The sequence below is a fragment of the Cannabis sativa genome, chromosome 1, assembly GCF_029168945.1.
Source record: "Cannabis sativa cultivar Pink pepper isolate KNU-18-1 chromosome 1, ASM2916894v1, whole genome shotgun sequence".
NCBI lineage: Eukaryota > Viridiplantae > Streptophyta > Magnoliopsida > Rosales > Cannabaceae > Cannabis > Cannabis sativa.
This window is the reverse complement of record NC_083601.1, coordinates 42,192,605-42,258,860: the sequence shown is the minus strand read 5'-3', so window position 1 is coordinate 42,258,860 and position 66,256 is coordinate 42,192,605. Positions and strand designations below refer to the sequence as shown.

Below are 66,256 nucleotides of genomic sequence, written 5' to 3'. Positions count from 1 at the left end.
AAACAAGATAATTATCCTCGCTCAATTAATATCCAAAAAAAAAAAAAAATTAAATACTATTTTAATCTGGATATTACATTGTTATCGGCAATACTGTCAATTGTAAACGGTATATGTTTGTGAAATTTTAATGTACTACGATCTATGATATTGGTGTATCGATATGCACTATAAAGCCCCACCATATGTAGCAATACTATGTCTTCATGTAAGATCAAATATGTCAAAATGTATATTATTTAATTTGAATTGTATGATGTTAATTACATGATTAAAAATTTATATGTTCTATTATATTCTGGGTTAGATTCATTTATTCAGTTTGAATAATTATATGTAGTTATATAGATATTTGAAACAATTTAATTCAATTTTTGGTGTTAATTTATGTTTAATTAATATATTAAATAAATTAATTAATATAACATGTTGTAAAAGTACCATTGTTAGATTAATTTATTTAAAATATCAAGATAATTGTGTGTTTGTCATTGATGTATATATTAACTAACCGAAAGATAAGTAAATATTTTTCTAGATTTCAAACGCATCTGTGGAGATATTTTGTGTGAACAGTACCTTAGTCCAAATATTGACTTATTGTTTGGTACAATTTTATTGTCAAATATTTGATTACTACACTAAGAGTATCTCTTACAATTAATATTACTGTCCAAGGACTTGATATTAATGAATCTTTAGTATCTTGAGATGGGATTAACTAATTTTTGAATTTATTGTTTAATAAGGTACATTGATGTGACCAATATCTGTTAATATTAATTATATTGCTATGTTTAATGAGACCAATTTCAAGGATTAAAAAATGAACTTACTTATAGTTTTGGAATGTAGGGATTTATACCATGCAATAAAGGATGAACAACTTACACCTCTCACTAAGGAAAATTCCCATGATGATAAAAGGGAATTTGAGAGGTGGGATCTTTGAAATCGCTTGAGTCTAATGATTATGAAACACAGCATTTCAGAAGCCTTTTGGGGCACAAAATCAGAAGGGGTTACTGTGGCCAAGAATTTTCTTAAAGTTGAGAAATATTTTACTAAAAACGATAAGGTTGAAATGAAAATTTTTCTTGGTTCTTTAATGAACATGAAATATAAGGGTCAGGGAAATGTAAGGAGATACATAATGAAAATATATCATATTGTCTCAAGATTAAGGACACCTAAGATTGAGCTTTTTGATGATGTACTTGTGCTCATAGTTTTGTTAATGCTTCCTCTACAGTTTAACTAATTTAATATTAGTTACAACTATCAAAATGAGAAATGGACTCTCAATGAGCTCATTTCTAATTGTGTGCAAGAGAAAAAAAAGTTAAAAAATGACAAAAAAGGATAAGAGAAAGAAAAAAAAAATTAGAATGAAGTTGCTAACGGTCTAATTCAAAAAGAACAATAACATAATTCTAAGAATTGTTTCTTGATTAGTGGAGTGATGCAGTTTTGGACGTTGATATCAATATACCCTGCTTTATAATTATATAAAATCTTAGTTAAGTGTCATATGTGTATTTTATGATTTTTTTTTTTTGCCAATTTGTTAATTTAAAAGTTGGCATTTATTTTGGGTGTTAAATGAATTAGATTTCATATGCTTGTTATTTAGTTTTTTCTTATTTAGTATTGAAAATAATAAATTAATTATTCAAACAATACATATTTTTTTATTTGAAGCATTTTTATGTTTTTTTCTCGTCAACAATATAATTTAATATTAAATTTGGTAGCTTTAGAATAATTTAATAATTACATGTAGATATAAATTTCTACAATTTACTTAATTGTCTTTTTTTTCCATCTTTTTTTATTTGCAAATTATTTATTTACTTATTTTTTTTAAGTTTTTTAATCATTTTTTAATATTAATTACCTTTCAAATTACATTTATAATAAATCACTATGGCGATCTTTTTTTTTTTGTTAGTTAAATTTAAAGATTTAAATCGATTTAGAAACTAGATTAATATTAACATAAAGAAAATAAAAAATATTAATAATAGTAAATATTACTCGAATTAACTTGATTTAATAAATATTATTTAAATATATTTATGATATATAATTTGAAATCAATAAAAATTCTAAATAATTTATACATACTTAATATAGATTTGAATTAATAGTAACAATGACTACAAGTGAAATACGGTGATAACACTAACTTTAAATGTAATAGTAACTATAATTTAATTGCGGCAACGACAACATTTTTGAAATCACATGAAAGTATTTGTGTGAGAATTCAGTTGTAATCTTTTTTTTTTTCACTATAACTTTCGAAGAAATTTCTGTGTGCTTTCCTTGTTAGATAAGAAATGGTATAATGATTTTTTTTTTTTAGATTTCTAAAAAATTCTTTATAAATTTATAATTTTTTTAATATTTTATTCCTTATTATAACTTTTAAAAAATACTTTTCAAATGATAAATTAATATATTGTAAAAGAAATAGTATATAATGTATCTTAATTATTAAAAATTAAAAGTAAAAAAAAAAGTAATAAGGTTTATAATATATTGATAATAGAAAAATAGTAACTTAATAGTTATTGATAATATATTAACGTGTTTCACTTATTGTTATTATTGAATTTTTATTAATATTATCGATAAAAAATTTAAACAATTACTCGCCAAGTGCGGTATGTTTCTTAATTTATGTATTTACATAGGCTAATTTTGAAACAGAAAACTTTCTAGTACCGTGGACACCTTTTAAAAGTTCCACCACAAGAATAACAAATGGCGCGATGAATACACACAACAACTGCATGTAAGTAATTTTATATCTTTAATCATATCGTTCTATATTAATTTTTATTCAATTCTAACAGTTTCTTAAAAAAAATTGTAGGCCCAAAAGGTTGAGATACGTGAAACTCAACATGCGTCGACCAATGTCTGTCGTCAGTACAATGTAAACCTTACCTAATTTCCTGCAGACATGTCTGTTATGACACAGGTGCTTGGTGAGCCATCACGCCACTTGAGACTTGAGAGGCATGGGCCTTTTGCCTAGACTTAGGGCAAGGCCAAAAGAGAAACTCCCAAGGCAGGTCCCTTTGGGCAACCTACTGTCAACGTCGAGGATTATGAGGCGTTAAAGCGAAAGGTGGAAGAGCAGGAAGCATGTAATGCTTATGAGCAACAAATAATGCAGGCTCAGAATCAATATCTGAATATGTGTCAGGAGTAGTTCATGGAATTTTTTTCCAGCGTCATTTCTGGTTTTAACATGCTCGAGATGGTTTCGATTCCACTGATACGTCCTCCTAGCACTAGATCTTTATCACAGGCTGCCCCCTCCCACCCAAAACGACGATGTTTTTTATTTATAATTTGATTTTTATTTTACAATTTTCAATGTAATATTACTAATTTCTATAAACTATGACAACCAATTTTTACATAATTTTACAATGTTTGATTGATTTTTTCATAATTATAATATGAACTTCTATTTTTATAATGCAGATGGAATTATATTATTGTATAATTATTGATGAAATTTTAATTTTAATTTAAATTTAATTATATTATATTTATATTATAATATAAAACAAATATTAAAAAAAAAAATTGCCGGCCAAGTTAATTGCGCCATCAAAACTTTTGCTGGAAGTCAAAAATTAGCGTGAAAGTATTGTTGGCGACTTAGTTCTCAGATAAAATTGGCGAAAAAACCCTCAAATGAAGGGATAATGTCGGCAGCCGAATTTACGTCGGTGTGACAGTCAGTAGTCCTGTGATCCGTAAGGAGAAATATCGGGTAAGCTGTGCAATCCCACACCGCCTGGGAAGGTCAAGTGGGATGATTCAGAGACTGTGTAGGTATGGGACTACATAGTTGAAGAGGGCTTAAATGGATTGATTGGTACTACCTATATCAACAAGGTGCATCTTGTTTTTCGGTAGCCCATCACGAAAGAACTCCACAGTTAAGCGTGCTTGACCTGGGGCAATTTTAGGATAGGTGACCTCCTGGGAAGTTTTCCTAGGAAGCGTGCGAGTGAGGATAAAGCACGCTGGAAACACTCGTGTTGGTCTGTAGGGTCAATCATCAGTCCATGAAGCAGTCAGAGTGACGTACTCGTGTATAAGAGCCATTCATTCCGTGGGTGTAAGGGCCTAATGGAGGCTTGAAACGGGGACGTTACAGTCGGCAACGTAATTCGTCGAGAAAAGTGAGTTTTACAGGCGAACTAACTAAATTCAACGACAAAACCTCTTTTCCCTACTGTTTATTGCTGACAACTTTTTTGGCGATGTGCCCTCTTGGGAAAAGGTTGTTGGCGAGGTTTAGTTATTTTTTGCTAGCGCAAAAGTCAATTGTCTTGTAGTGTATATTAAAATCAAAAATTAAATAACAAAATAACAAATTGGAATGGATATTTTTTTAAATCACAATTAGTGCAACCAAATTTTGTGGGAACAGTCAACAAATGGTGCAAATTTAGACTTGATCAATGTTTGATTCTCACTTTAATTATCTTTGTGAAGTTTCTCATTAATCTTGACTGATAGTATGCTGTGTAGAAATATATTCGGAAGGTTAAAGAAAATTACAAAAAATAAATAAATAAATAAAATTTTGGTAATAAAATAAAATCTAAATAAATATAAAAATAAAAAAATTATTTTGCTTAAAGATACCAAAAAATAAACAATGCAATAAAGAAAAAATGTCACAATTACTATCACAATAAATTTAATGATATTTTTCCTTTAAATAAACCTAAACTTTATATTAGTCAAATTCAATTTGAAAAATTAAAAAAAAAAAAAAAAAAAAAAAAAAAAACACTTACATATATCATAAACTTTGTATTGTTGTTGTGGAACAAATTAGTAATGGAAAATTTTACAATGCACCCTTTAAAAGAGGTGCATCGATATATTTTTATTATCTATTTTGGCATCTGAAAAGATATTTTAGTCTAATTTTTTTATAGTTGTATTCATTAAGATATCCTGCAAAAGTTTGGGAGATTTGAAAAAATTTAACATGCTGAAAACAGAGTTTAAATTATCTGTTACACATATAACTATTTTATTTTATACGCGTGTGAAATTAATAGACTGTTTGAACATAAATTAAATTGGGGATTACCCTAGATAGTATTTTTTTTCTTTCAAATTTACGGTTTGAGTTTCTAAAGTGGTTGCAGCGCTAGTTGCAATAAGGGTTTCTATACGATTTTTTGTTGTAATTTAGGTTGCAGCGTTAGTTGCAATAGGGGATTCTATGTAAAATTTCGTAAAAATATAAAAGAAAAAAAAAACTGTTTTGAAGTGTAATAATAAAAAAACCCCAATTAAATTTTCTTCTGAATACCGAAAAAGAAAGTACACAACTATGACAAAAAATAAATTAAATTTTTCTTTAGAATACTGAAACAAATAGGAGTACATCGATTCACTAATTTTAGATAGGTGTATCGTAGAAACACGCATTAATAATATCTTAGAACAAAACAGCAAAATCTGAGCAGTTAGAAAATAAATTAGGCTACAATTTTAGAAAAAAAAAAGATTATCAAATTTGATCTTAATTAGCGCCTAATCCCTTATATTAGGTAGGCTATAATTAATAAACAAACGTGTTTTGAAATATTTGGACTCTAACACCATCCAAGTGTCAAAAAATAATTGATATTATGTTTGACAATAATTAATAGAAGGACTCAAATTAGATAACCTGTCAGATAATAAGAACGTCCAATAATTGAAGATATGAATGTGCATTTTTTTTTTCTGGTAATAATTGTAAGAACGTAATAAAGTTTCACGGTTTATTTTATGAAATTTGCCAAGATGATGAAATTTACCCTCCCATTTAAATTTTATTTTTATAGTTTTATTTCTGTTCAATCTCAACATATATAACTTACAATCTATATTATATGCTCTCGAAAAAAAACAAAATTACAAGTTTATGAACTTAGCTCTTGCTATAAATGTATCTGACTTTAGTGTATGTATTTATTGATATGTATATTAATTTACGAGTATTATTATTAAATATTAGTGGCGGTGACTAACATTTTTATAGGTGACACTTTATGATTAGTTAGCGTTATTTTCTAAAAATTATTTTCTTAAGTTTTATATGATCTAATCAACTACTTAATTACATTAATAACAACCTAATACAAACGAAAATACTAAGCACTAATAATATTTTTAACGATTCTCATAAATTAAGTATTATAAATACCAAAGTATTTAATAATAAAATATACCTCCATTATTCGATTAGTAACACTTTTCCCCGGTTAAAAAAGTTTGTAAATTATAAAAGATGAGAAACTTCTACAATTTTCTTGATTATATAAATGTATATATAAAAATTTATAGAATTTTGCTACTCTGGAGAATTAAAAAAAATCCTCACCGGTGGAGATTTATTTTAGAGTGGGACTCACATGATCTGATCAAGTGGGTATTGCTGCATGTGCATATTTAATGCGGTTGGATACGTTGTAGTAGATTATTTTTCAGGTTTTCTTTCCCATCCTTTGAACCCACATCATTGACTTATTTGTATACTAAAAAAAATTATTTTTAGTCACAATAAAATTTGTGATTAAAAGTAAAAAAAATTAATTTTTTTTTTTATTTTTACATTTAAAAATAATTTTTTTTTTTACAAAATTCTACATAGAAACTCATATTGCAACTAGCGCAACTTAAATTACAACAAAAAATTGTATAGAAACTCCTATTGCAACTAGAGTTGCAACCACTTTAGAAACTCAAACCGTAAATTTTTAAAAAAAAAATTAAAAAAAAATATTATATGGGGTAATTCCCCAAAAAATTATGACTAATTATAAATTATCATTCTTACATTGTGATTAAAAAGTCTGTTGCTAAAAGTATTAGTCATAAAAATTACAATTTATTGTGACTAAAATTAAATTAGTAACAACGTGTACTTAAATATTATGTTTAGTCACAAAATTTTTTTTATTACGACTAAAAGTCACATTTAATAAAAAAAAAAAGAAATTGTTGTGGCTAAAAGGTCACTAAAAGTGATTTTTTTTTTGGTAAATACCATTTTAGACCCTGTGTTTTGCAAAAGTTATAGATTGGACCCTGTGTTTTGTTAAATGACAAAATGGATCCTGTATTTTCTAAAATAGTAAAAATAGGACCCTGAGCTTAATTTTTGATAACTTTTTTTTTAATACAACCAACTTGAACACAATACTTAATATGAATAGATACAAAAAATGTAAACAGTTTTGTTATATAGCACTTTTAGATCGGATTATAATTAAACTTTATTTTGACAAAAAATCAATTCAGGGTCCTATTTGTACTATTTTAGAAAATACAGGGTCCATTTTATCATTTAACAAAACACAAGGTCCAATTGGTAATTTTTGTAAAACAGAAGGTCCAAAATAGTATTTACCCTTTTTTTTTGTAGTAACAATAAAACTCAATAATAAATTTGATGTGCCACACTCATCCAATCTCTCTTTTCTTAAGAAACCTCTACACTCTTCTCACTTTTGCAACCTACAAAATTCCAGTGCAAATAAAGACCAACAAAGAAATTTAAGTAACAATTTAAAAGAACTAATCTCTTCCATCTGCCTTTGTTTAGAAACTCATCACTTCCAATATAAGCACGAACTTAACGATCATCAATTTGAGTTTTATCAACAAAACTCTTTCGACACGATTGATAAAAATTGAACCAATTTACCTCTGCCACACTACATAATTGAGAAGACGACAAAAACTCTTTGGTTTTCAAAATAAATTAAAATCTTCTCCAATTTAAAAAATTGAAAAAAAAAATATATATATGTTAAAAGATTACTTATTTTCAAATCAACCGTTATCAGATAATATAATCATCACATTTAATTTTTATTTCATATCACTAGACCTATAATATATTGAGCACTTCACAAATAAAAATGATTAAATGACCCATTTAATTTATGGATTTTTTTAAAAAATTCCCTATTGTAGAATTCTTGTAAATTCATATATTTGAAGATTTGTCTCGAACCAGGGTTTTACTCCCATCAATCTGGTAAAGATTATAAGGAGACACATGCATAGAATCTTATTATTTATTTACTAATTTGTTGAGTTTTGGAAAGAAACTCTTAAGAAAGTATGAAAAAGTGGGACATATATTGACAATAAAAATAAGTTTTTGAATTGCATTTGGAAGCAAAATAATCAACAATCTTGTCAAAGAAATACATGGGGCCATAAATAAATTTTGGACATATATATTGTCTAGGAAATAAATACATGGCGCCATAAATTTTATTTTGGACGTATATAAAAAGCGTAAAATTACTCCAAACAATAATAGAACTAAATTAAATATACACTAAAAATTAATCTAAAAATAATACTAAAAACAACTTAACAATTATCGTCGATGAATTTTGGGGTTGGGTGTTGGGATTGTGGATATTTTGTGTTCTAGGATAAAAAGAAAGAAAAAGAAAAAAAGAAAAAAAGAGAAGAGGAAAAAAAAATATTTATTTATTTTTATAATTTTTAAATTATTTAAATAATTATAATGAGGTGCGGACCTCTTAAATTCTGCTACATGTAAATTTGTTTACACATCAACAGTACACGTTGACATTTAACAGAGCTTTTTGAACGAATAGGGTAAATAGCTAACAAAAGTGAAATTTGGAAAATTTTAGCACTAAAAAATTGTTTATGGGATTAAGTGTAACTAAATATGTAGTTCAGATAGTGTAGCTGCTAATATCCCTATATATAAGGTTTTTTTATATGAGGTAAATTTCAATAAATTTATAAATAAGAAAACTAGTAGAACCATTCTTGTTCATTTAGATTTTTTTAAAAAAAAAAAATCTAAATGAACAAAAAATGCATATTTATTCAAAATAGAATTCAAAACCAATAAATAACTAGTATTTAAAATAAAAAATAACTAGTCTTTAACCATAGTTTGAATATTCTTATAGCATTAAATGTAGTTGTTTCACTATTGCCCATAAAGATAATCTTTCATCATCACTTTGGCTTTTAATTTCACAAATAACATTTCATAGTTATACTTACAGCAATATCACAAAATTTTACTTACTAAGTATATTTATTAGGCACAATAAATTAAATCATCTATAAAATTAATCATAGTGAGAAACTCATCATTTTCTTTAGATATGCCCAATGACATACTTGGACCACTTTATCCTTATTTTCAATCCCTCTTGCAAAAGTCATAGATAATTTCATATCTAATATATTTTGAACTTTCTTTAGCAGTGTTCCATATGCAACATCCTAAGAGCACTCCCAACCGTTTCTGTAACATCCCCGCTTCAAGCCTCCATTGAGCCCTTACACCCACGGAATGAATGGCTCTTATGCACGAGTACGTCACGCTGGCTGCTTCATGGACTGATGACTGACCCTACAAACCAACACGAGTGTTTTCAGCGTACTTTGTCCTCACTCGCACGCTTCCTAGGAAAACTTCCCACGAGGTTACCCATCCTAAAATTACCCCAGGTCAAGCACGCTTAACTGTGGAGTTCTTTCGTGATGGGCTAATGAAAAACAAGATGCACCTTGCTGATATAGGTAGTAACAATCAATCCATTTAAGCTCTCTCTCCAACTGTGTAGTCCCATACCTACACAGTCTTAGAGTTAGAATCATCCCACTTGACCTTCCCCATGCGATGTGGGATTGTACAGCTTACCCGATATTTCCCCTTACAGATCACGAGACTACTGACTGTCACAGTTTCTCTACTCAATTTTTTAAAATACCTCACCAAAACTCTATTTTTTTTATTTTACCTCACACATTTACATTACACCTTACATCAGCTTCTCTGTATTTTTCTTTATATCATTTAAATATTATATCTTTACATATATTTTACTAATTAAAACAAAAACAAATATGAAAATGAGTAAAAAGAATAATAAAAAATTAATTAATTGAATGAATGAATGAATGAAAGAGAAAGAAAAAATATAAAATATGTTTTACCTCTTCACTATTCATCAGCTAAATGTAGAAGAATTTTCTACAGTTTAGAATGAGGTATAATAACTAATGGTTTAAAGCATTTGTTGGAGCTCAATTTTAAGCTTTTTAGCTATTTTTCTTAAGCTTTTGTCTAAAATAACTCATTTGTTATGAGTGCTCTAAATTTTATTTTTATCTTCATCCTTTATTGAAACAAGATAGCTAAAGAAGCATATTTATCTCTTTCCTTTTTACTTAAAATCTTGTCTCATGACATGAGAATTACTTTATGTTGGTAGATATAACTAAAAACATGAGCTAAAAAGAGAACAAAATAAACAAAGGTTCACAAAAGAATTTATATCTATTCTATATAAAGTGTGTCTATATAACTGAATTCTTAGTTTATGAGAAATTCGTGGGTGACTTTTTATTTATATTTAATAAAATAATAAAATATAATTTATATATAATAAAATAAAAATAAAACAAATCTCATTAATATTTGAACTGATATTTATTGTGTTTAACAGATTTGTTATGAATTTTCTATTTAACAGTTTAAAATTAACACTGTTAATTAATATATTTGATACTAATCACGAAGATCTACAACAACAAGGCCTAACTTATAATTGCACAAATGTACAAATTCTGTAATCGAATCATCGTTAACTATTTTTCTCTATCATTCTTCTCTAAATTTGTTATCATTTGCTAGGTATTGTTCCTTCAAGACCCACATCACAATTCTCACTCTTTTCTCCTTCAATTACGTTTTCTAGGATTTCTTTTTTAATTGGATCTATCAAGTGAATTTACTTTGTTATTGTTCAGTTCTTGACGATTGAGGGTCTAATCTCAATTAATATATATATTTAATTTGTTTTTTTAATTGATTTTTGATGATCATTGAGATATTGAGAATTTTTTTTTTAATTCTCAATAAATATATTACGATTTTTTTATTGTTAACCACACTCATTTGAATCAGGTAATTATTTATATCTTTTGGTGTACTATCTGTTTATTATATTTGGTAATTGTTTGGAATTGAATGAGTTTGGTAAGTGTTTGCAGATTTTGAATCTTGTTCAGGTTATTACTTACAAAATTAAACTTTGCACTTACTTTTAATCGTTGAATTATTACACTTTCTTTAACCTTGTGGTTTTGAAATATTTTGTTGCAGTTCAGCTAGATTTGATATTTTTGCACACAGAAAAATATCCTGATGAACCTCCACTTTTAAATCTTACAAAGTACATTCTGACTGCTCAAGTTATGTTTATTCTAATATTATAAATTTTGTAATCTAGAGGGGTAAGTCCAAACGATCTGACCTATGGTATGTTCCCACAAGGGTCTGAGATTGAGTGGTACCTACAAAGATATTATAGTTCATCTCTCCTCAAATGTTATAACGTTTGGCAAATAGCCCTAATTGAAAAAATAATAATTAATTTTGTAAGAATACTTTTAACTTTGTTATTTATCATATAGATAGTATATGATCAATTGAGTTGCTTAAGGGGGAGAACCCATGCTTCCTTAAAAAAATACAAAAATTTCACTTAAGATTAACGTACTTTTTATTATTAATAACAATGTACTTATCATAAATTTATAGATACAATTATGTTTTACTTATAAAATATACAGACACACAATTTACAATACCATATTTTAAAATACCTAAAAATAATTTCAAATAATAATTAATAATATGTTTTTTTAATTATTTATTGTATTGTTTTTAAATAAAGTAGAAAACACCTAGCATAAAATTAAGTATACGTGCCTCGCACGTAATATCTAACTAGTAATACAATAAGTTCAAATAATGGCAAATCTCATCTCAAAACACCAAACACATCATTAATATCAAGTTATTGGACAATTATATTAACTATAAGCGGTACTCTTATTGTAATAATAATCATATATTGACAATAAATTATGTGAAAAGATTTGGTTAAGGATATGAAATTTAGTAGTTAGAATACATGAGAAGTTTACTTTAAAAAAATTTAGAATGTATATTTAATGTTTTTTAAACTTTAGTTTGTAATCTTAATTTAATATTTTGTTTAATTTTGAATTGAAAATATTTAGGGATATGTAAAATAATGGTTAGAATGTTATTTTGCTTCAATTAAAAGTTTGGATCAAACCTTTTGTTTTGAGATTTGTTAAAATTGGAGAAACTATGTCCATTTCTTTTTAATTTACATATGAGTTTTTGAATTATTGAAAAGTGTATATTGTATTGAGTTTTTGAATAGTTGTAGAAATATATATTTTTTTAAGATCATAAGATGATTTTGGATTAAATTTTTTGGAGTAATATATAAGTCAACATGTGTAACTTTAGATAAAAATATAATTAGTTTGGAAAATATAAAATAACGATTATGATATTTTTAATATTGTATAAATAAAGGATATTCTGCATGCCGAAATTTTTAATATTTATATTTTTGTATACTTATTACTTAATTAAATTGAAAAATTTTAAAAACTTTGATAGATTGATATATTTCACGATAAATTATATGAAATTTTATAAAAGTAATTGTTTGACAGATTCCTCGTAACTTTGTCAAACAATAATAATAAAATGTATATGTATTAAAAATATAACCAATACACAGTGTATCAATTTATACATTTATCGTATCAATAATTTTTCCACTAATAATATGTGGCCACTATTATTACTACATGACTTTCTATGAAATATGGTGTGAACGCATTGAAAGGTCAAAGGGAGATGAACTAGGATGGCAAAGAGCATCTCCATGATACGTGCCAAAAAAGTGATGTTGTGACAGTCAGTAGTCTCGTGATCCGTAAGGGGAAATAGCGGGTAAGCTGTGCAATCCCACACCGCCTGGGGAAGGTCAAGTGGGATGATTCTAACACTGTGTAGGTATGGGACTACACAGTTAAAGAGAGCTTAAATGGATTGATTGGTACTACCTATATCAACAAGGTGCATCTTGTTTTTCGGTAGCCCATCACGAAAGAACTCTACAGTTAAGCGTGCTTGGCTTGGGGTAATTTTAGGATGGGTGACCTCCTGGGAAGTTTTCCCAGGAAGCGTGCGAGTGAGGACAAAGCACGCTGGAAACACTCGTGTTGGTTTGTAGGGCCAGTCATCAGTCCATGAAGTAGCCAGAGTGACGTACTCGTGTATAAGAGCCATTATTTCGTGGGTGTAAGGATCCAAGGGAGGCTTGAAGCGGGGACGTTACAGATGTATTGCTATATTTTAGCACTTAATAAAAATTATGATCTAATGGTATTTTAAAAAATGTGTTAAATTTGACATATGTTAAAAATTGTGCTAAATTTGACACAAAATATAGTATTCTACTAAATTTAGCCTACAATAAATATTATTTTTTTATTTATTATAATACCACTAATTATTATAATTTATTGACTTTTACTAAACTTTATATTTTTTTATTTACTATATTATCATTATTTAAATAATAAAAGAATAAAAATAAATATTTTTTGAATAATCTCAATAAAATATGAAATGACCATCAATACAATTAATTATTTTTTCTTTATTTCACATCTTGTGTATTGGAGAACAATTATAAATAGTGTGTTAAATATAACACAAACTTATTTTTTTTTTTTTGGCAAATTTAGCACAAATTTTAAATCTTCTAATAGTCTAAGGTCTCCTTTTAATTACCATACCCATGGCTGCAACAACAATGATTATTAGTATTATTACCATGATGATGTTCAATATTTTCTTTGCAAATGCAAATGGAGATCTTCGATCCAACGTACTCTGGCATATGAAACAGAAAAGCAATCTCTTTTGAATTTCAAGTGGGATCTTATGGATGAATACATGTGGGATCTTCTAGCTAGATATATACAACATTAATCAAATAGTAAATAGTGACATAATATTATTTCTACAAACAACATTAGATGAAGATAGTTATTTTTCATACAGCAAGCCTATTTCTATGATCTAGCTGATAGCGATTTAAAGGAGGACGCTATGATTGTAATTAGAATGTAAGTTTTATATTAAATTTGTTTAAAATTAAAAACGCAAATCTTACAATATAAACTATTATATTATCTAATTAAAATTTTATTTCATTATTAAGGGTATTTAATTAGCATAAATAATGCTTCGAATTCAAGAAGAACGAATAAGAACATAATTTGATTTTTAGTAAAAGTATGAGGTTGAAATTAACAAGTGTTTCATTTGATCATTTCTTATGTATATATATACTAGGTGATTGTTACGTGCCAAGCCACGTAGTGTTAGTTTTATTTAATATTTTAGTTTTTTATTTTAATTAATAATTGTTGCTATATTTTTAAACGCTACGCAAGTATACGCAATCAAGTAGTAAAATCTCACACAGGTGAGGTCGATCCCACAGGGAATTGGATTAAGTACCACTAAATTATACTTATGAGTCTATTCGGTAAATCAAAAGCAATTACGGTTTAAAAACAGTAAAATTTGAAAGAAATTCAGAAAACTTAATAACACAGTTTAAAGTTTAGCAAGATGAGACAATAGGGAGGAGAATCCTGTTGTTGTTTACCCAAATTGTTAATGATTAATTACGATCCTATTCTTGGGTTGAATGACAGATTATAAAATAACCTAGCTCCTTTCAGATCTTCTAGATTCTAAATCACATGTTATCTAATTAATTCCTTAATTAAACTAACATGAAATCAGCATTAAGCAATAATCTACTCGTCACATAAGTCATGTAAATACTTTCGTTTCACATAGAACATCGATTATCTTAATTTTAGCATTCTCAATTCTCACTTTTCAGATTTTGAATTGAGATCATAGAGCATGCACAAGGTGATCAATCTTAAACATGAAATTAAACACAAATTAAGATAATTTCACACACACAAGAATTGAGGAATGGTAATTAAACATTAACTAGGAAAACATTAAACAACAATCATCATCCTCCCTAAATGGGAAATTTAGTTCAGAAACAAATCCATAACCATTCCTATAGCAATATTCAACATAAATAAATTAAAGAGGAATAAAGAAAAGAACTGTTTAAGGGTGAATTCTGAATCTTCACTTGAATCTCTACGCTCTTCCCCGCCGCTCTCACCGTGTTTTAGGGTTCCAAATCGCTCTCCCTGACTTCCAATCGCAGTTTTCTATTTATACTTGAAATTTAGGGTTCGATGGACGAAAATACCCCCGGTCCGTACGGGATCTCGCCGCGGCCATGCTTCCTCTCGCCGCGGCGAGAATGTGCCAAATTTAGGCACTTTCTGTTTCTCGTATCTCGCCGCGGCGAGACTCTTCATCGCCGCGGCCAGATATGCAAAAACTCAAAAATGAAGTTTTTCTTCGGCCCAGCACGTCTTTCAGTGAATTTCTGCACCCGAGACCTCTTTTACTCCAAAGAACCTGAAAACATAGAAAACAAGCGTAATTCCGTCCCAACACAGCTAAGAATGCACATAAATCGGATCCATAACATAGGCTAAAAATAGCCTAACAAACTCCCCCAAACTGACTCTTTACTCGTCCCCGAGTAAACTAAGACTAAACTAAAAAAAACTAAAAATGATAGCTGAACTTTCCAACAATTAAATTGTTACCACCACCTGCACAACTTCAATCCCTCAATAACCAGAATTTCAACTTGCCAACTCTAAGAACTAAGTTGAATGTGCAGTTTACAAGTAGGTAATTCATACAAACATAAAGCATCGCAATTCCCATCAATATCACAACTGTTCTAACTTTCCAACTTCCCACTAACACATGATCAATAAGTTTGAATGACATACTCCTCTCCACTAATGTTGACAAATTTCTATTCGGAATCAATAGGTCTTTTTCGGTTAAAATCACATGGCTTAGGTACATGGGTAGGTAAGAAGTCATTTAGGCTATACTATACCATAAGCACAATTAACCAAGCAAGCCTAGACATTTATTTTGCTTTCTTTCCATATATCCCAAAAACAGAAATAAGAGATTGCAATTTTTCTTGTGTGTGCACCTCATAATTTTCTTAACTTTTTTTTCAAGAAGACACATTTTTTCTTTTTTTTCATAGGCACAACACACAATATTCTTATTATTTTTTTTTCAATCTCTCATTCCTACACTTTATATTTTTTTTTTTTTCACTTACAGCACTTATTCCCCCCCCAAACTTGCTTCAAGGCTCATGGCATAACAAAATATGTTCAGGGTGAAAAGAGTTTAGAATAACGAATTCAGCTCCGTGAAGTGGTGAAAAATTTTAAAACAGGCTAAGGCTCAACTTTGGGTATACTAAGGAAAATTTTTTTTCAGGTAGGCTTGAAAGGCTCAATCGATCCAAAGAAAATTTGCCTAAATCACTTTCCAAACAAAAATCATCAAGGATTTCGCTTCAAGAGAGTATGTCAAACAAATTCTATTCCATGTTCAATCAGTCATTCCACAATCCAAATAGAACACAAGTGATATGTGAGAATAGCAAATGTTTTAAACCTACATGAATCACTTCCTAGCACACATCCAATTTAATTCAAACAGTTGCAAGTCAAGCACACAGTTATGTTTCAATCCATTGCACAAGTGAATAACAACAATTCAATCCATTTTTCAATTTAGCTATCACGCAAGACTAAAAAAAAAAAAACTAAAACAAACTAAACTAAAACAAATAAATGCGAAAAGATAAATTAAGTTCCCCCCCCCCAAACTAAAATGCACATTGTCCCCAATGTGTGAAAATAAACCAGGGTGAGAGAAACTTACCTGAGCCCCTTAAAAGGGGTTTGGCGGCGGTGGCTGGTCATAAGGGTTGAAACGGGGTGGCATGGGAAAATAGTTTGGATCATCCACACCGATGTTCATCCTCGTGACAAGGGTGTTCAATTGAGCCACCTGCTGCTCATCGAAGATACTCCTCTGGGCCATGTAATTTTGCATATGAATGTTCTCGCCGAATCGATAATTCACCGATTGTGAGTGTACTGCATGGCAGGGTCAAGAGGCCCGACAAGACGTGGTGGTTCGATGTCCTCACGTTCTTCTTCTTCTCTTGCCGGAGGACCTCCTTGAACTGGCGGTTGACCATGAGGATGAGGAGGTTTGAAGCGCAGAACAGTCGCCAAATTAATAGGGCCGGGGCGTACCTTTGTATCATATGAGTACTGTGGTACTCCATGTTTCTCACAGAGGTCAGTGATTATTCCAGCCAACCCCAGTCCTCCACCGGAAGATCCCTCAACCATAATGTCAAAGGTCGTTCGAACAATATCCCCCACATTCAGATTATACCCTTTCATAATACCGTAAACCCATTTAAGTCTGTCCATTTGAGCATCAGAAAAATGCTTGTTGGGGAGCATCCTTGCACTAACAAAGTAAAGCCAAGCCTTGGCCACTGGGTTGAGTTCACACCGGTACAATTGGTATGGTACTCCACTAAGCTCATGGAACCTAAGGCCAGGATACCCTAGAGTCTCAGCCATATCCACATAATTCGTACTTCTCTCATAGAATTGTTGTTTCAATTGTTGTTCTTCATAAGTGAAAGTTCGGAGATCATAAAGGGCATGAATAGCGTCTACGGTAGCAGGCACTCTAACCCCCCTAACTCTAACTTTGCCCTCTTCTCTTTCAGGCCAGTTGGCTAAAAACTCCAAAGCTAGAGTTTGATTACCACGCTCAGTGACATCGACGAACTTAGTCCACTGCCTGCGTAGGATTTGATCCCTAATAGATGCAAAAGCAGGGGGAATATTGGCAGTTTGGCTTAGGTTGACTATGTCTATCCCTCTATCTTCAATGAACGCCCTATCTTTCAATTTTAAAAACCTCTCTTGAGCCTCCACGTTGGCAAACCTAACTCTATCAAGGTTAGGGCGTCCCCTAGATGGGTTGGATGATGAAGCTCCTTCTTCATTGACCCTTGACCTCTTTGGACCCATAACTCCCAAATTTTTTTCTAACTTTCAAGATTTTTCAAAATTTTGACAGCACTTCCCCTTAAAAATTGACTTCCCGGGATTAAAATCCCTTTCAATTTAACCCAATTCTATTCACACAATCAATTTCAACAATGTATATAGCAAAAATCCCAAATATCCACCAAATAATTCAAAACTATCCAACAAATTCACAAATTTTTCAATAAAAATTGGAATGGAAGTCTTAGAATCAATACCTCAATGAAAATCACTCTTTAGTCAACCTCCATTGATGAGAACCTTGAAGCTTTAGGGAAGAAGAAGATGAATAGTGATTTTTCTGAAATTTGGGTGAGGTTTAGGGATTTTGGAATGGATTTTTAGAGGAAAAGAGTGTTAGATGAGAGAAATAAGAGATTATGATGATTTGGGATGAAAGTTTATGGGTAATTTTGAGGAAAATTGGTTTGAATGGGGTTAGATGAAGAAATTAGGGTGAAAAGAGGTGGTTTTCGGCTGGGAGAAGAAAGTGTTTGAATGAGGTGTGATTTTGAAATGTTAGGGTTTTTAGGATTTAAAAAGGAAAAAACTGACCATCTCGCCGCGGCGACATGTAGCCTCGCCGCGGCGAGAATCCGTGAAAATTAGCCTTATTCTGTAAGTCCACTCTCGCCGCGGCGGCATGTCCCCTCGCCGCGGCGAGAAATGTCGAAAATACGCTCCTTTCTGTAAAACAATTCTGGCCGCGGCCAGACATTTCATGGCCGCGGCCACTGACCAAAAACCAAAATTTTTTTTTTTTTTTTTTTTCAGTAACGAAACAGAATGAACATCAAGAAAAATAACAGCAAAAATAAAAAAAAAAAAGTTCAACTAAATCAAAAGAACACTTGGGTTGCCTCCCAATTAGCGCTAACTTTATCGTCGTTCAGCTAGACGTTGATCGAGATCTCTAAAGTGGCGCCAGAATCATGGCGGACTTGGTTTGATCAAATTGACCCCCCAAGTAGAGCTTTAATCGTTGTCCATTCACTTTGAAAGTATTAGGACTTTCACCTTTTAGTTCCACTGCTCCGTAGGGAAACACTTTGATCACCGTAAATGGCCCTGACCACCTTGATTTTAATTTACCAGGAAACAACTTTAGCCTTGAGTTAAAGAGTAGAACTTGTTGACCAGGTTGAAACTCTTTTCTGACTAGATTTCTGTCATGCCATCTCTTAGTTCTTTCCTTGTAAATCTTGGCGTTCTCATATGCTTCATTTCGAAATTCTTCCAACTCATCCAACTGTAGTAGTCTTTTACGCCAGCAGCTTTTAAGTCCATGTTCAGAGTTTTCATCGCCCAATACGCCTTGTGTTCTAGCTCTACCGGTAGATGACAAGCCTTTCCAAACACCAACCGATATGGTGACATCCCGATTGGCGTCTTGAACGCTGTTCTATAAGCCCACAATGCGTCATCCAACTTTCTTGACCAATCTTTCCTTGATCTCTGCACCGTTTTCTCCAGAATCTTCTTTATTTCTCGGTTAGAAATCTCAGCTTGGCCATTACTTTGCGGATGATAAGGTAAAGCTGTTCTATGACGAACACCATATCTCGAGAGGAGTGCTTCGAACTGTTTGTTGCAAAAGTGACTCCCTTCATCGCTTATGATTGCTCGGGGAGTTCCAAACCGAGTGAATATGTTCTTTTGAAGGAACCGAAGGACTGTTTTACCATCATTAGCTGGTGTGGCTGCAGCTTCCACCCATTTTGACACATAATCCACAGCTAATAGGATGTATAGATTGCTAAACGATGAAGGAAAAGGACCCATAAAATCTATCCCCCATACATCAAACAATTCAACTTCCAAGATTCCTGTCAAAGGCATTTCGTTTCTCCTTGAGATGTTTCCTGTACGCTGACAACGATCACATGCCTTCACAAAAGTACTAGCGTCCTTGAAAAGTGTTGGCCAAAAGAATCCACTTTGCAACACCTTGGCAGCTGTTCTAGTTCCACTGAAGTGTCCCCCACATGGTAAAGCATGACAGTGATTAAGAATAGAGTACATCTCCTCTTCAGACACACACCTTCTTATTATCTGATCCGCACAGTGCTTGTAGAGGATTGGCTCTTCCCAATAGTAATGTTTCACCTCAGAAAAGAACTTCTTTAGTTGTTGTCGAGATAGCTCAGGAGGAGTGATATTGGCAGCCAAGAAGTTAACATAATCAGCATACCATGGTACCATCAGACTTTCCCTCACACTAAAAAGTTGTTCATCGGGAAATTGTTCATTTATTTGTACCTCTTTTGCATTCTGACTTTCTTCCAGCTCTAGTCTTGACAAGTGATCTGCCACCAAGTTCTCAGTACCCTTCTTGTCTTTTATATCTAGATCAAATTCTTGCAAAAGAAGAACCCATCGAATCAGTCGTGGTTTGGCATCCTTCTTAGTCATCAAGTATTTGATTGCTGAATGGTCTGTATACACTATCACTTTATTACCAATTAAGTAGGGTCGAAATTTGTCACATGCAAATACTATGGCCAGCATCTCTTTTTCTGTAGTAGCGTAGTTTAGTTGGGCATCATTCAAGGTTTTGCTTGCATAATAAATGGTTCTGAATACCTTGTCAACCCGTTGTCCCAAGACTGCTCCAATAGCATAATCACTTGCATCGCACATGATTTCAAAAGGTAATTCCCAGTTTGGTGTAGTCACAATCGGTGCTGAGATTAACTTCTCCTTGAGAATTTGGAATGCTTCAAGACAATCTTTCCCAAATTCAAAAGGTACTCCACTAGCAAGAAGATTGGATAGCGGTTTGGCCACTTTGGAGAAATCTTTGATAAATCTTCTATAAAACCCGGCATGACCCAAAAAGCTTCGGACTCCCTTCACTGAAATTGGAGGAGGCAAGTTCTCAATTGTAGATACTTTGGCTCTGTCAACCTCAATACCTTCTTTTGAGATTTTATGTCCCAGCACTATTCCTTCTGTAACCATGAAATGGCACTTTTCCCAGTTCAGCACCAAATTAGAGTCTTCACATCTTGCTAAAACCAACTCCAAGTTACTCAGACATTGGTCAAACGATGAGCCAAACACTGAAAAATCATCCATGAACACCTCGATGCACTTTTCTATTAAATCTGAAAATATAGCCATCATACACCTCTGAAATGTTGCTGGAGCATTACATAGCCCAAATGGCATTCGTCGAAAAGCAAAAGTACCATATGGACATGTGAATGTTGTTTTCTCTTGATCCTCCGGTGCTATAGCTATTTGGTGATACCCTGAGTACCCATCAAGGAAACAATAGTACTCTTGTCCTGCCAACTTGTCTAACATCTGATCAATGAATGGGAGTGGAAAGTGATCTTTTCTTGTGGCCTTGTTGAGTTTTCGGTAGTCAATGCAAATTCTCCATCCCGTGACAGTTCTAGTTGGGATGAGTTCATTCTTCTCATTCTTCACCACCGTCATCCCTCCTTTCTTTGGAACAACTTGGACTGGGCTCACCCATTTACTGTCTGAAATAGGATACGCTACCCCTGCATCTAACCACTTCAAGACTTCTTTTCTGACAACCTCCTTCATTGGTGGATTTAATCTACGTTGTGCATCAATGGTTGGCTTCACTCCTTCCTCCATTAAGATTCTATGCATTACAGTTGAAGGGCTGATCCCTTTAATATCTGCTAAAGTCCATCCAATGGCTTTTGAATGCTTCCTCAAAACCCGTAATAGCTTATCTGTCTCTACAGAAGATAGGGAAGAAGCCACAATAACAGGAAGTGTCTTATTTTCACCCAAATATTCATACCTGAGATGCTCTGGTAGGACTTTTAACTCTAGTTGAGGAGGCTTTTCAGTAGATGGGGTAGGCTTTGTTGGTATGACTCCTAACTCTTCATAATATTTTCTATTCAGCGGTCCATAAGAATCGAGCCACATAGCATATTCATAAGCTTCCTTACCATCTTGTTCCACCACCTCTTCTTGTACCAAAGTCAGATTAAGAGGATCTTCAGCATGTGTCTTTGTCTCCACCAACTGGTCCACCACATCAATTGCAAAACAGTTGTCACTAGCTGTAGGATAGGTCATTGCTTTGAGTACATTAAATACAACTTCATCTCCTTGTACCCTTAACTTTAACTCTCCTTTCTGAACATCAATTAGTGCTTTCCCTGTTGCCAAGAAAGGTCTCCCCAGGATGATAGGAACATTACTGTCTTCTTCCATATCCAGAACAATGAAATCAGCTGGGAAGATGAACTTGTCCACCTTTACTAACACATCCTCAATGACTCCTCTAGGGTGAGCTAGCGATCGATCTGCCAATTGAAGAGTTACAGTAGTTGGCTTTGCTTCACCTAGCTGCAATCTTTTGAACACTGACAAGGGCATTAAGTTAATACTGGCTCCCAAATCACATAGTGCATTTATCCCTTCAATTTTACCAATAGTACAAGGAATAGTGAAGCTCCCTGGATCTCTGAGTTTTGGAGGGAGTTTCTTCTGTAGAATAGCGCTACACTCTTCAGTTAGAGCCACTGTCTCATAGTCTTCCATCTTCCTCTTCTTTGACAAAATTTCCTTCATAAACTTCACATAACTTGGCATCTGCTCTAGAGCTTCGCAAAAGGAATGTTAATGTGAAGTCTTTTGAAGACTTCTAGAAACTTGGTGAACTCGCTTGTCTAAGCTTGACTTTCTCAGCCTCTGAGGATAGGGTATCTTTACATGATGATCAATACTAATCGGTGGAGACTGTTGTGGTGGTGCTTTGGGCTATCGCAGCCTTCTCTGCTTTGTCGGTGTTGGTGTTGGCACTGGTTGAGCATTTATTTCTACATCTACCTCAACTGGTTGTGGTAACTCAGGCCCATTATACTTCTTACCGCTCCTCGGGTAATTGCCTTGCGTTTTCTTTAGGATTAACTTCGGTGGTGCTAGGCAAATTTCCTTGAGGGCGGGTTGCTACCCGAGTTGCTAGCCGGCCCATCCGAGTCCGCAGTCCTTAATTGAAGATCTAGTTTCAGTCATGAATTGGAGCAAGAATCTGTCTCGCAAACTAGAACTTCCACCGCAGGATTGTTGCCGATTAAACCGTTGGTTACGATTTCTTTGTTGATAGAACCCACTATTTCTTCGGTTGTTATTCGGTTGAACCCATAATTGTTGTTGTTGTTGTTCCGTGAAAAATTCCCAATGGCCTTAGCTTCATCCATTGGCAAATCATCCACATCCGCTTGGCACTCCGAAAAGTGATGACTTCCTCCACATAACTCACAAACAATTTGGGCTTGCTTAGCTTGCCCCGCAATGATTTTAGTCAATGCCTCAACTCCGAGCCGTTAACTTTGTGATGGCATCGACTTCTAACACACCGGCTACTTTCTTGGATTGACTCCTTTCGCCTGGCCACCGCTTGGTTGTTTAGAGCCATCTCCTCCAATAGATCATATGCCTCATTAGCACTCTTTCTCATAAAAGCTCCGCCACTCGCTGCATCTATTAGAGTTCTAGTATTACCAACCAACCCGTTGTAGAAGTTGTGAACCAGCATCCACTTCTCTATACCATGATGGGGACACTTCCTGATCAGATCTTTAAACCTCTCCCAGGCCTCATGGAGAGATTCATTATCTTGTTGGCAGAAATTATTAATTTCTCCTCTCAGCTTTGCAGACTTTGCTGGAGGAAAGAACTTTGACAAGAATTTTGTTGCCAGATCATTCCATGTAGCAATAGAATTCGGTGGCAAAGAATTCAACCAACTCTTGGCTCGTTCTCTGAGAGAGAATGGAAACAACCTCAATCTAATGGCATCGTCGCTAACTCCATTAACTTTAAAAGTTTCACAAAGTTCCATGAAGTTAGAGAGATGCAAATTAGGATCTTCAGAAGGGAGACCACCAAACTGAACTGAAGACTGCACCATTTGAAGGATGGCAGGCTTGATCTCGAAGTTGTTTGCATCCACTGCCGGTGGCCTAATACATGACTGCACTCCCGTCAGAGTAGGGAGAATGTAATCTCTCAAGCTTCGGCCATTAGCTTGATCTTCCACAGCGCCACCATTATTACCATTATTACGCCCATTGTTCCCAACATTATTGTTCACATTGGCAGCCATGATTTCTGATGTTTCGGCGATTCTTTGAAACTCTTTCTTGCCTCTTGTTCTTTCGATTCTTCCTGCAGGTTTTCTCAATTTCAGGATCAACTGGTAATATGACTGATTGTCCTTGACGGCGCATGCACTTAGGATTCCTGAGATAAATAAAGAAAATATTGCAAGAAAAAGGTTAGAAAAATCAGCAAGAGAAAATATACCAAAGTAGAAGTTAGTATAATTTTATGTAATATTAATCTTTAAACAATTCCCCGGCAACGGCGCCAAAAACTTGTTGCTATATTTTTAAACGCTACGCAAGTATACGCAATCAAGTAGTAAAATCTCACACAGGTGAGGTCGATCCCACAGGGAATTGGATTAAGTACCACTAAATTATACTTATGAGTCTATTCGGTAAATCAAAAGCAATTACGGTTTAAAAACAGTAAAATTTGAAAGAAATTCAGAAAACTTAATAACACAGTTTAAAGTTTAGCAAGATGAGACAATAGGGAGGAGAATCCTGTTGTTGTTTACCCAAATTGTTAATGATTAATTACGATCCTATTCTTGGGTTGAATGACAGATTATAAAATAACCTAGCTCCTTTCAGATCTTCTAGATTCTAAATCACATGTTATCTAATTAATTCCTTAATTAAACTAACATGAAATCAGCATTAAGCAATAATCTACTCGTCACATAAGTCATGTAAATACTTTCGTTTCACATAGAACATCGATTATCTTAATTTTAGCATTCTCAATTCTCACTTTTCAGATTTTGAATTGAGATCATAGAGCATGCACAAGGTGATCAATCTTAAACATGAAATTAAACACAAATTAAGATAATTTCACACACACAAGAATTGAGGAATGGTAATTAAACATTAACTAGGAAAACATTAAACAACAATCATCATCCTCCCTAAATGGGAAATTTAGTTCAGAAACAAATCCATAACCATTCCTATAGCAATATTCAACATAAATAAATTAAAGAGGAATAAAGAAAAGAACTGTTTAAGGGTGAATTCTGAATCTTCACTTGAATCTCTACGCTCTTCCTGCCGCTCTCAGCTGTGTTTTAGGGTTCCAAATCGCTCTCCCTGACTTCCAATCGCAGTTTTCTATTTATACTTGAAATTTAGGGTTCGATGGACGAAAATACCCCCGGTCCGTACGGGATCTCGCCGCGGCCATGCTTCCTCTCGCCGCGGCGAGAATGTGCCAAATTTAGGCACTTTCTGTTTCTCGTATCTCGCCGCGGCGAGACTCTTCATCGCCGCGGCCAGATATGCAAAAACTCAAAAATGAAGTTTTTCTTCGGCCCAGCACGTCTTTCAGTGAATTTCTGCACCCGAGACCTCTTTTACTCCAAAGAACCTGAAAACATAGAAAACAAGCGTAATTCCGTCTCAACACAGCTAAGAATGCACATAAATCGGATCCATAACATAGGCTAAAAATAGCCTAACAATAATTAAAATAGTATAATTATTTGAACGATTTGTTTTATAAAAAATAAAATATGTGTTAGTATATTTAGTAAGTAAAACATAGTTGTGTTATAATAATGTATGTTATTAATAGTAAAATGTACATTAAGATCTTCTAATTGAAAAAAGTTCTATTATCTCATTTCATATCTAATAATAGCTACACAACTATATATTTATAGACTTTCACATTTTTTGCAAATTACTAATAAGCACCAATAATATTTTCATATTCTAATATTTTTCAACCTTCTCCTCTTGGTGGTAAAATTAAAAATAAAACTAAAAATAAGCACAAACATATAAGGTAAATACTAATTACAGCCCATTTCATCTTTTTTTTTTTTAATTATTTTTTTAAGCCCAAGCCCAAAAATCTTTAAGCCAACACAATCAATCTTCTTTTATATTATCTTTTCTAGATATTTTATCTATATTTTTCTTTTTTAAAAAATAAATAAAAAAAATTATTAATATTCTCTCAAGATAAGTTTGTTAGAGAGATATGTGGCTAAGATGATTTTTTAATTTAAAAAGAGATTATTAATATTTAAAAGATTGTTTATTTAAAAGATTGTTTAATTTTTTGGGTTTAATTATTGGGTTTATTTTTTAACGGGAGATCAAACTTAATCGTTAAATTTAACAGAATATTCTTTTATTTTTAAGTATATTCTGTTAAAGCAAGAATGTTAAACCAAGAAATGTCGTTAGATAGACACTTTAAAGATATATAAAAATTAAATATTGATACATATAGGGTCCTAGGATACCTAATAAGTAATTTATAAGTAATTTATATGTGATGCGGTTAATGAGAGAATTAACTATAGTTAAAAAATTCAAAAAAATATCTTTCGAAACACGTAATTATATGATGGTAAGGTCGAGTATACAACAAATAATACTAACGATGTGAGTGGAGAATTGGTCGACTAATATACATGAGTATTTTTATCATAGTCTTACTATTTTTTTTTTGCTAGCAAGTTAATCTTAAGTAGATTTATAGTTAGTACTAATTTTAATTGTCATATTTAAAATCATTTACAAAACCAATATAAAGTGAATATTATGAATTTTATTAGATAATATTTTACTACAACGTATCTTATATATATTTTGAATACTGAAGGAAAAAACTTTTAAAAAAATATTAAAATTATTTTTTCCCTGCTAAAATCAATTACGACATTAACCTATCTCGGCAGTTCTAAGTGTCAAAATCGCACGCGTAAGCAGATGGCACAACTATATCTCGGCGTTTACACATTGAACCATCGAGATAGAGTACCTTATTTTGGCAGTTTTTAACTGTCGAGATTGGTCATTAATTCTATTTCGACGGTCAAATTATAAGCAGTCATAACATAGTATTTATTTAATTATTAAAACTCTATTATAATAATATAGCATAACAATTATTAATAAGTATAATATAAATACTATAAATTAATAAGGAACTATTAGCTGGTACTTGTTATGAGCTAGCTAGGTGATCGGTCGGTCCTACATTTCTTCATCGTCATAACTAACCCTGTAAGTTCCCAATCGTAACACATAACCCCACTCACGTTGGTGTGTATTATACCACGTGCTTTAAATTATATATGTATATATATGTGATTTCATATGACTACTATTTAGTAGTCTCTAGCTACGTACTATCTAGTAGTGAAGATATTATTTTGGCACACAAATTATAAACAATGTATAATGTATAATTAATTAAGCTTAAACATACAAAGTGATATATGCAGTTGCTTAAAACTATTCATAGGTTAAAATTGAGAATAAAATTTATTTGACATACTCAAATTATATATAAACATATATATATATATCATTTTGTGGCTTATAGGATTACTCTAAATTAATATATATTAATGTATTGTTTAAAAGTGGGTTAAGTACCATTACTTTATTTGAATGGCCCTATTAATTGATTATTTTATAGTATTTTAAATGACTTTAAGTACTTAGCAATTTTTAAGCGTGTTACTTTATATTAAATTATAATAATAATAATAATATGATATTGACACACGTAAATATATTAAATGATAACATAAAAGATACTTGGAAGATGCAGTATAAGAGTAGGTCCATGGAGCGCATATTCACATGCATCGACCCATTATTAATAATTAGTTGATTGATTGATTGATGAATTCATGATGGTCCTTCATTATATATAGTAACTACTACCACTACTAGACAAATGAGGTAAAAATTGCAATGCTGGACATCACACACACATATAATGCCAATATATATACATAATATATTTGCCTGCATATATAATATGGGAAATACTACTTAATTAGTTTTAGTATACTACTTTTGGTTTTAGTTAGATTAATTAGTATTATTTATCACTTCAAAAATACAAATGATCTTATGATTTGTAAGTAACTCATGAAAGTTTAGTAGTTTATCATAACTCATGTTAATTAGTGTCAAAAATTCCTTAATTCCATAAGAATTAAATTTAGGGTAAATACCATTTTGGACTCTCTGTTTTACAAAAGTTACCAATTGGACCCTGTGTTTTGTTAAATGACAAAATGGACCCTGTATTTTCTAAAATAGTACAAATAAGACCCTAAATTGATTTTTTGTCAAAATAAAGTTTAATTATAATATGATCTAAAAGTGCTATGAAAAAACTGTTTACATTTTTTGTATCTGTTCGTATTAAGCAGTGTCTTCAAGTTGGTTGTATTAAAAAAAAAGTTGTCAAAAATTAAGCTCAGGGTCCAATTTTTACTATTTTAGAAAATACAGGGTCCATTTTGTCATTTAACAAAACACAAGGTCTAATTTATAACTTTTGCAAAACACAGGGTCCAAAATGGTATTTACCCTTAAATTTATCTGTAATGTGTAATTATAAAATATATATAAAAATATATTATATAAGAAAATGAAAGTTATTGGATCACTACTAAGGGTTAATAACTGTAGAAAATTTATGATAATTTAAAAAAAAAAACTGTTACGTCAGATTTCATATCTCATCTACACTAATTAGCTTATGTTACTGTTGCATCGCATTAACCAGTCATCAGAATATCACCGTCGTGAATGATACCGTGTTTTTTTAACGTCATTTCTTCTCAGATAAACCTAAATCTATAATTAAGGATCCAAAAATAAAATTCCCCTTATAAAATTATTTTTTTTTTACTGAATTTGAAATATATCACATTTTTTTTTTTAAAATGAAGGTTTAAAAATATTTTTTTATGACTCACTATATTTCAGAGTGTCGGCCCTGATTATAGTTGGTATAACCTAATTTTCACCTTTTAATCTTATGCATAGGGCTTTTGTAGTTTGTTTCTCCAGAGAGCACGGAGTCATTGCAGGTTGTACTGTAACGTCCCCGCTTCAAGCCTCCATTGGGTCCTTACACCCACGGAATAAATGGCTCTTATACACGAGTACGTCACTCTGGCTGCTTCATGGATTGAGGACTGACCCTACAGACCAACACGAGTGTTTCCAGCGTGCTTTGTCCTCACTCACACGCATCCTGGGAAAACTTCCCAGGAGGTCACCCATCCTTAAATTTCCCCAGGTCAAGCACGCTTAACTGTGGAGTTCTTTCGAGATGGGCTACCGAAAAACAAGATGCACCTTGTTGATATAGATAGTACCAATCAATCCATTTAAGCTCTCTTTAACTGTGTAGTCCCATACCTACACTGTCTCAGAATTATCCCACTTGACCTTCCCCAGGCGGTGTGGGATTGCACAGCTTACCCGGTGTTTCCCCTTACGGATCACAGGACTACTGACTGTCACAATCACCCCCCCTTACGGGGTCCGACGTACTCGTCGACCACACTTCCGGCTGGGTCAAGGCTCTGATACCATTTGTAACGTCCCCGCTTCAAGCCTCCATTGGGTCCTTACACCCACGGAATAAATGGCTCTTATACACGAGTACGTCACTCTGGCTGCTTCATGGATTGAGGACTGACCCTACAGACCAACACGAGTGTTTCCAGCGTGCTTTGTCCTCACTCACACGCATCTTGGGAAAACTTCCCAGGAGGTCACCCATCCTTAAATTTCCCCAGGTCAAGCACGCTTAACTGTGGAGTTCTTTCGAGATGGGCTACCGAAAAACAAGATGCACCTTGTTGATATAGGTAGTACCAATCAATCCATTTAAGCTCTCTTTAACTGTGTAGTCCCATACCTACACTGTCTCAGAATTATCCCATTTGACCTTCCCCAGGCGGTGTGGGATTGCACAGCTTACCCGGTGTTTCCCCTTACGGATCACGGGACTACTGACTGTCACATGTACTATGTTGTTTAGATTTTAAAGCTTATAGAAATATATATATATATGATAATGGATTATGGAGGCCAAATTGTATTCCTTTACTACTCAAAACACATGTTTTATCTGAAGAAACTGAATCTTTGAGCTCTCTTGGCACCGATAATAGCTGCAATATTTACTATCGGAATCGATTTGTGATGGTTTTATTTTGATTATTGGTGTCCAGAGGTGTTATCGGTGGTGTTTAGAGTGGCCAGCAGTTCCAGGTGTATTTGAAGGAGAGAATAACTAAGTTTTTCTCTGTTAATATTAATTATATAATCAATATAATCATTTTTATACAATATATATTTTTTTATCTGATGATGGTGGACTCAAGGGGTGTGCAGAAAGTGATCATTCGATCCAATCCCAACTGACCGATTCAATTCTAACCGATCTAATAGAATCGGATATCCAATCATAATTTGGATCAGATCGGATCAAATTTTAAAAATCCAATTAGATCGAATCGGATGTTGGATGAGACATCGGATCCAATAGATAACCGAACCGATCCAATCCAATATCATCCAATGTCCATCCGATCATATTTAATATTTATAATTTTATATATTTAATTATTTTGTTTTAAAAAAATATATTAATTATTAATAAGTTTCATTGTGCACCTGCACACATTGATTTAATATTTTATATAATATTTGTATTTGATGTATTGGACTTGTTTATTAAGACTTTTGCTTATTAAGTTAGATTTGTGTTATTATTTTTTTAATGGGATCATGAAAATTAGGTTGGATTTGGATTAAACTATTGTTTATTATTAGATTATTAGGTTTTAAATTATATTTTTTTTTCTTTTTAATGAAATTAGCTTAAATAGTGGCTAAAATGGATTGGATTCATTCATTGGATCCATTGGACAGATCCAATCCAATCCAATAAAAAAACCAATTAAAGTATCCAATGGATGGAACCGATCCAATCCAATACATCCATTGGATCGGATCGGATCGGATGATTCAATTCAATTGGATTGGATCGGATGGGTCCAAATCCATTAGATGTGATCCAATGAACACCCCGCTGGAATAAGTTAATTCTATTTATTATTATTATTATTATTATTATTATTATTATTATTATTATTATTATTATTATTTTGAAAAAGTAATTTTATTTATTATTATTTATCAATATAATATATATTTGAACAGATTAATCATATTATTAATTGTATTAATGTTTTAGTTTTGACTTTACTTTTTATTTTCTTATAACTTTTGTTTTTATTTTGTCTGATATTTTTGACTTACGGTTGTATACGTTATTTATGATTTAATTTTTAACTTATATATAAATTTTACATTAAATGTTATTATAACTTTTAATTTGCATTAAATTTGGTAATCTTCTTTCTCACTTGTTTTAAACAGTAATTTTATGGCTATTTTTAAAGTTGCTTTAATAAATTGAATCAAAATATCTTTCTTATATGATGAAAAAAAAAAACTCCTTTTTATAGAATTTTCACGTGCTTTTATTTTAAAACTTGTTGTGCTTCTTTAGAGATTTTGTGCTATCTTAAGTGGTTTTTTGAGCCAATTAAGATTATTATTATACTATATTTTAAATGATTTTGTATAATACACTTTTCTCTTTTGATAGTTGCAATTTCAAAAGATTAAGTCGTCAAAAGTCTACTTAAAGATAAAGTGGCCGGCATTTTGCTCAAAGAAAGTACATAGAATTTTCTAAATAATTTTTTTCACTGTTAAAAGTATATTAATTAGGTGTAATTTTCTCAAAAAAAAATTAGGTGTAATTTTCTCAAAAAAAAATTAGGTGTAATTTTCTTCATATCATACATTTATTTTAATATTAATTTCTTGATAATTGTGTTTAATAGAATATTTTTACTATATTTGGTAGCGGTGGACTACATGGGTAGGAATTAGGTGGTTATAGAGTTGTCAAAATAATTGAACTTTCAAAAAAAATTTGATCTACCAATGTTTTAGTGATAAATATTTTGATTTGATCAGTATTAATTAGGGCTGAGCAAAAAATTCAAAAAACGAAATAAATTGAGTACACCAACTGTCTAAACACCGAAAAAACTAACACCGAAAAAATTGAAATTGAAAAAACTACTTCCGGTTATAAAACTGCCTTTGTACAATCAATTTTAGTATCAATGGCAAACCGACCGATTAAACTGAGAACTGACCAAACATATATGTTATACACTATACATATATAATATAATTACTTTTATACATATTTAATATACAATTTTATTAAATTAGTCTTACTTATCTTTTTCATTCAAAGTCTCACTTTTCTATTTCTTTATATTATTATAATTTGATGTATTTATGTATTATATACACACATTCATAAAATAATATGAGTTTCTTAATATAATTCATTATCATACTAGTAGCACAAATAATTTGAACAAATTTAAAAAAGTTTATTTTACATTAGTTTTTTAAGTGAGAAAGTTTTTGTTCTTAAATTGTATGATATTTGATATAATACTTTAGGTTTTTTAGTTTTCAGATAACTATAGCAAATTTAAAGACTTGTTTTAAAAAAGGATGAAGCTGGGTATGGTCGGTTTAAACCGACCAAACCGTGGATTAAAATAATCGATTTTTTAATATTTATATAATAGTCAATTAATTTCTGGATTATAATTTTGAAAATCGAAAACTAAATTCTGGATTTTTTGTGTATAAAAAACCGAACATTGCTTACCCCTAGTATTAATTTAATTGGGTTATTTCTCATTTTACATTAAATTTTACGGTTATAGGTGTTTTATTTATTATTATTTTACACTTTCTGCTATCGAAGAGAAGAGATATTCAGAGTACAATTTTAAACATATTAGTTTCTATTTAAGGTGATACTATTTTAATCTGATCAAGGATCTCAAAGATAAGTTTTTACATGTTTAAATATTTCATTTATTGCCAAATAAAAATAGTTGGACATTTTATTACAATATAAAATTTTATAATATTTGATTATTTTGGGTGCTAATAATCATCGTTATATATATATTATTTATTATTTTGTAGGTTTGCTTTAATTGATCATATAGGTGCTATGTAGGGCAGTCTCAAGTTATTTTATCTATATTTTTAGGATAATTTAGGTGTTGTTTGGTAATATTTTTGTTTTTTAATTTTTTAATCACAAAATGAAAGTAAAATTTTTGTTTTTAAAAATTTTGTTTTTGAAAAATAAAAATGCGTTCTGTAACCACTTTTATTTTTTAATTTTAAAAACAGAAAACAAAAGTGTGTCTGTAAAGTTTATTTCCATTTTTATTTTTTGATTTTATTTAAGTCGGGTCTAGGTTTGGGGTCGAATTTGGGTTCGGGTCAGAGGTCGGGTTCAGTGCCAGGACCGTGGGGGGAGGATTTGGGTTTGGGTCTCGTCGGAGTCTAAAATATTGATTAAGAAAAAAAATTGTTTAAAAAAATATTGAAAGTGACTTTTTTTGTTTTTAAAATTTTGATTCTCAATTAAAAAATTAAAAAGTAAAAACAGTTTTATAGAACATGTTTTTAAAAAATATTTTCACTTTTTCAATTTTAAAAACAGAAAACTGATTAAAAAAGTGTTACAAAACGCCACCTTAGTTTTATATAAGTCACAAGCAATAATTCACATTTTGACCTTGTATATCTTTTGGTTAGACAATTAATTTATTTAATTGGATATCCTTTTTCATCGACGTTTTGTTTGTGATTCAGATCACTTTAAAATGATAAAAAAAAAATAATTATTATATTGTGTAATTATTAGTTTAGTAATTATACTATATAATTTTTAAATGAAGAAATTCTCATCAAAGGCATAATACCACAACGATTCAAACACAATTTATTAAACTTGACCACCAAATCATAGTATAGTCTAAAGAAAGAGCCATCTGAGAAAGAAAATTAAAAAGAAATGAGAAAATGATAGATCAATTAAACAAAAAATCTAAAAAAAAAATAAAATGAAGGACTAAATAATGCTAAATTACAAATTTAAAATGATTAAAAAAATAGGCCAGTAGTACGAAAATTAATTTAGAAATGTAAACAATTCATTTAAAAAAATTGTCCTATATGTTTTGTTTGTCCTAATGTAAACCATAGGACCACATATAAGTTGGGCCAGAAATGGACATGCAAAATGCTGTGGAAACCAACTAACCTGTCTGCCTAAAGTGATGACTGTTCCAATTCAAAGTCTACAACTCCTAATTAATAAACTATAGTACTCCACAATTTTATTTAATTTTTTAAATAATAGAACTGAGAAATTGGCTAAAAGAAAATGTAAATTCTATTAAAACTCAAAATATTGTAACCTATATTGCACAAATTACGAATTAATAAAGCGGTGAAATTCTACTATTTTATCCATATTTACAAAAAATAAAACTCTACCAGTGTGATGTGGAGTTTTTTTATATAATTATTATTATTTAAAAAATAAATTATTCTATTTAGAATTGTTCATAAAATATTCAGTCTAATCTAATTCAATTTACAGATTAAATTAAATTGAAAAATCCAAATCAGATATTAATTGTCATATAAAAATAATCGATTCAATTTTAATTTAATTCACGTATATTTATATATATATATATTTTTAAAAAAATTATATATACAATTAATATTTTAATGTAAGAAAATAATAATTTAAAAATTTAATACATATCACATAAAATATATTTCAAAACTCAACAGATGAAATATATATTTCATTCTTATAAATAATTAATACAAAATTAAATATTCCTTTTTTTCTTTTTTTGTATTTGTTATTTTTTTTTTATTTTATTTTGTTATTAGAGATATAAAATAACAATAAATTATTTTACTTTTTGTTAGTCATGTGAAAAAAATATTTGTTTTAATAAATATTAAAATGTGACCAATTCAATCCGTATTTTTTCGAGTTAATTAGATTTGAATTATTGTACAAATTAGATTGAATCTAAAATATAAAATCCACACTTAATTAATCTAATGTACTATAAGTAAATTAATGCATATTGAATCAGATGATGAACATCCTGAAAAAAATCCCAACTATTTAAATATGTACAAATTAGTCGGTCAATATATACAAAAAGATACAGCTCATAATGAAAAGCTTATCGATATATATTAACTTTGTTACAGTATTGGATTACTGAAACTCTCTCTCAGAAAATAGTGACAAGGATCAAACATGACAAAGTGAGTGAAACACCAACACAAACTTCCCACGAACTCACAAATGTAAAACATAAAATTAAGGACCCAAAACTAATAAAAAACACTAAGGCAACCCAGCCAGCCACAATACCCAAACCTAAAGGCAAAAAACCACAGCCAATAAATATTTTCCAAAGGCGTACGTTGGATTTGAATAAAAAGTTGTCCCACAACTCTCCTTCCTATCAATCATGAAATTGCTTACCCATGTAGGCAGTAGGAAATCCCTCTAAACCAAGACAAGTCTAGTCGCATGGCCAACACCTTGTTAACCGGTCATATTCTTGTCTCATGTATTACAAGAATATGCTAGACTCAACACAATATGTTTAATAATCACGTCAAAAAATAAAATCTAACCACGACCGGTTTATAAACTAGTCGATAAGATACCACCAGCTTAACTTACTTATAAATTAATCTTGTTCGAGTGGGATCAAACATGATAATCCATTAATATTAATCTATGAAGTCCACAAGTTGACTTGAAAATGATCTAAATTCATTTTATGTAAACTGAAATTCATGAATTTTGTGTGAATTTCGAATTGTGTTATCTTAACAAGAGGGGAGAGACCTCCGCAACACTTGGGGTTGCAAGAAGGATGTGTTTTTTTTTTTTGTAATGGAAAATTCTTGCATTAAAATTAACCAACAAATTCTACTACGAAACAAGGTAGCAAGTCAGTTGGAACATCTTCCAAACTGAACTGACGACCAAAATATAATATAAAAGCTCTAGCAAAATTATGAGCTACCATATTAGCTGATTGTTTAACAAAAACAATAGAAACATTTCGCAAAACAGAAAATTAACTTTTACAATCATTAATAATTTAACCAAATAGCGAAATCATATGCATAGAACTTTGCAGAGCCTGCACAACAGTCAAACAATTCATTTCTAAAATCACCCGCTGCCATTGCCGCTCTTTGATTAAGTGCTGTATTTTAAATTTATTTGTTTGCAAAATTGCATTCCATCATTTTAAGTTATTTTTAGATTTAACATAAATAAATGAAAATAAAGATGCATTTGATTGGTGACAGTTGTTTCCCAAATTGACAGAACCCAGAATCCCAGATAAAGGTGGCTAATAGAGAACCAAAATCCCATTTTAGGAATTTTGTTTTTTAGCCTCCCAAAAAAATCAATAATTATATTAAGTTCCAGTACTTTGAGACTGAAAGAGACCAAAGAACCTGGCTAACCTTTCATTAATAAGAAAGTCAAAGAAATTAATATAAGTATTTTGGAAGAATTAATATAAGTATACAAAGACATTCATGTTCCATTTTCAGGTTAAGATATTTATATATATTTATAGACTATAAAGAAGATTGCAAGTAGAAAGAAGACAAATAAAAAGAAAAAAACACCCTTTGTCTATAAATAAATAAATTAGATTACAGAGACCAACCAAGCAAAGCTCTAATGTGGTTGGCCTCATATGCCCATTCAAATGGCACTTGGGGCGAATCAAATGATAAAAGGAATACACAGGAACAGTGATATAGAGGTGGATTTTGACTTATTATCAAATATGGTTCTCTCAGGTCTTTAAACACTAAAGAAAACTAATTACAGCTTGTGTTGTGCTTTCATCATTTCCAAACAATATCTTTGCTTTTGGCCAAAAACAACCTGCCATACACGTGATAGTAAAAACATTTAGATTACTCAAACAATCAATTCTATAACCACAATTGTGTATCTAACCACCTTCATAGGAAAAAGAAGTAAACAATACATTTTTTCATTGCTAAGTGAAACTAGTTGCAAATTGGCACCCAGGTAAAGAGTTTAGAACAACACCCTTTTTTTGTCAACCAAATCTCCAGTTGTTAAACAATGAAGCATGCTAAACAATGACAAGTAAATTCGATTCCAGAGCCTTAAAAGTAAGAGAACCAAGACCACATAACAGCCGACGACTACTACTAGAGACTTGTACAAAGCGAAAGAGATTTTACTTACGGTACAGCATTACTGCAACCTTGTTCTTATTTAAAGACGGCATGCATTTGTTCAAAGTTATTTGACTATCTCAGAAAAATGTACTTACCGATGAGGTACAGGCCTTGTGTTCAATCATCAGCAAGAAGACCAAACAAAAAAAAGTATGATATAACGAGGTATATTGATTAGTATCGTGTCATTTGCTGCAACATTTGGGAACCAGTTGGTTGTGTAATCAACTGCTCTGAGCTAAGGGAAGGTCGTTGAAGGTGGTTAGTGCCAACTGGGTTACCAAGCCCTTGTCTAATAATATCTTTACGATTAATTGTGTTTGTTTCAGCCCGTGAGGATTCCATATATGTTCGTATCTGACAAAAGAATTAGTAAATTGTGTCAACAAACTTCAAATTCCATAGAAATATTTATTGAGCAAAAATGACACTTACCATGTCCATACGTTTTTTGTGAAGATCATTTACTGACTGCAAGTTCACAATCAAGAAACCCACATAAGTATTCTGAGTAGTTCTTCATAACTGAGAATAGTCGAGAATAAAAAAAACAACTAGGTACAAAGTACACACTATTTTCTCTACATCATAATATAATTATTTTTCTCAAGCTTGCCATTAAATTATTGTTAAAGAAGAGTTTTTAGCACAGATAGCCCAATGTAAAAATTATACACCATAGTTACAGTACTTACTGGTCTGTTTTGGAACTTCTGTTCTTCAAATCCTGGAACTGTCAATTTCCAATTTTTTTCTGCACACACATTAGATAAGTAAGTCTCTAATTGTACCAAAAAAATGAAAATTAAAAATAAAATAAAAAAGAGGTTAACCTCAAAAACCACAACTAATCCCAAAATTCCTTCATAGTTTCACTTTTCTTTTTATTATTATTATTTCTAGTTTCCTCATATAATGCAACACATAATCTTAACTCATAACATCTTCACCAAAACAAAACCTACAAGGTTACATCACTACTAAACCCTATCCCCATCTCTAATTCTAAACGTGGTTCACGTGTTAATAATAAAATGCATCCAAATAATCGTAGTAAATGACTGCAGCAGTTTTAAGTACTAGAAAGCACTGCTTATGCTCTACCCCAAATATTAAAATGTGGATCGTTTAAAATAATAACTCTATGGGCTGACAAGAAAAACTGCATAATGTAGAAACAGACATAAATGCGAAGTTCATGGAAGAACAAGCATTCAAGCTGTTGTACCCAATATGCATTTTTAAACAAGCATAGATAACTATTCCAACAAGAAAAAGTTCAGACCTAGGTGTAGCAATAAATCCTTGGACTCTACTGTTGAAGATTTACGGTGCTTTGCCAAATTGCATATAAATGTTGTCACCTGCAACAATAGAGGACAGTTTGATATAAAATGTATCTTACTATACAGGCAATATTAATAATTACATAAATAAATAGCAGAAACTGTTGAATGATAAATTCCAACCACGTGAAATCATAATTGCCAGCACAGTAGTGATCACACATATGTGCATAGCTTCTTAGTGAAAATCTCATAGTTATAAATAGTGCATTTGGGATCGAATCTCAAGTGGCCATAGCGGGGTTAGAAGGGTGTATGTGGAGGTCCTGGGATCGAATCTCAAATTGTGCAATGTAACGTGTGTGTATATATATATAAATGCTTCAATCAACAAAAAAAAAATCGTGCATTTGGCTATCAATCACTGCAAAGCAAAGTATACCTTTTATGGATCAGCTATCCAATGGTCTGCATTTATATTTCATAATTTTGGAAAAATTAATTACCAATCAGACAAACAAAGCTCTTCCTCACACGTACTTATGAATATGGTATGTTGAATATTTGCAGAGTGCAATCATAACACCCCCGCTGATGGGTTGCCAAGGAACAGTAAAATACATTTGGAATGTGATACAGCCACTCAACTCACTCCCAAAAGCTAAAATAAGAGAGTAAGGTGCCCAAGTAGTTATATAACACCAACTAATCCCATACTTAATCAATGTGGTATCCTAACAATACACCCGCCTTTAGAGCCGACATCCACAGCGACCGACTAGGTCTACTCTGCAGTGGCCAACTCTGACTCGTAAAAATGTTATAACATATGTTGAAACACTCTGGACAGAACTCACACCATAACCTCAATGACACATGATGTGAAACTTATACAACTTAAGTATGTGAAGGGACAAGAGGATACGACATAAAATTCCGCACATGCTCTCTAAAAATAGGCTAGTGGAGTCTAGAGATATCTTTGACAAAACATTAGATAAATGGACACATAAAGCTTTCTTGTAATTACTTTAAATTAAATGTGCTAAACTAGTAGTTTTTCATCCAAACATATACATACAAATATCTAAGGAAGAAAACTATGATAACATGTCTTACATTGTCAATAAAGTCATCGCCTATCTCCAAAAGAATATCTTCAACTTCGGGGTCTATAGTTGCCTGAGAATCCACCTGAATTTCCAAAGGAAATGAGAGTAACTAATTGTATCACAATAACAAAATAAGAGCTTCAGACTAAATCAAATTTCAACATGAAAAATGATAACAGGGTGAAATGCAGCAAATACCTGTGAAACTAAATCTTGTATCTTCCTTTTCCCAAGAAGCTGATTAGTTGCCTCTGTTCCTTGGCTTGAACTTCCCCCAGGTGTAGTTGTTCCTGATGCAGTAGCATCTGGTTGAGATCCTGTTAAGCTAAGAGACTTTTGGCCTGAGGGCCCCTGGATTCTTGGGGAGTGTTGCTGCTGAAGACTCAAGGAAGGCTGTTGTTGTGACTGTTGTTGTGGCAGCTGTAGTTGCTGTTGTTGTTGTGGCAGCTGTAGTTGCTGTTGTTGTTGTTGTTGCTGTTGTTGTTGTTGCTGCTGCTGTTGTTGTTGCTGCAACTGAGGATGACCCATTGGTGATTGATTCTGCACAATCTGGGATAACTGTTGTGGGTTCAGGGCCATTGAAGTTTGATGCAACTGAGGAGCTGAAGCCAGATGCTGCTGCAAGATAGCCTGCTGCTGCTGTTGCCGCTGATGCTGTTGAAGACGGAATGAAGGTGAACCGGGGCCAGATATTGCAGGAATTTGTTTTAACCACTGATGCGACAAGGGGTTCTGCAAACCTGCTTGTCCATTCTGAGTTAATCCAGACAGCTGAGAATTCATAAATGCCAGTGATGAAGACCTCGGTAAGTTTTGAACCTGTTCTTTGTGAAATTAGATTCAATGTGCAAACAAATAATAATATTTACATGCCTGGAAAAACCGAAGCATTATAATGGTGCTAAGATTGTCATATCATACAATGAGATTTATATAAGGATATCTATAACAATTCTAACAAAAGAAGAGAAAGGCTATCTACAGAAGAGGAATGCAAGAAAGAGCACTTGTAGAATCATCGGAAGAGAAGCAGAAAGAGTTTGCAAGCATCAAAGCAACAAAACAAAGTAAAATAAAGGTAGTTGTATTATTGTATACCTGAGGAGAGGTAAGCGAGCTTTGTTGGGATAATTGTTGCCTCAACTGACCCGGATTCAATCGCTGCTGAGCAGCATAAGAAGCCAGAGCCCCATTAGCTCTCAGTTGTGAGTACCCCATCATCCCCATAGCTTGCATTCCTTGTAAAGCCTGCCCAGCAGAATTACTTCCATGGAGCTGTGATCCTTGTACTAATGCAGCTTTTTGCCTAGGCTGCATTTTTGTTAAACGGCTAAATTTAAAAAAGTAACATTTTTTTAATGATTGGCTACCAAAAATTACTAAATATAAGACAAAATAGAATATTAAAAATGTATATCACTGGAACACATGCTAAGTAAAATGATCATTGATGAGATATTAAGTCATACCGAGGTTAGCATCGGATTCTGCAAATTAAATTGTGCGGCAGCTGCGCTAGGCAACACTGGTAGCTGCCCACTTTGACCAATCAAAGCCGATCGTGACAAATTCCCTGAACCCATTTGCTGCTGTTGTTGTTGCTGAGTCTGCTGCTGAATTGAAGCCGAACCACCGAAATTCATCTGCCCGTATAAGCTTGCTTGTTGCCTCATCAACCCAAGCTGCTGTTGCTGACTTTGCTGCTGCTGAATTTGATTCAATCGCGTCATCGACGGAGACCGTTGTAGGCTTTGCTGGAGTTGAAAATTCGACATGGAATTTACATTCTGAGCTTGCTGCGGCTGAAGATGGGTTTTTGACTGGAAATCCAATCCAACAGAGGGAGAGATTTGCTGTTGTTGTTGTGATTGGGGGAGAGAGACGTTGGAAAGTGGGGGAAGTGGAGGAGACGAAATTTGAGGGGATTGTGAGAGAGTAGAAGGAGACTGGATTTGTGGGTTCATCGAAGAATTTGATAAATTTGATGGGTTTTGAGAAATCATAGTGTTAGTGACATTAGCGGGGCTACCCATGGCCATGGCAGCCGCTGCTGCTACTGTTGAGGTTGTCGTCGACGTCGGGTCCATGCTGGGGTTTGTGGGTTGTAGTGTTTTAGGGGATGAAGCGCCGTTTTCCGCCATGGCTTTCACCTCAAGACAATTGGAATTACTTTATTCCGGTGAACGATGATGATTGTGATCTCAACTCATACCGGAATCGAAATTGGGTTTTTTTTTTTCCTGAATTGAGAATATTTTCCACTTTCAGAGAGAGGGGAAGAAGAATAAATAAGAGGTTAAATCTGGGCCGTCCACGTCAGATCCGGCCCACCTAAGCTTTGTTCACACATATAGGAAGACTACTTAGTCAACAAATCATTAGTAGAAGATCTGGACCGTTCATCCGAAAGACTTTCTCTTTCTATTTTTTCTTTTGAGTTGTGTTTTGCTCCCTCACTCTCCAACATATGCTTCATTTATTCGAAGTTTCGAACCCAACTCAACGAATTCCCGTTAAATAAAAAAAAAAAACTTTTAAAATAATATCATAATTAAAAATTTCACTTTTTCTTTATTATTTGAAAAGGATTTCAATAAAAAGACAAAATGGTTTAACAAGGTAGACATAAATTAAGTAGGAACAACACTCTTCCATCTCAAAAAAACAGGAAGTTCTTATAAAATCATAAACCATACTTTTAGTGATCCTACTCATACAAATAATCAATTGTCTATAATCATCAACAATTAAACTAAAAGAAGATTGCATCATTAAATGACTAAGCCTGTCACTAAACATTCCGTCTCAAAAACCACCACTAGGCATCATTTGTCCTTGATCCAACTAAGAACTTTCTCGATACCCATAACCTAAGCTAACTGAGGTGTCACATCGCCAAAACAACAAACAATTCAAGCTTCAAAAAGAGAGCCCAAGTGATCATGAGCTACCAACTTGAAATAGGATTGGTGAGTCTCAACAAACAATGCAGCATCAGCATTTATCTTGAAGTAACCAAAGCATTCACACTAAAAATTTTCTTGTTCCAAACAAAATCATTACGAGCTTGTCAAATCCCCCAACAGATCATTGCTACTTCACTTTGCTTTTCCTTACCCAACTAAGCGGCCAACTGATGAAACCAAGCAGAAAAATCATCTCAAACAACATCCAAAGACTCGACCACAAGACAAACAATAAGGCTATGAACAATAGTCTCATCTGAACGCAAATAAAAAGAGAAATGTCTTTGTATGTAAAAGTTTTACTTTTTTTTTATTTACATTACCTATGAGTTTCTTTATTTTTTTTATTGGATCATTTAAATAATATGTTTATAATAAGTGAAACAATAAACTATTGGCAATGTAAGTCTATTTTTCATATCTCCTCAAATTACCCCTCTCATTTTAAAAACTCACCCAGACTCTCTCTTTCTCTTCTCTTTCCCTCTCTCTCGTCTTCTCACAGTCCTGACAAAATCAAAACCCAAATCACACCCACTTGCAAAGCCAACATCATCTTCGTACCCACAACCAGTGGAAAGGCTTGCCACGATGCAGGACGACCACTGAAGAAGGCAAAGGGAATCGAGAACCACAAATCACGACTCTTTTCACTACTATTGTTTAGATGTTCGATCTGTGGGTTGTTTTTGTATTTTTTGCTTATTTTTTGGTAAAAAAAATTGAGTTTTTGGTGAAATCTAAATTTTTGAATTCTCTGTGATTTTTTTGTATAGGTACGAGGGAGTACAATAGGGTACGATGGTGGGTACAGTGTACTTTGGAAGTTAGGAATTAAAGTTCGATAGGGTACGATAGTTGATAAAGTACGAAGTAGTATGATGGGGTATGATACGGTTTAAGTTGTTGCTTAAAAACACCTATCGTACCCTATTGTACCACCATCGTACTTTTATCAACCATTGTACCACGCCATCGTACCCTATCGAACATTTATCCCTAACATTTAGATTACACTACTATCGTACCCACTATTGTATATTATCGATCATTCACAAAAAATACAGCAAAAACTTTATCATGCCATAAATTTTGTCATGGCATTAATTTTAAGCACCTATCGTACCACCGTCGTACTATCGTACGTTTACCAAATATCGTACCACCATTGTACCTTATTGAATCTTCATCCCTAACCTCAAAATTACACTACTATCGTACCCACCATTGTACCTTGTACAAGAAAAATCACAGAGAATCCAAAAACTCAAATTTCACCAAAACTCGATTTTTTATCGAAAAAATAAGCAAAATACATAAAGAAACCATCGAGCATCTAAATAACAATAGCAAAAAAGATCGTGATTCTGGCTCGCAATTCCCTTTTCTTTCTTTAGTGGTCGACATGCGTCGCAATAGGTCTTCTCGTCGATCATGGGTACAAATTTGATGGTGACTTTGGAAGTCAGTGCGATTTAGGTATTGGTTTCGTTGGGAATGTCAAAAGACGAGAAAGAGGGAAACAAAAAAGAAAGAGAGAGTTTGGGTGAGTTGTTTTGAAATAGAAGGGATAATTTGGGGAGCTATGAAAAATAGACTTACACTTTAGTTTAAGTTTTTTTTTTTATTTAATATAAGCATATTTTATATCACACCTGTCATAACATTGTTGCTAATGTAAAATGCTTATTCATGCTCAAAATATTACAAAAGCTAATTTGAATTTTTGCCTTCTGAACTTTGACTTGTACCAAATCATGCCCCTTAAACTTTTTTGGTCGTTTAAAATTTCGCTCAAATTATTGAGATTGTTGGATTTAAGAATTTTTCTCTAATTTTACTAAAAAAAGTCTAACATGAATGAAAATTTAAGTGGTACAATTCGACACACGTTAAAATTCAAGAGGCATGATTTTATAAATATCAAAATTCGAGGAACACGATTTAGTATATGGACAATCTCCATATTTGTAAAATTGAATGAAAAGATGAATTTTTAACAATGTAAAAAGTTCAGGAAACAGATTTAGTACATGTTAAAGTTTAAGGGGTAAAAATTTTAATTAACCTATTACAAGTATACACTCAAAATGGTATATTCATTTATGAAAATTAGTTTTATGAATAATTGGTTGGTTTTTAATATAAAATTAGTACTTTTGGGAATGAATAATTAATCAAGTTTATGAGTTAATCACAATTCACAAATGTCTAATCTTCTAAAATCATTAAGAAAAATTTAATCTAAACTAATCAAACTCAGTTTTTATCACCAAAAAGAGAGAAAAATTAAACTAAAAATAATTGGCTTCATAAATATAAAAATATAAGTTTTAATTAATGTATGTATTGACTGAAAAAAAATCGTCAACGAAGAAACACTTGCCACTCTTATTTGCTATGATTTGTTCATGCATTTGATCGATCGTCGTTATGGACGATGCTTTAAAATAATAATATAAAGAAGAAAACAATGATTATTTCCAAAGACATTGACAGAAGGGGCGAGTGTCTTCAGAGTCAGCCAGAAATTTATGTCCTTGATATATTTATATATATATATGGTACAGTACAAGAAAGCAAAACAATAATACTAAACCATCTCACTCGCTATATCCCTTGTACACATATAAGTGACCATGTTAGACAGAAGGAATTCAAGGTAATATGGATATATTTAAATATTTTACTTCTTAGTTCAAGATATACAAATGGAAAGCTTAGATCTATACACAAATTATATATGTTAAGCATATACTTACCCCAGAAGTCCTATAACACCTCTCTGATCATTCTGTACAATAAATCAATTATTAGACAAATCTTACCAATGGGGTTATTTTAGAGGCATAATAATAAAAATAAGACTGCACAAAAAAGAAGAATCAAGCTAAGATTCCTTACAGTAAGAGAGCACTCGTGGGATTTGCATAATAATGGTTACAATAAACCAACTTTGGCTTGCTAAAGCTGCTGCTTTCGAAAAGGGTCCCCAGAGGATAGTTGGAGGGGCAGTTTGATGCATCTTCCTCACATTAACATGTTTATCCAAAATCATCAACTCTAATCATTTTCTACAGCTCTGCAAGAGATTCAGAATTCGCATTAGCTTGGATCATAGATGAAGTCACAGTCACACAACCAAAAAAAACCCTCAATTTGGACATAAGATCATGAATCTGTCCTTGGCAATTCTAATTGAACTTTTGGAATTAAAATTAACTGCAAAATCCTTCTAAGTAAATAAGTGATCAAATTGTGGAGCAAATAAATGGTTTTGCAACAATATATATATATACATAGATGGAAAATACATAATGATTTTCTACGTAAAGCTTGTCTTTGTTGGATCACATTTGGAACTCCTCAGGCTGCACTCTTCTCTAGCAAAACTTTCTACCTTTTTTTCTGTTTTTGTTTGCGAAGTTCTAATTCATTGTTGATGAAGGAAAATAAGTTGCTCTTACTTGTATGTTGTATGGGTTATCTCACCAGTAATGGCAATGGCACTTCTGATAACACTAATAACAATGAAATTATCTGATTTTATCATCATTTGTAAATTCCCTCTAAAATTACTTTTCGTTTAAGAATGGAGCGTCTGATTAATAAACCCTCTTTGAAACGTATAAATAACCAAATTATCAAGAAAATATCAATAGTAGAGAATAGAGATTATCATTATCCAATAGATTTTATGGCATAGACGAAGAAACATTTTAGTCTAAAACTAGATTGCTTGATTAAAGTGTTAGGGCGAAATCAATAGAAAATATCATGAATAAACAAAATTTGAATGGCATACGGGAGTCAAAACATCCATCAGATGATAATATCATCCTAGCACATAAACAAGAAATTAAGAACTAGCGAGTAGAGAGTAAACTTTTCGACTTTGATGTAACAACTAAAACCAAGAAGTCTTTTAAAAGCATCCAATTCTAGTCAATAATAAGGGGAAAAACTCAATGGAAACTGGTTTACAAAAGGAAATCTTTGACAAAACTTATGAGTATATAAATCCCCCATGTTATCTCATCTTCTATCCTTACACAATATTAGAGCAGAGGGGGTCCTGAGTTTGAGCCACATACACTTACTTCCAATGCATGTCTAATAATTTTGGGGTTAACACTAACATACTCGGGCTGGACTGTCCAATTAACATTGCTTACTCTATTGCCTATTGTCCAAACCAAAAGGTAAGTGGGGGTGTTGAATTTTAAATCTAATTTGGCACATTTGCTTTGGGTTTCTTATGACCAACTTTCTAAGCTGAATATAGCTTACAAAGCATATCGCGTGATACATCATACTTGATTTTAGCGGTCAACATGTATCTCCAAATGGCCCAGCATGGCCTTGCGAGTCTAAAATTGAATCATTTTTTGTTTGCATTAACATATTTAAAACTAATACCAGAAAAGGATTCGTGAATACCTCCAATATCCCAGGATTTTGCATGGCTATTCCAATGACACGTCTTCTTAATCCTTTGTAGACCGCCTCATTGATTCTCCCATCTCCAACCACGGTAATATTGGCACACATAATTCTCAGAAAAACCGTAAAAGATTTAACTTCTGTATCCCTTTCAGATGAAACAAGTGTGCCCTGCATACAAACATCATGCAGATTGCTCACTTGATTTTCACTAATTGAGTCGGTAATTTCTTTAGGAAAGTTAGAAATAGACTTGGAGAATATCATCAGTATTCAGAATGGATTCCCGCTGTGTATGAGGGGCAATGGAATCATGACTCTCAGGATTAAGGACAACATGGCTGTTACCACAGTCTTAACCACAGAATAAGCTTTGGGATGTTGACACTTAACAGCTGTCAATGTCAGAAAATACTTGGAATAATACAAGGCATCGACAACATTTACAAAGTTGAACGCATTAACCTGGGTAGAGAGCACAAATATACTAATTAAATCACATTTTTCTCTATAAATAAATTACTTTTGTGGAGACTTGAACCCTCACCACAAACACATACGCTCATGTAACTTTAAATTTTATCTGTTTGTAAAATATTAATAAGGACCCTCAAATTTAACCAACAAGAGTATATGTAATCATTAGAAACCTTGCTGATTTGTTTCAAAATCATTTCTCCAATTGCAAGTGTAACATTAATGTTTGGCAGTGCAATCTTCGCAAATGTGTTGCAACTTGCACATGAGACATGAGACGTTGAAAGCCTATTTTTGTGGTAATATTGAGATTGCATTTTAAAGAAAAACAGTCCTTTGACATATGCATAAGAACAGCACATAGCTGTAATTTAGGTTCATTTGGGGCTCGTTTGGAACGCTCGTATTGTATTGTATTGTATTATATTGAATTGGATTATATATCATATTTTTATATAATACAATGTTAAACTTTAATTTATACTAAAATATTATATATTTAGGTGTCCATAAAAGTTAATACCACATATAGTTTTACATAAAAATATTACATAAAATACAATTCAATATAATATAATACAATACAACATGACCTAATACGGCGTTACAAACGAGCCCTTAATCTGTAAAACTAACCTTCATAACGCAACCAAATGTTTCGAGCACAGAAATTATAAGTTTGGGCATCTTTTCACCTGAAAGAAAACAACTTCAAGTCATCTATACAAAAGTGAATCATGCATACAAATCATCACATTTACTGAAAATCCTATCATGCATCCATACCTGGCATAGATATGACTTCCGAAATTTCATCCATGCTCAAACCTTTGGTCACTAGCTTTTCGAATGGCAGCTAAAACAGCCTTAAAGAGATCAGCATTGATAAAACTAAAGCTTCCTAGAACAGCATATACTGAAAAAAAAAAAACTTGCAGCATAGCCTGCCATAGCTATCCAAGGTGTTTACCTCATGTTCTCTATTACAGAGGTATTGCCTTCTGAATTGAGGATTTCCTTTACTTGATCAGAATCACAGAAACTTGTCGGACCTGAAGTGATGACACATACATTATTTCCATCAATGTGTGGTTTAACAGAACAGGTATCCTGAGCTCAGAACAAATCTACAATATCAGCTGTAGACAATCCTGCTCGTTTAATTGATACCATTGTACCAGGGAAACCTTTTTCTGAATAGTTCTCAGTAGATCTATCAGGACAGGAGCATCTAAATTGACAATATCTACACTAGACATTCTATTGTCATTGACCATATTCAGTAACTCTGGTTCACCAGGAAATGCATAGATCATAGATTTAATTTATACAGCTAAATAAATTAGTGGAATGAAGATACAAATTATTAGGAAAGTAAAAGCTTAGAAATAAAAACAAAAAAAAGGGGTTCTATATATCCTTTATGCACCGTTAACTAAGTTAAAACAACTACAATAAATGAATGCACCGACCTTCATCGCAGTCAAACCTTGAGAATCAGTAGCATCAATGATATCATATGCTCAATGGGGAGTTCTACAAGCTGGTCACTGACTAGAAATTTCTTTCCAAACTTCGCTTTTTCTCCCTCAAAATCATCATCTACACATCCAAGAGTTTTGGTGTCTAAACTCTCTGGCAAAAAACTCTTCAGTAAACGCAGGCAACGTTCAACCTGCCCAGAGTAGGAAAGAAAAGTCATGTCATGACCTACAAAATAACTAGATTGCCATTGCCCTTTAGTTATTGAAGAAACAAACATGGAAGCATTGGAAGAGTAGACAATGTAAAGACTCAGAAAGTTAAGCCTAAGGTGCTCTTGAGCGACGAGCTTCAAATTTATGGTTTAGGGTGGCTTCGAATGACAGTATTGAGGGGTGGGAAGAGCTGTAGGTGGTGCTGTGAGCAGGGGCGGAGGTATTCTTTGGGTTAGGGTGGCCATGGCCAACCTCAATTTCTCAACAAATATTTTATCTACCTTCATGATATTATTAATATATTAAAAACAAACTTTAAAGCATTTCAAAAAAAACAAAAAAACAAACAAACAAACTTTAAAGATAGTCTTAGATTTTCTTTTTTTATGATTGAAAATTGTAATTTATTAAATAGAAAACAGGTCATTAAAATTACATTTAGTTTTGTATTTATTAAATGATATTTTTACGTGTTGCGTCCCTAAATTTTTAAAAACCACTAAACTAGCCTTAGTGGTGAGGGAAGTATAGGAAAAGGGAGAGGTCATGAGTTTGAACCCAAAAACTTTAAGCTACAAGCTATTAATTTTTTGTAAAAATACTATTACGCTACACTCAAAAAAAAAATTAGAATTTCTTCTTTTATGAAAAATAGTATTTTATAATTTCTACTATTTATGGTTACGCAAAATGATTTTTTTGATCTCCCTACAGAAACGGAAAAAAACAAAATATGTTTATTTAGAAAAAGAAAAATAAAATATAATACTTCTAACACTTTCCATGAATATTTTTGGAAGGAAAAAGAGTTTTGCTAATTAATTACTAATGTATATTGAAAAATATTTATAAAATTTATTATAATTACTAAAAGCTTTCTGTGTGAATTTTTTTTTTTTTTTTGAGAGATTTTGTGTTAAATATTAATTATTATATAATATAATTTTTTTTATGTAATTACTAATTATCTTACTAAACAATACAATAAAAATTTATATGTAATTATCATTTTTACATATAAATACACCATTTATTTTAAAATATAATATAATTATTAGATCGTTTAATTATAAAATTAATATCATAGTAATTATACAATTATATCCAAACATCTCCTTACTTATAATTTTTGTGATGTGCAATTCTATAAAAACATTTTCTTTAAAATATAAATTTTTAATAATTGCCCCAAAGTATTTCGTTTTGGCTCCGCCCCTGGCTGTGAGAATACCGCTCCATAGGGATTGCTTCGGGTCGAAGAAGAAAGGGAATGAATGAGAGTACCAGAACGTAGTAAGAGTGACTCCGGCTTCGCATAGGACCAGATTTCTTCCAGTGCCACCAATATGATGAAGTCCAAATTTCTTCCGGTTTAGTTTACACTTCCAAGCTCGTTTGGTAGGTGTAAGTGTTTTATTAAATAATAAACGATCTAGGGGTCAACCTCAATCTCCGACTGACTCAGATGCAGTGATCTGGATCGAGATTCAAACTTGGGACTCGAACCCAGACTCGAGACTTCCAAACTCCGAACCTCGAACCTGGACTCAGGAGTCAATATTAGAGTGGAGTTTATTAAAAATATATTATAACTTTACACAATCTATTAATACAAGTCAATATCAAACATACTATTTTTTTTTTTTTGAAAGAATATCAAACATACTATTGTATTAATATAATACAATACAATATAATACATTTACATATTTATTTAAGTTACAATATCAATATGATCAAATTATCTTTAATTACTATGAATTTTAATTTTGTTTTTAATTATATAAAATTTAATTACATAAAAGCTTATTAATTAAATTTGAGTTTAGACTATTAAATATATAAAATTTTAAAATATAAAAAAAGGTAAATCGTAGTATAAATACACAAAATTTTGTATTTGTAATTGTTATTTTAAAATATAAATTATTTTCTAACGATATAAGTACTTAATGTTAATAAAATTTTAACTTTTTGTTCAGTTTAATCAATATAAACTTTCTTTTAAATTAATTAAAATAATTAATACTATATGTTTCAAACCTAATGACTTAAAATTTAAAGTTTATGTGTGTCATGTTTAAACTTAAAATACTAATGAAATCTCTACTGACGAAACTACATAATAGTTACAGTTTTATTAATATTAAGTTTATTATAGTTATAAACTTAAAACTTTAGGTATTTATATCGTTATTTAACCAATATAAAATGGTTAGCGGTTTTCTATAGTCACTATTAAAATAAATGAGATATTAAATTACACTAATTATTAATAATAATATAATATAGGGTGCCTTTTTTTTAGAAATAATAAGTGTTAAATATTGGTACCCTATAGCATTTTTAAAGTATTAACAAACTTGTTTTTAGTAAGAACACAAAGTATGACATAAGTATTTTATTAAGTTGTTAAATTATTAATGAATAACCAATAACAATCAATGAATACTATATATCATATTGTATACGAGAGATGCTCCCTAGCAATTCTCGTACAATTTACCAATTTATTTACTAGGTGGTCCCTCCCAACCCAAGTGAAGTGCCAAGTTGTGATTCTTCGAAAAAAAAAACAAAGAAGAGATAAATAAATAAGTAAACAAATAAGTGGGATATGATATATGATATGATATCCGTTGGTGAAATGACAACCAACAAATGTCGTGGTTAATTAATGGTATACTGTCTTTCGTATGGCACTTTCCCAGTAAGACAGTAGACGATGAATTAAGAGTTAGAAATTTGACTAATTATCTATTTATTAAGTCAAAATTGTTCTCTTTAATTTAAGCTCCTCAATATTAGTAGAATAGGTTATTGTTTCTTAAAATCATATTCTACTGCTCTTATTTGAACAGCCCTCTCTCTCTCTTGTAAACATGCACACGGAAGAGCACACGATCGGACAACCTCAACCTCGCGACCACACGATCCATAGACCACCGCGACCACACCACCCAATGCCGACAATATTTTTGTCAAAGATAATCTCTCATTTTTTTATAAAGTTTTAACTGTAATTGTTTTATTTTTTTATGATTTAGGTTTAAAACAATTAGATTTAGGGTTAGATCTGTATTTTTAGTAGAGAATATGTGATTTTTGAGATTTTTAGATTTGGATTTGTTTTTTTTTTTGAGGGGGGGAGGGGGGGAGGAAATTACGATTTTTGCTTGGCCCAATGTAGGTTCGATGTAGGCTCAATGGTAGGTTAATATTAGAGGGATTTAAGGTTAAAGGAGATAGTCCGATAATAATTTTTATTGTGAAACGATGGGTCTGATATGGAGCCTGATAGGTCCAATATCAACAAGACAATATTGAACCTATCAGACCCTACGTTGAGCCCATCGTGTCACAATAAAAGTTAAAATTATAAGGACCATCAATCCCACTAAATGCATAATTAATCAAATTTTCCTTAAGAGTTGCTATAAACACTATTTGATGATACAGAGATATTTTTAAATGAATGTTTATTGGAGTGAGTAAGAATGGTAAGAAAAAATGTTTAAGAGTATCTTTAATATATAGTAGCATTATTTAAAGGTTTAAAATCCTCAATTTCATTTAAAAATATATATGTTTTTTCTAAATTATTTTTTATATTCTTACTTTTAAAAACACTTTCATATAGTATAACACTTTTTGAGAATGCTATTATAAACTAGGTAATTGTTACGTGCCAAGCCACGTAGTGTTAATTTTATTTAATATTTTAGTTTTTTATTTGAATTAATAATTAAAATAGTATAATTATTTGAACGATTTGTTTTATAAAAATAAAATATGTGTCAGTATATTTAGTAAGTTAAACATAGTTGTGTTATAATAATGTATGTTATTAATAGTTAAATGTACATTAATCTTCTAATTGAAAAAAGTTCTATTATCTCATTTCATATCTAATTATAGCTACACAACTATATATTTATAGACTTTCATATTCTTTGCAAATTACTAATAAGCACCAATAATATTTTCATATTCTAATATTTTTCAACCTTCTCCTCTTGGTGGTAAAATTAAAAATAAAACTAAAAATAAGCACAAACATATAAGGTAAATACTAATTACAGCCTATTTCATCTTCTTTTTATTTTTTTAAGCCCAAGCCTAAAAACCTCTAAGCCAACACAATTAATCTTCTTTTTTAAAAAATAAATAAAAAAATTATTAATATTCTCCCTAGGTTTGTTAGAGAGATATGTGGCTAAGATGATTTTTTTAATTTAAAAAGAGATTATTAATATTTAAAAGATTGTTTAATTTTTTGGTTTAATTATTGGGTTTATTTGTTAACGGGAGATCAAACCTAATCGTTAAATTTAACAGAATATTCTTTTATTTTTAAGTATATTCTGTTAAACCAATAAATGCCGTTAGATAGACACTTTTAATATATAAAGATATATTGTTTGTTTTAGTTATAAATTGTATAACTTTATTTACTTTATTTTTTTCATTAAAAAAAAAAAGAAAAGAGTGTTGTTGGAAGAATTTAGACAACATCAAATTTGTGTGAGTTTGAATATTCTATAATAAACATGTGAGTACTCAAAGAATATAGTATAAATTATATTATATACGAGTTAGTTATTTAGGCAGAATGTGTAGTTTTATTGGTAGTATTGGATTGAGTTCTTATTGTTGATCTTTTTTTACATTTTGTAATTGAGTCTGATTGTTTAGTGGTTGTCAATCTGTTTTCTAAGCGCTCTTCCTTCCTTAATGAATTTGGTCATTTGTTAGAGGATTTAGCAAGTTTGATGTCTAATTTTTTGATGTGTCCTTAATTCATGTACGTCGAACGACTAATGAGATTACACATAGATTAGCTTGATATTCTCTTTGAGTAGATAGAGAACTTATATAGTTTGATAAGATTAATTTCTTGATACTCGAAGTTGTATGAGATTATGATTCTTTTTTAATGAAAGTTATTTCATGGCTAAAGAGAAAAAAAGGTGTGAGCATTTTCAATGGTACTATTTATTTATTTTTAATTAAAAAATTAAAATAAAACTATTGTTATTATAGTTGCTCCAACCATACGTTTTATTATATATAGTTAGTATTTGATTATGCTAATAATATTTTATAATTTAAATTTATTAAATATAAATTAATTTTATAAAATAATGAAAAGGTAATAATATTTTTATTAAAAACTATTAGAAAAATTTAGTAAAAATACAGGAGCCACTCAATATTTTTATTGAAAGAGAATGGTTAGAGATACTCTAATATAATTATCCAAATAAAAAATGCTAAAAGGTACTTATAGTGCTTAAGATTCTTGTAAAGTTTTGCATAAAAAAAAAAAAAGATTCTTGTAAAGTGTAATATTATTATTGATGTAACTCAATATCAGGTCCCACTTATTTTACTTTAATAAATATTATACAAAATCACTAACAAGTTATATGACGAAACTTCATCGTAGTACTAAGCATCATAAATATCTCATAGAAATGCTCAATACGAATTAGAAAATTATTAAAAAGAACTATTGATGTCTAACATCCTCCTTAGTATCATTAATATGATTAATTAATAAATTTCATATAACTTAAGAAAAAAAAAATATTTTTTTAAAAAAATAGCTAACTAATAGTAAAGAATTATCTAAAATTAATAACTCTCAATAGGAATGGGAAATTTGACTTTTTATGCTTACAACATAACTAATATTTGTAAAATATGACAATTTTTATGATATCCCTAAAATACCTCCATTTACATCATTCCATTTACACCATCAGACCACCCATCGGGCTACCCATCGGACCATCCATCGGGCCACCATCGGACTACCCATCGGGCCACCCATCGGACCACCCATCGGACTACCATCGGACCAAATCTACTACCAATTTTTTCTTTTATGTTTTTGTACATACAAAAGTAGCATCAGGTGACCATCGGACCACCATTGGACTACCATCGGACCCCATCGAACTACCAATTTTTTTTTTTATGTTTTTGCACTAAAAAAAAGTATACAAAATTTGAAAGCGGTATTTTTGGATTTTAGATAAAGTAGTCATATATTTTCAATGATAATATGTATTAGTTTAAAAATAAAATATTAAATATAGCTAAGTATAGAAAATCAAATTGGCCATAGGAATTTTGATTGTGCCTCGTATCAATGCTGTTTTTTTTTTATTGTGTAGTATGAATGGTGTTTTAATTATTATGAAATCAAAAAGTTTGTAGGTAGTAGTAATAGTAGGCGAAGTAAACGAGGACAACTACACGGCCTACACTTGGGTAACAAACAAATATATATATAGAGAGATAGAGAGAGAAAAATACAGTATACACATACAAATAGAAAGAGAAAGAGGAAAGAGTGTTGTCTCCGCTGTCAATCAAATCTTATACACTCTCTCTCTCTCTCTCTTTCTTCTTCTCTCTGCTCCATCTGTCCTTCATGATTTCTGGGCCTCTCAGTCCCACCCAGAAACATATTTTTAGATTCCCTTTTTCTTCTTTTATTTCTCTACTTCCCATACTTTCTCGAGAAAAATTCATGTTTTTCCTGAGAAAATTCTCTTCATAATTGCTTTTGACTCTTCCTCCCACCATGTTCTGTATATTCAAGGTAAGACAAACCCAAATGCTGAGTAATTTATATTAAATTAGTTTGATTGTTTCTACCTCGATGCACTGTGTTCTGTATTTATTTGTTCCATAATTGTAACTGTATATGTATCTTAACTATCAAAAATCTGTCATCTTTATTCTTAATTTTTGCTTTATTTCTTGTTTGAGTGTGAAAACAAAATAAAATAAAATATTTTCCTTCTTTTAACATTTCCTTCCCTCTAGTCAAAATCAAATCTTCTGCCACAAAATAGGGTTTTGTTTTGGGCTTTGACCTGGTTTTAGAGGCGACGCGAGGCAACTCCCGTTGTTGAGATTCCTTTTACTCTCAAATTCAAATTCTGGAGTTGCAAATTCTGAGAACCCAACCCAAACTAAAGGTCCTCTTTTCAAGGTAAAAGCCAAAAGGAGTCTGCTTTGACGTCATAGCAGTACCCTTAATCTTCTTTTTTCCTCCTTGTACATTGTCTCTGGTGCACACCCTATTGTTTGGTTGCTGAGAATACGGGTAAAGGAAAGGAAAAGAAAATAAAAGAGAAAGATAATAGAAAAAAGTTACCCCTATTTTGATAAAATATACAAGAATTGAGTATAAAGGTATAATTCCTTGTGCATATGAAAGTGTTGGTAAATCTTCTTTTCTCACACATATTTTTTTCCCTAATTGGGTATTGTTTTGTTTCTCCATGTTACATCTTCATATTCTTTGGTAAAGTTAGGGATAGAGAAATAGATGGGTATATTTAGTTTTCAGCCTTGGTAAAGCTTTTTCATATATGGTTATATTTTTTTTCATAATTTTAAGGTGTTTCTGATACACAGGTTAAAGAGTGCTTCTGATTGAAAGTACATTGAAATGGAGGGTGGTATCTATAGAGGCATAGGAAACGGGACCCAAGTAGATGGGAAGGTTTTGCAGACATTTCAGAAGAACTTTGTTCAAGTTCAGGACATTTTGGACCAGAACCGGTTGCTAATTAGTGAGATTAACCAGAACCATGAGTCAAAGATACCAGACAACTTGAACCGGAATGTGGGACTAATCAGAGAACTTAACAACAACATCAGAAGGGTGGTAGATCTCTATGCTGATCTCTCAACTTCTTTCACCAAGTCGGTGGATGCTTCATCCGAAGGCGAATCGGCTGGTACTTATAAATCAGATGGAAAAACTAGTCAGAAGAGAATTAGATCCGGGTAGTTCTTTGTTCTAATTGAGCTATATATATCTCTTATTGATTCTGAACCATTCCATTGTTGAATAAGAAGAAAGATTATTCTGACATCCAAAGGAAACAAGTACTTAACAAGAATAACATTTCTGTATCACTTTTAGATGTTTGAGGCTTTGAGCATCATCTTAATTTTTAACCAAGCTTGAATTTAATTTACATTTATGAATTCACCACTGTAGTTATGCAAAACCTTTACTGCTGGATCTTCAATATCCTTGTAACTGTGTTAAACCAATTGGATTAGAGGTTATACATGTTTAATATATTGGTGTCTAATTTTTAAGTTTCTCTATCTTATAACTAGTTCTGTGAATTGGATTGTAATTCCTGGGAAGTGGGATCATGATGACTGATCTTTTATCCTATTCTGATTAATAATCTATGTAATGATTAATAATATTGCGTAATGCTTACAAACAATTTCCTTAAAAAGGCTACCAATCTGCAATTTGCAGCAAACATAACTACTCTCATCTTTTAGACTGACATAAAAGGCTAATCTGTGATTTTGGATTTGAACATTTTTGTTTTTGGGTTTTGGTAATCATATCTAGATACTCTCTGCTTTTGATTGGAGCTTTCAACAACCCCACTTTATTCCTTTCCCATGTTTGTCAAAAGAGAATACTCATAATGTCTCAACCCTATTGAGGAGTACTGTGGAGGATTAGTATATACTATTTTTTTCAACCCTTCAGATTGCTTCAATTTGGGTGAGTAAGAAGGTGTGCATTACTTGTAAGCTTTTGTTTTCATTTTTAAATCAAATCTCTCATTAAATAATAATTAATTTCACAAGTGCATAATGAGCAAGTCCGTGAGCCATTTGTCATAGTAAATAACTCTGGTAAATTGGTAAAAACTCTATATATTATATTGGGAGGAGAGGGGTACAACAATTATGTATAAAGCAAGTTTGTATTATTACACAACTGATTTTTGAAAAACAACCACTAGCTTAGAATCTCATGCAGTAAATGATTATCCTTTTTGACCATAGTTGTCTGTGTTTTTTTTTTCTTCTGTTTGGTGGCTGCAAAAGAATGCACTACTATTATTAATTTATTATTAATTTTCTTTATATTTTTGAGGTAAGAAAGCACTATTATTGCTTGAAGAGACAGAAAGATAATCCACACAACAAGACAAAACAACACAAACGATATTGTTTTTAAAGATAGGGAACTGGTTCAACTTTACTTATCTTTTGCTAGATTTATTTACTTCTTTCTGATTGATTCTCTCTGAGTTTACCCTTTTAGCATAGAGCAATGTTCTTTCTCTCTCTCCCTCTAATACACTCACACAAAGACAAAAGAACCAACTCAAGTTTGATTGGACGATTGTGATTTTTGGTGGACCCTTTAAGCTTTTATATCGTTTATTCTTCACGCATTTGCTTATAACCACTTAAAAGTTTTTCTAGTTGTTGCTAGAAGATTCATCATTGTTATGAATAGATATTTTTCTCTCCACATGGTTGCCACTCTGTTTATATTATAGTTTGATTAAGAAAAATAAAGAGAGAGAGATTAGAATCAAGTCATGTCAATGAATTGCCATTAACTTTCCTATAATTTTATTAGTTTCTACTTTATTTACTGATCACATTAGTTGATTAATTTATATTTTATTTTTTCCTACCGGCCCTTTTTCAGCAAATACGTTATACACCAATAATGTCTCCTTTCAATTTTAAAATATTCGGATGATTATTATGCTAAGCTAATCCGATCGAGCTGATTTATTTGACTAGAACCTAAATATGAATGAAAGCATATGTAATATTGACTCTACTAATTTATTAGTCAATTGAGAGTTCAACCTTCAAAAAGAGATTGAGAATATTTTAATGTCTATTTCTCAGATGATTGGTGTTTCTAAGAAAGAACCAATCACAATATGAGGCCTTTATCTTCTAAATAAAAGAGAGTATTTTATGTATACAAACGAACACAGTTTTATACAACTGTCTACTTTTTCACCGTAGAAATGTTATAAAGGACACTTTAGTAACCCCAGCACTATGTGTTATTGTTATTAATGGTAATCATTAAACATTGGATTTTGGATCTTATATATTTTAAGTACCATGTCATGGTTACCACATAGTAAAAGTATTTTGTGAAAATAAAACAATTATGAAAATATTTATTATTAAATAACTTTCTAAAACAATTATGAGAAATAGTCACGTTGGTCACATGCTATTCTAAAGTTACAGTGTGACCATTATTCAATTATTAACCAATTTTTTTTTTTTTTATATTGTTAGTTTGGCAAAGTGCTGGTATAGAGATATTGGACATGTTGTACCTTAGATTTTTTTTTTTTTGAGACCAAGTTGGTATAAGGGAACGAGTAACAATTTATAATGACTTTTTGGAGATCTCATCTCATCTCAGTTGTTGTATCATTGCACTTTTTGAGTTTTTATAGATAGGAAATATATTTGAGATATATTAAGAAGGTGAGTTATTGGGATTAGATAAAAGGGGACAAACAAAACAATGTGTGATGGGATGGCCTAAGTTTTGGAATCTCATGGGGCTTTTGAAAAGGATTGAGGATAAGATTTTTGCTTAGAATATAAAGGCAAGGGAATGTGAGTCGGTATCCGTACATTTTTTAAAATTAATTAATGGTCCCAGTGGGTGTTTTTGACATTATGTTATACATTAATTTAACGTGATTTAGTGTCCAAAATCTTAAACAAGCAATTTAAAAAACTTAGAAGTTATTGGGTCATATTTTTAGTTTTTAGTTTTTAAGATCCGGAATTTTTATAAATATGATAATTGAGGGTATAATATACTTTAAATAAATAATACTATATGTTTTTGGGTTTTTTTTATTTTTTTTTACATGTATATGAGTTTTTTTTTATGCTATATTTTTTTTTTTTTTGAGTCAAAGTGAAAATTTTATTTAAACACTTTCAGCCATTACAATAGACTTGAAACCAGCAGAAACATTATGCTGATTAAAAATACAATCTGACGAAAAACAAGACTCTCTCGCAAGACAGTGAGCAGCCCTATTTCCAGATCGTTTAACAAATTTTAAAGAAACATTATTCAAAGACGAAATTAAAGCCCAACAATCCCCAACAAGTAATCCAAACTGAGAAGGCATTAAAATTGAGCTATTAATAGCTTGCACCACCACCAAAGCATCAGTTTCTATTACTACACTGGACCATTGTTTTCTTTCTATCCAACTCAAGGCCTCCTTAATGCCAATTGTCTCGGCAATTTCGGGTTTAACCACCCCAAACCGAGAGACAGAAATAGCTTCAAGGAGCATTCCATTCGTATCACGGGCCACACACCCAAAGCCAAACTTGTTTTGTTCCTGAAAAATAGCCCTATCAACATTAATCTTAACCATATGAAAATTTGGTTTCTTCCACCGCTCATCTACATTATTGATATCATCAATCAACAATGCCCCCATCTTTTGAGTTTGAGCAGTACAATATTGGTTAAGCACTATCCTAGCCGATCGGACCACATCCATAGCAGAACAAGTTTTTTTATTCCATAGAAGCTCATTACGAACATACCATATCTTCCAACTGATACACGCTGCTTCTTTAACCACAGCCGCCGATTGTTGCACAGTTAATGCAGAAAACCATCTGTTTATGCTATATTTTTGTAAAAAAAAAGTGAAAATCTTATATTTGTAAAACAAAAATATAAAACTTATTTATACTATGTAGGATAACATATAAGTTGCTTTTTAAACAATGTATGATTGTTTTCAAAACATTTATTATCAAATTTTCTTCATAAAATAGTAAAAATGAAAAAAAAAATTATATAAAATACCACCTAATTTATTTTTTATTTTCCCTTATATAAATATATAGAAGATTCTATTAGCATATTCTAAATATTTTATATCGTCTACTAGGGTTTCTCGTTCTTACATCTTTAGTCGCTGGAGGTTGTCTTTTTTTTTTTCTGCGGCCAGGCCCGCTGACCCTCCCTGGGCTTAGGCGTGGTTTGATCGGGATTTGTAGTTTTGCTATGCTATTGCGATTAGGTTTTTGCTATTGCAATTAGTCTTATATTTGTGACATAGTTTTAAGTGTCATTTGTTTAAGTTACTACAATTAATCTTGTTTCTGTGACATGTTTTTGTTTTGTTATTGGTTCGGCTTCTTTATTCTTTGATGACTCGTCATCAAATTACTATTAGAGTATTAGTGGTTAGAAATAACAAGTTTTCTACAACTGAAGAAGTTGTTAGTGGTGTAATTACGTACCTTACATAATAGTTGATTGCTCAAGCTAAAGGATTGATTGTACTCGTTGCAACAATTTCTACTGTTGTGTCTTTTGAGCAGTGAATGAAATTGAACAAGTATTCTTAAGGTTAACTGTGATGCTACAATCTTTTTCATTTCATTTGATTTGATTTTATTTTAGTTTTTTTTTGTCAAACAATCCGAAAAAGTAGGCAACCAATTGGTTGGCTTGTTTTTCTAATTCTAATCCTGGTCATGTTTCTAATGGAGGAGGTGTCCCAATTGAGTTGGAAACTATTATTTTAGCTGATTACTATAAAAAAAATTGCATGATTTATTCAATAAAAAAAAAACTTAATATTCATTTGCACCAATGGGTGCACCATTTTCACTAAACAACAACTCTAATTATTTACACTAAATATAACACCAAATAAAAATATTTTACTTAAAAAATTTGACATTTTATACTATTTACATTAATAACTAATTTATGTTATAATTTTGTATTCATATAGTAGAATAATATAAAGATTTCATTTTACACCAATTTCAACTTCCAAATCAATCTCCGCGCCTAAAAACACATGTAGAATATTTTTTTTCATAACAATATTTGTTATAATTATAATATCAAACCAGTAATTTTGAAAAATTATGAATAGTCTAAGGTATCGAGGACAGAGTTTCTGATATTTCATTTTAACTATTCGAAATTTTTAAAATATTTACAAGAAATGATATTGTAATTATAACGAATACTTCTATCAAAAAATATTTTGGTATATATTTTCGAGCGCGGAAATTGACTAAAAGGTTGTACTTAACCCTCCAATTTAATGAAATAGTGTACCTTGGAGATTCTCTAAATAAATCACAAGAGGAATTTCGTGCTCTCTTTATTTTCCTTTCTTATAATATAGTGAAATTTAAATAAAATTAACATGTACATTACGATATATAAAAAGAAGACCACATGAACCGAATTGGTCATTGGGATTTCTGTTCTGCTTTATTCATCAACTGAGTCAAACATTCTTTCCAGTCAGGAACATTATTTTCTCCGTTCACTACCTATTATCACAGTAAACTGTTAACACCACTAACTTATTATAAAAATAAAAAATAAATAAAAACTTATAACTATTGAGTCAAGCGTGTCTTATTTCTAAACAATTTTCGTTCAGTGTCCTTTGTTTCCATATTCTTTTAGATTAAAAATAGGCTAGGCTGGGTGCAATAATTTATTCAAGAAATTTCTATACCTCAAAAAAAAAGTTAAGCAAAAAGATTGAAAAATTATATATACCTCAAATGTAAATCCCTTTTGAGGGACCACATCAACTGCTTCCACACAAATAAAGGCAGCATCCTCCTTGCTTAGACTTTTTATTGCTGCACAACCCTGTCATCAGCATCAACTTATAAGCTCACAAAGGTCCAATTTCCTTTAACTTTTCCAAAGCCTTTAACAGTGGACTTCTATTAAAAAAGCTAACTGTACAGCACAACTCCTCAATTCATATATACCTCTTCAAAGCTAAAGCCTTGCTTTCCACCTGGAGTGTTTAGTAAAGAGCCACACCTTATAATAGTGTAAGGAATTCCTGATGCAGCCACCAATGATTCCTCTTGCTCGGCCTTTTTTTTTGTGTTGCCTTTCATGAGAGCTTGAATGCCCCCGGCACCTTTATAAACACACAACTGCAACCTAATTAAACCACAATCACATACCATTTTCTTCCTTTCACATGCATATAATATGTAAAGGTTACCTGAGATAAGAGAATTATATGTTGTACCCCTTTCAAGTTTCCAACATTGGATAGAAAACCCTCCTGAAAATAATCATAACAACATCCTTCATACCAAGCCATTGAGTCACAGGATCCCAGAAAATTACTCTCTTCTCTAGCTCTTTCTCAAGCTAGTTATGTATTGTTTGTATGCTTCTTTAGGAGAAACTTAAAAATGTGGAAGATAATGATAGTACATAGCATAGCATAGTGGATTCAATTTACACTTGAGCTTACATTTGGGCAAATTATAGTCCGAACTCCTCTTAGAGCTCTCTTCAGAAATGGTTTGTCCCTTGAATCACCAGCAATTGACTTGAAAAAACAACTAAAATTTTAGCATGGAATCAATAGTCTAAAAAACATTGCACAAATTTAAGTGGAAGTTAAGTTAAAGCTAGCTACCTCAACATATGTTCCAAAGGCTTCGAGTGCAACCCTCTTATCCTTGACCAATGCTTTAACTCGGGCTCTCTTGACAATCAATGACAATATAACCATCTACACGGGCTAAATATCACAAGACTTAGAATACTACAAACACTTTGAAAAACAAAACAGTAAAAAAAGGGTTTGAAACAACTGAGCTGAGATTGTCCAAATGTATATTGCAAAACACACCTGACCAATCTCACTATCTCCATCAGTAACTAAAATTGCATCCCTGGCTCCATTTTCTTGTACATTTCAAAATAACTTAATTTAGAATTCTCGCATTCTCGAAATAATTATATATATATTTTAAAAATTGATCACTTATTGAAATTACCTGAAGATTCGTCTTCGTCTTCATCGTCAACAATGGAGCCATCTTTAGGGAGAAGATCAGGTGCCCCATACCATCTTCTCAACTTGGGACCCCCTATAAAACACGATTAAAAGCTTAGAGCACAAAATAGTGATAGGATCGTAGGAGTGAGACTGGGAGTGTACAAGAAAAGACATGAAAATTTTGGACCTTCTATATAGTCAAGAATTTGGTCAGCAAAGCTGATTTTCTTCTTGGCGGAGCAGCGGAAATTAAGAGCCCTTTCGGAAGTGATGGTGGTGAGAAAGGTAGAATTGAATGGCGTGCAGCATGAGATTGAGTTGTTATCGGTAAAGGTCCTTAGAGAGAGCGTAGATGTACAGGGAAGAACACCCGCCATAGATATAGAAACCACCACGCTCGAGGTTTCTCTCATCCAATCCAACCCTTATTTTAGTTTTCATAATTAATAATGCGGATAATATCCAAATTACAAAATAGGCTCACCGTATCCAACAACACAAGCCACAGCTACAAACGACACTTTCCCCTTAATTTAGTTTACTGTCGTATATTTTAATTATTATTTTTTTAAATTTAAACTAAGAGGATCACTGTAGATTTTTTTCCTACTCTTTTGGTTATTTTGATAATTTAGTAGTCACTTAAAGAATTTCCATCACACAAATGAAACTACCTAAAGCAGTTTAACTAGGGCTGAGCATCGGTCGGTTTGGTCGGTTTTTTTACAAAAAAAAATCCGAAATTCGGTTTTCGGTTTGGAAACCGACCGACCAATCCAGAAACATCCTTAAAACCGACCAATGTGAACCGCGGTTTGGTCGGTTAAAACCGACCAAACCGATTTTTTTTTTTTTTTGTAAAATATAATAAAATTTATTCTATAAACACATTAATACAAACTCTAAACACATCATTATATATTTTACAAGTCCAACCATACAAATTATAATGTCTAGTTAAAAGTTCAAACTCTAAAATACAACATAATACAACACAAATCAAATATAACTTATAAGTCCAAAATAGTGAATGACTTTAATAAAATTATTACTTTTAAATTTTAATATTAATAAAATAATAATATATTATATATTATATATTTTACTTATCAGTATATACTATATAGTATATACAATTAGAATATAATAAACAAACTAAAAAATTATAAAATTATATATGTATAAGATATTTCGGTCGGTTTCGGTTTTATTGGTCGGTTTACGGTCCAAAAAAAAACCGACTGACTATTGGCGGTTTAAACCGTTGTCGGTTTTTTCGGTTTTCGGTTCCGCCGGTTTCGGTTCCAGCGGTGTTCGGTAGGTCGGTTTAAACGGTTTTTTCGGTTCTCTGGATTTTATGCTCAGCCCTAAGTTTAACCATAAAAAAGTCAAGCTTTTAATCCCTTCTAAGAAGTGTCGTGGTGGGATTCAAACTCTTTACCCAAGCAAGAAGGAATGCCGGTAAAAATATATCTACTAATACACCACGCAACACACGGTATAAACAGTTTATTATTATAAACACTTTTTTCTTAATTAAGCTTGTGATCTTATCAGGATCATTTTAAAAAATACAAAATAATAGGTCTACGTCAAAAAAAAAATAATAATAAATCCAATAAATAATTTTCACAAAATACAAAGTTTAAAGAAGTATTAACCCTCCATTATTTACAAAACATAAACCTAGAGACAATTATCTAATAAAAATAATTGTGTCAAGAAAATCATAATCTTTTATAAATTTGTCTTCATTTTAAAACTATAACACAATCTAAATCTAAATCTAAGTCTTAGAAAAAATATTTGCTTGAAGGTACACTTAGTTTAAGATTTATGAATTGTGTTTAAATGCACCACATGCAAATTTGACTAACTCACTAATGTTGCATGAATGATGAACATAAACTAATAGAATGTTTTGTTTTGGAAAATGAGACAAAATACAAGAGTTTTCGGTATTCAAAAGCATAACCCTTAACATACATAAATACTCTTTTAAGGCTAATTTTTGTTACATTACAATTTAAATAAATGGAAATCTGATTTTTTATACTTAAAAAACCTTAATATTTTTGTTCTTAAACCAATACATTTCAAACTAAAAAATATATGACACTTTTATCTAAAATCCAAAAATATTCCTCTCATAACTCAGCCCCATTTTTTCTCAACCCGCATATGCATCGGATCCCCCATAGGGCCCATCGGACCCCATCGGACCCCCCCAACTTGCAAGCATCGGACCCCCCATCCCCCCGTCGGACCCCCCCCATCGAACCCATCAGACTCCCCATCGGACCCCTATTTTTTTTTTGTTGGTTTTCAGTTGAGGCTCACGGGTTGAGAGAGAGTAAGAGAGAGGGGGGTTGAGTCCTTCGTCGGAGGTGGTGGGTGGTCCTCGGTGGTCGTCGGAGGTGGTGGAGGTGATCCGTGGAGGTGG

General features: G+C 31.6%; 4 protein-coding genes and 1 non-coding gene across 9 annotated transcripts; 2 read left to right on the top strand and 3 right to left on the bottom strand.

Moving 5' to 3' along the window:
• The first annotated feature begins 23,567 nt into the window (after window positions 1–23,567).
• On the top strand, window positions 23,568–23,674 carry LOC133033763 (small nucleolar RNA R71). Its single transcript, XR_009685829.1, has one exon. It is a non-coding gene; the product is annotated as a small nucleolar RNA R71 (small nucleolar RNA).
• A 12,810-nt stretch (window positions 23,675–36,484) lies between these two features.
• On the bottom strand, window positions 36,485–41,882 carry LOC115707069 (transcription initiation factor TFIID subunit 12b). Of its 2 annotated transcripts, XR_009688005.1 has the most exons (9): window positions 41,028–41,882; window positions 40,657–40,869; window positions 39,757–40,377; window positions 39,566–39,640; window positions 38,446–38,524; window positions 37,856–37,914; window positions 37,596–37,631; window positions 37,256–37,517; window positions 36,485–36,834 (listed from the first exon to the last, which is right to left on the bottom strand). XR_009688005.1 is itself a non-coding variant. In XM_061116026.1 (8 exons), exons 1-8 carry the CDS (start codon window positions 41,697–41,699, stop codon window positions 37,335–37,337), a joined length of 1,938 nt encoding a protein of 645 aa, XP_060972009.1. In that variant the 5' UTR covers window positions 41,700–41,882; the 3' UTR covers window positions 36,927–37,334. The 2 variants fall into 2 exon arrangements, 1 of the variants encoding a protein (XP_060972009.1); XM_061116026.1 differs by lacking the exon at window positions 36,485–36,834 and having other exon boundaries at window positions 36,927–37,517.
• Window positions 41,883–44,983: 3,101 nt separating this feature from the next.
• LOC115704671 (uncharacterized) lies at window positions 44,984–49,469 on the bottom strand. 3 transcript variants are annotated; one of them, XM_061108383.1, is made up of 8 exons: window positions 48,917–49,463; window positions 48,415–48,496; window positions 48,231–48,300; window positions 48,081–48,139; window positions 47,316–47,432; window positions 46,965–47,138; window positions 45,429–45,606; window positions 44,984–45,318 (listed from the first exon to the last, which is right to left on the bottom strand). In XM_061108383.1, exons 3-7 carry the CDS (start codon window positions 48,262–48,264, stop codon window positions 45,592–45,594), a joined length of 399 nt encoding a protein of 132 aa, XP_060964366.1. In that variant the 5' UTR covers window positions 48,265–48,300; window positions 48,415–48,496; window positions 48,917–49,463; the 3' UTR covers window positions 44,984–45,318; window positions 45,429–45,591. The 3 variants fall into 3 exon arrangements, with proteins under 3 accessions (XP_060964366.1, XP_060964364.1, XP_060964363.1); XM_061108381.1 differs by having other exon boundaries at window positions 47,618–48,139; window positions 48,415–49,466; XM_061108380.1 differs by lacking the exons at window positions 44,984–45,318; window positions 45,429–45,606 and having other exon boundaries at window positions 46,827–47,138; window positions 48,917–49,469.
• Window positions 49,470–55,460: 5,991 nt separating this feature from the next.
• On the top strand, window positions 55,461–57,277 carry LOC115707067 (protein ELF4-LIKE 4). 2 transcript variants are annotated; one of them, XM_030634897.2, is made up of 3 exons: window positions 55,461–55,754; window positions 55,982–56,150; window positions 56,579–57,277. In XM_030634897.2, the coding sequence occupies exon 3, from the start codon at window positions 56,613–56,615 to the stop codon at window positions 56,955–56,957; it is 345 nt and encodes a 114-aa protein (XP_030490757.1). In that variant the 5' UTR covers window positions 55,461–55,754; window positions 55,982–56,150; window positions 56,579–56,612; the 3' UTR covers window positions 56,958–57,277. The 2 variants fall into 2 exon arrangements, with proteins under 2 accessions (XP_030490757.1, XP_030490756.1); XM_030634896.2 differs by lacking the exon at window positions 55,982–56,150 and having other exon boundaries at window positions 55,463–55,754.
• A 4,839-nt stretch (window positions 57,278–62,116) lies between these two features.
• Window positions 62,117–64,265, bottom strand: LOC115708274 (uncharacterized). The gene is made up of 9 exons (XM_030636501.2): window positions 64,001–64,265; window positions 63,812–63,904; window positions 63,664–63,719; window positions 63,448–63,543; window positions 63,280–63,357; window positions 63,022–63,084; window positions 62,777–62,950; window positions 62,556–62,651; window positions 62,117–62,320 (listed from the first exon to the last, which is right to left on the bottom strand). The coding sequence occupies exons 1-9, from the start codon at window positions 64,224–64,226 to the stop codon at window positions 62,237–62,239; spliced, it is 966 nt and encodes a 321-aa protein (XP_030492361.2). The 5' UTR covers window positions 64,227–64,265; the 3' UTR covers window positions 62,117–62,236.
• Window positions 64,266–66,256: the final 1,991 nt, after the last annotated feature.

Coding starts and splice junctions, on each gene's coding strand:
- LOC115707069 (XM_061116026.1), bottom strand. CDS start 41,699: ATGGCGGAAAACGGCGCTTCATCCCCTAAAACACTACAACCCACAAAC. Junction 40,378..40,656: donor GCTCGCTTACCTCTCCTCAG/GTATACAATAAT, acceptor CACAAAGAACAG/GTTCAAAACTTACCGAGGTC. Junction 37,632..37,855: donor AGAAGTTCCAAAACAGACCA/GTAAGTACTGTA, acceptor GTGAACTTGCAG/TCAGTAAATGATCTTCACAA.
- LOC115704671 (XM_061108380.1), bottom strand. CDS start 48,264: ATGGATGAAATTTCGGAAGTCATATCTATGCCAG. Junction 47,433..48,080: donor CATTTGGTTGCGTTATGAAG/GTTAGTTTTACA, acceptor CTCTCTACCCAG/GTTAATGCGTTCAACTTTGT. Junction 47,139..47,315: donor ATTCTGTGGTTAAGACTGTG/GTAACAGCCATG, acceptor GTTTGTATGCAG/GGCACACTTGTTTCATCTGA.
- LOC115707067 (XM_030634897.2), top strand. CDS start 56,613: ATGGAGGGTGGTATCTATAGAGGCATAGGAAACGGGACCCAAGTAGAT.
- LOC115708274 (XM_030636501.2), bottom strand. CDS start 64,226: ATGAGAGAAACCTCGAGCGTGGTGGTTTCTATATCTATGGCGGGTGTT. Junction 62,951..63,021: donor ATATAATTCTCTTATCTCAG/GTAACCTTTACA, acceptor ATTAGGTTGCAG/TTGTGTGTTTATAAAGGTGC. Junction 62,652..62,776: donor AAGGCTTTAGCTTTGAAGAG/GTATATATGAAT, acceptor TGCTGATGACAG/GGTTGTGCAGCAATAAAAAG.